The sequence below is a fragment of the Spea bombifrons genome, chromosome 2 (assembly GCF_027358695.1).
Source record: "Spea bombifrons isolate aSpeBom1 chromosome 2, aSpeBom1.2.pri, whole genome shotgun sequence".
In the NCBI taxonomy this organism is placed as follows: domain Eukaryota; kingdom Metazoa; phylum Chordata; class Amphibia; order Anura; family Pelobatidae; genus Spea; species Spea bombifrons.
In genome coordinates, this window is record NC_071088.1 from 134885543 (window position 1) to 134941682 (window position 56140).

Sequence of the window (56140 nt, forward strand, 5' to 3'; positions counted from 1 at the left end):
GGGAATAATTATTTTTCTTTTACATCTCTCTGTCATAAATTTGAAAACAAGGCAAAACACATAAGCATATATATTTGAATACATATTAAATTCATGCATACAAATAATGTTGTTGTTTTTTTTTTTGATAGAAGTTAGATCGGATCTGACAGTCTCCCTCTAAGTGCACACGTAGCAAATACACAGGACAAACATTTGTTGCTCCTTTTGATTTGCACTCTTTCAACTGTCTCAATAATATGTAATGTGTGTGAATGAGGACAAAACAATGATTGGAACAAATTGTTTGTTTTTTACCTGATTCATTTTGGACGTGTTTCCTTTTTCTGGTTTGGAGACCGATCTCTCTCACACACAATCTCTCTTTCTCACACACACACACACTCTCTCACACACATTCTCTCTCTCACACACATACTCTCTCTCACACACACACATTCTCTCACACACATACTCTCTCTCACACACACTCTCTCTCACACACATACTCTCTCACACACACACACACACACACTCTCACACACATTCTCTCTCTCACACACACTCACTCTCTCACACACATACTCTCTCTCACACACACACATTCTCTCACACACACTCTCTCTCACACACACACACACTCTCTCACACACACACTTTCTTACACACACACACACACACACACTCTCTCAATGTAGACTAATGGTGAAAATCTATATGGTGAAAACAGATGTCGATAACTAATGTACTCCTGTTGGCGTGTTTTATAGTCACAGTGCATACAGTGATTAATAACTCTGCACCCTTTTTTAGTATTATACGGGGGGCCATCTAAAATAAAGTTAAAAAAAATTGTTATTCAATGGCAATATTCTGGGAGGACAGATGATTTATAATGAAGTTATTTTCAAGATTTCCTGCTAGAAAAATTACTCTTTTTGCAACCTTACATCATTGCTACAAGAAACCTAGGGATTTATACGGTGCCATCACTAATAAAACTAGTTGCCGTGTCTTACATGCGTCACAAACATTTACAAGAAGCTCCAGTAAACAAAAATTTACAAAAGATATATATCCTGTCGATCTTTTAAAGAAAATTAGATTTTTTGTATTGGACCTGGGTCAGCTTTGATTTAAAGCATTTGGGTCACTCCCTGAACTTCTTCAATGTGTTTTCTTGCAATTCCCCATACAGCCACCAGGGGATCTAGAATAATATGGATTTTAGGTAGCGTATACATCATCACTGGATCCTTACTGTGCTCTCTTTGTGGGTTTCCCATGCATTCTCCTTCAGTAAATGTGTATTGGATAAGGCTGGAGATAGGGCTAGAGCTGCATATGGAGCACGTTGTCTCCAAAATGTGTTTTGACCTGCTTTATTAGTGGGCCTCATGGCTGAAGTTGTTGAATTTTATCAGCTTCCCGCACTCAATTATCTTCCCCCTCTTCTAATTGCTTAGCATCCTCCTGTCCGGCCATCTGATTGCTTAAAGACACCTCATCGGGATATGGTGGGCAGTCGTCTTCTGGCACAAGCTTCCTATCAAAGCCCTGATGAACCATCACCTCTGAGGACTCGTTGCTGACGGACTCCTGGTCGTAACTTCGGAAGCCGCTCTTCACTTTCATTATGTAGTGGCTCAGCACGTTCTCGTTTTCTTTGGGGCTGCCAGGGACCCCGCATTCCCCAATGGAGCGCCGTAGATGCTTCACCTCGGATTGGAGACGGATAACGTTTTTGTTAAGTTCTGTTATTCGGTTCCCCAGATCTGCAAAAAGTAAAATGTACGACGTTATATATTCTAGATTTGATAATTTACCAAGTCACGCTAACAGGAGACCGGCAATCCAAAAAGCTTTTCTAGTGGCAAACCTCTCAATGAAAGACAAAGTTTGGTAAAGTAAGCAAAACAAAACCAAAAAAAATCCAAGCCTTCCCCATGCAAGATGGCGGCCCCGCTGATGTTGTGTGTGTGGTGAGCCCCACGCGCAGGAAGAGGCAATTGTTGTAGAGGAAGTGGGCGGGGAGTTTGCATTTTTCAGGAACATTCTCTAGATACAACCATTTCCCATATATCTATATACATATATGTCATGCTTATGTATGTTGTGGGGTCTAAGTTGGTACACGCACTGGGCCCATGTTTCATATGAGACAGTATAAGGGTCTCATAATTTAACCCTAGGAATATATGTTTTATAACTGGGGCTATTTATTTACAGACATGTTCTGTGCAGCTGTTTTCCCACCAACATCTTCCAAATAAAATAAAAAATGCATTTTTCAAAAAAATGTAAAATTTCCCCTGTTTTTCCACGTACAAAAAAAAAACCCCAATTTGAATTTGGTAACGTTTTCTTGCGTTCGTCAATTTTATTTGATGGGGGGGGGTTATAAGTTTGATTCCGTTACCTTTTCGTCGGCTCTCCTCAAACTCCCTCCTGGCGGTGTCGATGTATCTCTGGACCAGAGCTCTGATCACCTGTAGACGATACGAGGCTCGGCTTTCTCCTTGTAAATCGCTGCATCCGCCGTTCCTGTTAGACTGAGGATACAAACTTCTTCAGGGGACATTATATATATATATATATACATGTATTCACCATTAATAGAAAGACCTGCCTGATTGATAACATCAACCCTTGATTAAGAACCTAAATGATGAAAGGACTGATTTTTCGCTGATAGAAGTGACCGAAATGCAGAAATCTTTTATTGTAGCGGCACAAAATAAAACATCACGATGCAAAGGCTACAAGTCAGCTAGCGGCCTGATGCGTTAGGTTAGGTGAGACCTATGATTAAGTCCTGTTCTGGACGCAACGCGTCGGGTTGCCAGCTGACTTGTAACCTATTCGTCTTGCTGTTTTATTTTGTAGCGCTACAATAAGCGTTACGTTTTATACTTCGGTCTCTTCTATCTGCGAAAAAGCCTTTTATACGGTTTGTATTTTGAAGTGCGGTGATCCGTTTGACAGACAAGAGAAGAGACTTGTTCTCGGTGGCCAGCTGGACCTTAAAACCAGTGCCGGTACTTACATCTCTTACTCTTCTGGACCTAAATATAATCTTCCGGTTGTTGGCAGGCCAACTCACCAATGTCACTGTACAGTACATTATAAAGATCCAACCTCAGTGAGCTTCTGCTGTGGGAGAACCTTGCTTGACCATGTAGGATGGTCAATGGTGGTCAAGCAGGAGAAACGTCTTGCGAGTCAGCTGATAGAAGGAACTATCCATAATTCAAAGCTAGCGCAGCCCTTCTTGTGGGAGACACTTTCTAGGGGTCGCCTTCAAAATAAATAATGTATTTGGCGAGTCAAAACCTCAAGTCTCCTACAAGCTCTCTTGGGATGTAACTCCCAGAAGGAAATCAATTACTTTATCAAGTTTCTGCATCACCATTGGGCGAGTAGAGGCTCTTTACGGGTGGTGGTCACAGACCTGTAAAAATTAGCTGTGTCTTGGGAAAAAAAATTGCTGAAATGGCAAAAAAGAGGATTTTTCCTACAGTGTCCAACAGCGTCCCGTCCGGGACTAGATTTGTTGATGTGTGATTTTTATTTCACTTACGATTGTAGAGATTGGAGGGTATTCCGGTTTTTTCTTGGGCTTGTAGCAGCACAGGAATTTGAAAATGGCTCTGCAATCAAACAAACGTGACATTTAGGAGTTCGTCAGCCATGGAGATGCATATCGAAAGGCTTCGGCGGGGTTTCGGGTCGATCTCCGTGGAAATTGCCGGGCATTTTAATTGGGGTTCTACGTCTCTGAAGAATTCTGTGGTATTTCATTCAAAATTCCATTGTCAGAGAAGCAAATCACAAAACAAGCAGCCCTAGAAATGACTTTTCTATCTTTCATCTAATCTAAGCATATTTATATAGGTGTAATAATCCATTTAGGGATCATGATATGTTTTTTTGATACATAAAAATAACAAAATACGAATATAAATGCAAAATAATGTTGCCTGTAGTAGTCCTAGATATCTACTCTAACTCTGTATACAAATAGTGTAGATCATCAATGTAAAGCGAGGGTTTTTTTAATATATAGTGCCCGTTTCTCCAGACTTTCTTATTGAATAAATCATCTTTTTACCTGATGACATAAAAGAGAGCTTTGGGAGTGGGGATGATATTGAAAGGAACAGGGAGAGTCAGCCCTTCTCGAAAATATGAAAGGTAAAGTTTGGAGCGAGCGAATTTCCATTCCACGTCTGCGTCGTCCTATAGAGATGAGACATAAAGAAATCGTAAAGTGTAAAGGTGTCTTCTGAGAAGATAGGTGAGAAGGTAGCAGAGAGATGGAAGGGGGACAAAGGAAGATTTAAAAGGTCGGCTCACTGATTTATACACAAGGACATTGTTAGGGCCGGAGGCAGAAGAAAGATGTAACGAGCAGGAGCTAACCTCGATCTTCTGGAAGGAGTTGGTGATCATAGCGATAAGCATGTTGAGCAGGACAATGACCATGACTATGGTGAACAGTCCGTATAGAGCACGGCCAACAAACTCAGCCACCACAAAGTGATTCATGTCAACCGTCGTTCTTTCCACCATCTGAAACATGGTCCAGAAGAGGAACTGGAAGGTTTCATTAAAGCTGAAAATGTACAACATAGTTTTATTTCCATAGGATTTCAACTAATGAACAAACACAGAAGCTGCACAATCTTCAAAAGGGGGATTCCCACCGAGATCCCAGGGGCTGGATGAGCCAACGGGCCAACAAACATACATGATATGTGAAACGTACCAAACCGATGTTCACAAGAGGTGACGGCAACAGTAAAAGCTGTACAATTTAGAACATTTATGGAACATTGGAGTAGGTCAGATAGAGGTAGGACAATAAGATTGCCGGTAATTGTGCGCTGTTATCATATTGTTGCCTAAAAACATACTTGCCGAGCTTGTCTGATTCGCTGTAGTTCACATAGATGTTGTTGAGTCCACACAGAAAAGCAGTGAGAATTATCATCAGGATGAACATAAACCTGTGAGAACGCGAGATGAATATTATTAGTAAGGCTATCGAGGGATCGCTTGTGAAGTTTCAGTGACCGCTCGGCGCCCCTGCTCCCACCACAGGACTCCGGCAACAAGGTAAGTAGGGATACAGGGGGGGGGGTTCAGTGAGAAGGGGCAGAGAGGGGGGCAATGAGAAGGGGAAGAGTGGGGGGGCAGTGAGAAGGGGATGGGGGGGAGACGGAGGAGTAGTCCACAGGGCGCCAGAACACTTAAGGCCGGCTCTGAGTGTTAGTGATGTGCATACCTGGGAGCTCAACGCCCGAATCCTACGGGTCACGTGACACAACCCCACTCCCTGCCCATTTTTTCTTTAACTGGGGGTGTATCCTGTGATGTCAGAGATGGAAACGCCCACTGATGGCATCAGTAACGCACCCGACATCAGCAGGACCGCCCACCTATATCAGCGGGACCACCCACTGATGTCAGTGTGCAGTCCTGGCCGCGTCCCGCAAGGGTGGACTCCGGGTAGCACAAGTCACCGGGCATGAAGATGTGTAGATCCGTTCAGGGTGGATATAACGAGGATTCACCTATGGAGTTCCTGAGGATAAAACTAAGCTTGTATCTAAAACTTTTACACTGAAGCTATTCCTCACCTTATCATATCGTCGATCATTTTCCCAATGGATATCTGCAGGGTTCCCAGGGTCTCGTGGGCAGGCAGGATATAAGCCAAGCGAGTGAAACTCAGCATACTGGTCACGGCAAACAGAACCTCGGCAATGAACTGGGGATCCTCCATGTTCCATTCCTCCCTCTCTGAAAGAACCCATGAAATAAGGGCAAATTTACGAGACCGCCGGCTAGTCCACGTTTAGCCTTTCTACCTCGCAACTGAAAACTTATATTCACCAAGTCCTGTCTGCCTTTTGCACATCTTACAAAATATACTGTCTATTATCTTATAAATTACATTTTTTAATGGCCCCAATGGTTATAAATCAATTTACACTGGTAGAAAACTATATTGTAGAAATAAAACAGGTAGACTTTCTTCAAGGTTGTATGTTGGAAAATATTGAGCTCCAAGCATTGGAAACAGTTAATGAAAGGACGACGCATGTTTCAAGGAACTAATGGATGAAAAAATTCATCTTCTGCTCATGTTTGATAGAAATTTAGCTTTTATAACATTTTGCTTCTGGCTCATGTGCGCTCACAAGATACCATAATCATCTCGTTACCGGACGCCTCACCTGCCTTGGTGAAGTAAAAGCAGATGGGGGAGTCTGGATCATCCATGCAGGTCGTGTAGCCCTTCACGGTCACCAGGATCCTCAGAGAGAACGAGGCCAGGTACATGCTGATCGTGACGATGTCCAAGAAGTTCCACCAGTCCAAGAAATAGCTCCTCAAACCTTCAATCCAGACCTCTTTACATTCGTGCCAAAGGAACCCTACCAAAGACGACGACACCAGTGGGTGATTGAGCATGGGCCTTCAAGAAAAGACCTCTGAGGTCCAAAAGCTCATGTACCTTAACAGCTATTTCTATGACGGTATCAACTTCAACAAAAGACCCCCTGTTGTAGACTGACCTGCCACCCAGATCATGTGTAAGGAGTTCTGCCAAATGGCTTGGTTCCTGCCCTCATATATATCGTGCCTCCTCTCCATTATCAAGGACTCCACCAATAGGAGGACGAGGAACCACAAGTAAGAGGCGGAATGAAGAAGGAATTTTATTACCGGGATCTTCAGGATTTTGCCAACCTGCGACAAAACGAGAGTTCAGCCATTAAACCAAATGAAACCTGTGCCACTTCCAACTATGGGTAGACGTAAGAGGCTGCGGTAAATCTTATAGAGTCTATTCACCAAGAATTAGTAAAAATGTTCTAGAAATTTCACGACAATTTCACGTTCATGGATTTTTTTGGGGGAATATTTGGGAGAAAGTCACTCCTACCTTGGACTTTGGAGCCAGCCAATACACAAGACACAAGAGAGGCATGGTGAAAAATATGGCGCAGGCAATGAACAGTTTCCAAATGGTGTTGCTGCCCCGCCAGCCCGACAGCTTCCCGCTCCAGATCGAGGACAGGACTTGCTGGCAAATGGGATGAGCCACAAACTGCATTAAAGGGGCGAGAAATTAAAAAATGTGAACATATATATAAAAAGGGCAGTCGCACCAAATATTCATTTGATTTTGATTTTTCTTCAATAACTTTGCATTTTGTTTAATGCTAAAAATAAACAATTAACATGACTATATTTAAAATATATATTTTTTTCACTGTCAGAAACTTTTCCCCACATATATATATAATTATTGCTATCGCTCATGTATTTTGATGATTTTTGGATAAATTTAGTTCACATTATACATATACAATGGGTAGTTATCAATAATTTGGGGTATTATCAATGGAATGCCCGGCTCCTTTCTTTCTACCGGACCATATATTTAAGGTTGGCGCACCCTCTTCTGGTTGTGATGCACGGCTAAGCGAAGCCTGGCCAGGTTCGGGATCCCCTCCTCGAAGGCTTGATTGTCCATCTGCTCCTCGTCGCTGTCGTCCCCGCAGTCATTGAGCACGGCGGTGACTTCGCTTTGGTTTCGGCACATGCCCAGCAGCTCCACCGCAAACTCCTGACACAGGTCCTCCAAACTCAGGTATTCCGGCTGCAAGTACAGACCACGCAATAGACATAAATCAACAAAAATATTTGCTTTGGCAAGAAAGAAATCAAGTAGAACCTCCAGCTATCCACAACCAAAATCTGGAATCTCTCTCTCTTCTTTCTTTTCTTCTCTTTTTTTTTTTATTTATATTTTTTATTTTTTTATATTATTTCTTTGTTTTCTTAGCTGATGTTTTTATGTATTATCTATTTATATGTACTTGGAAATTTCTACCTAATAAAAGAAATATTAATTTTTAAAAAAAATCTGGAACTAAAAGGAGGCATTATTTATTGTTAGACTATAATGGGGTGAATAGAATTTACATTCTTCCCCTTTCGTCAGGTTTAGAGACCAATACACCAGCCACAGCTAATTTTAAGAAAATGATAAGTTGGACATTTGTCTTTTTTCAACTTAAATTATCGTGAATGCTCAACAATTTTACTAAAACAATGCATAGCATCCGCTTGTATAAAATAAATGACTACAAATGAAAGTCATTTAGCCGCTCCTAAGGAACAGTCCAAAGGTCTCTTGTGGTTGGAGCTTCGGCATCTTTCCACGATCTGCGTTATCTTTCCACGATCTGCGTTATCCCTTGTGTTCTGGGTATACTTTGGCTGCTCCGCTTTGCGTTCCTCACGTCAACGCGTTTCGCCTTCAGGGATTCGTCATCGGACGTTGAAGCTCCGATCAGAGACTTTTGGACTGTTCCTCAGGAGCCAAAGATTTCCTCGCCGGATAAGTATCTTGTTAAGTAGGTTTTACGCACTTTATTCCATTGTTACTGCTTTGACTACACAAAAGGAAGGCAGTTATGGAAACTACAGTTCTACCGCGGACGGTGAAGATGAGGCCATGTCCGGCGCAGCATCATCTGAACATGAATTATTAAAGCAGACCTTGAACTCGGGCTCCTTCCTCGACAGGCGCTTTATTTCTCTGCTTAGCTTGAAAGCGCGCAGCATGGCGTCCTCGCTGGCTATGGAAAGGTAAGCTCTGCTGGCGATGCCCTTGTATGTATTGATGCGGGACAGCGAGAACTTGAGGAGATCGTACTTGCGTCCATTGCTACATTCCAAGCAGGCGCAAGAGATCTTGTGAGGGGTTGTGATCACGTGACCTTTCTTCATCAACATCTCTACGATCTCATAGAGGTCCTTCTCGCAGGCCAAGGTGAGCGGAGTCACCCCGGGGGCAAAACGAGAATTGTCAATGGAATTGTCGAAGAAAGCCAATGAAAACGACTTGATGTCCATTTTAATCCCTTTCTCCCGGTCTAGCCGGTCCAGTAACATCTTAACCACGTGTGGCTGGTTGGTGTCCACAGCTACCAGCAGAGCTTCGTGGATCTGGCGGAAGTCAAACTTCACGCAGTGCAGCAGGGTCTTCATGACCTCCTCATTGCCTGTCCGGATGGCCAAGTTGAGGGCCTCCCTCCATGACCTGTCCTCACTATCATCCAGCTGACGTAGGATTCCATCGCTGACCTGCAGAAGCTGCTGGACCTGAATGAGGTTTCCATCATGGATGGCGTTGATGAGGGAAGCGGGAAACTTGAGCTTTTTGTTGACAATTTCCCTCCAGTTGGCTTGCTGTAGAGTTTAAAAAATAAGTTAATTTAAATAGAATCACAAAAGTTGGAACATAACAACATCTCACTATGTAATATGGATCTTTAGAGAGTATAATAAGTCCAGGTTAAACAAGTTTCATAAGCATCCTCAAATAAACTTGACTGAGTAAAGGGAAAGGACTCAGACTCCTACTTTGCCTCTAGTTTGACTCAGAATCTTCAAAAATATGTTACACCCCTTATTGGAATTATGTTTCTCTAGAAATGTTCTTCATTTGGGGTAACCGGCGCTAATGTCCACTTATATCACATTGATAAGCTTGCTCTTTTTTAGCCACAGAACTAACCATTGATGGGAATTACTGGCTTTCTGTGAGCATTTGTCGTCGACCATCATATCAGTGATGTCACACACATGTTGTATCATACAAGCATTGAGGTTTGTGTACAAAAAATAATTGTGCAATTGAAAAATTTGCAAGGTAGGTGATTGGGGGCTTCACTCCGTGAAGGGGTCCGGCGAACCAGGACATGGGCACAGAGTGACCCGAGAAAGAAGGAGAGATTTATCTTGGCTGGTCGGCCCGTGCCACTTACCTAGGAGGCCATTGCTACATTCTGCTATTTTTCAGAAACCTTTATTGAAACATTTCACTCAGCTCTACCTTGTCAGTTTTTTTTTCTAATGTGGAGCATAAATCATATTAAAACAATGGTTTTATAAAGTAATCTACATTCTTATGCATTGAAAATTTCATATAAAGAGCGATTGCAGTAAACGTGTAAATTTCAAATGGAGATGGAGGGACACTTTTGGTGGTTAGAGGCTATCCTAAACAAGACTGTAAGCTCTTTGAGCCGGGCTCTCCTCACCTGTTGTCTCTGTCAATTTGTTATGTTACATACTACTTGTTATGTCCTGTCCACCCCTTGTACAGCACTACGGAATCTGATGGCGCTATATAAAACAATAAATAATAAATAACCTCATTTGTTCCGTTTCTTAATGTTAGAAGTGACCTCTTGTGCATTTAGCAGCACCTAGTGGTCATTTAGGTAAACTACATCTCTATTATCTCAAATTTAGGTTTTTCGCCACATAGCTGGGGTATTCGTGCCCATTTCGCCTTCATTTTTTATGATAAATATTTCATCGGAATCCTGCTGTCAGCTGAAGTAGAAAGTTGTGATCCACTTTCTGGATTCTACTTGCAGAGTGTGAGCCTCTAGCAACAGAGATTGTTAAGTCACACAGATCCTATTGTAGATCTTTTATCACAAATACCCCTGGGCGCGTCAGCGATGAAATAAAATGTGGTGCTGCAGCATCCAAAATATAACAGAAATAGCGACGGGCCTACTTATAGTATTACGCAAGTGTAAACAAGTTGTTAGCATATATGTTGTATGTAAGCTACACAGTAGCGCCCTTGACAATTTTTGTTGCAACATGCCGCGGGGTGACCCCCTTCTCCGCAAAAAAGCTAGATGATTATATAGCAGGAAAACCTTCTCGCCCTCGGGATATTAGTGTCACCCATTGGATAGCAAGCTTTCTTGGATCCTTGGCCATTAAGGGGTTAATGTTGTATGGAAGGCGTCGAATAGGGGATGTAGATAGATGTTCCTTTGTAGCTGTGTAAACCTGGGATCTACTGTACACCTGGGATCTACTGCACACCTGGGATCTACTGCGCACCTGGGATCTACATCTTTCCATATGCCAAAAGAGATTAATTGAAAACAACATCTAACGGAGGTTACAGAAGAATGTATTACATATTTGCTGCTTTACTATAAAATGAAATAAAGTACTAAAAAGAATAACTATAGATGGATCCATTAGGAAAGGCCAGTGGACTACTCACAAGATCCTTAGCCGCCTCAATTCTATCATCATATGACTGCATTCACCTCTAAATATATATATAGAGCAACATGTAGGGCCCCGGGAGCTGCCGAGAATATTCCCGACATATTCCACCCGTAACGATCTCTTACATAGTTAAATGACGCCTTTTATAGCGAGAAGATAAACCCAGAATTCTCTTATTTTCAGAATTTCTTTTTACTAAGATAAAGCTGATCCCAGTGAAATTGGTCCACGTTTGGTCCGCATCGGGGTGTATTCACTAATGCGGGACTATGGCATCAATGTCCGCATCTCAACTCTCTGAATTTACTTTATACAGGGGTAAGCCTACTGACCCCGGAAACTGCATAGTTAAACCCTCCGAATGAACTAAACTAAGCCGGCCAGCTCAGCCCCTCGTAACACACAGCGCCGGCACGGGAGGCGGAAACTCCTCTCTTAGTAAATATACCCCCATAGATCTATGGCCCACCTCAGCCATTACCCTGCCAGACCAACTTAGCCCAAATGTTTCGTACGTGAAGCAGTCAGCCCAGCCAGTGCCAAGCCAAACCGATCCACTCAAGGTTTAAAAATATGGCAACATTGTTTTCAATTTTAACAACAACTCATTCCTTTTTTTAAAAAAAACGTTGCTACTTTTCAGAACACGGGAAAGCAGAAGAGTAAAACTGTAACATTTCCATACTGTTTTATATATAGCGCCATCATATTCCGCAGAGCTGTACAAAGGGTTAACGGGGCATAGCAAGTAGTGCGTCTACAGAATTGGATTTCTAAAGAAAACAGCTATTTCTGAAGAATCCGTAGCGGATCAGGGGACATACCGTTAAATGTTCCATGCTGTGGTTTGTCCTCCTGGAAAAGTTTAACCCCTTTTTTGCTGGGATTGCCCCATGGAAGGTATACGGGCGAAGCCTCCTAAATCACCCGGAGCACGGAACTGACTCTTGAAGCATTCGTATGCGATGAAGCTTGTATGAGTGAATCCCCATATACGCGGTGCTAGGCGTGCGTACTCCGGCGGCGAGAGGTAACAGTTATCTATTGTGAACTATTCTATTACGGTCTGTCGCCTGCACCGCGCGTTACCAACCCACATGCCCCTGGAGAGGGCGGCTAGCAGCGCAGGTCATTATGGAAAGAGAAAAAGAATCTGTTCTAATGAAACCCCTCTAAGGATTTCAGGATGGAAATTAATTGTTTGCCTCCTGTCGCGGTAACACTTTGTGCTCCGGAGGATGTAAAAACTTTCTATGGTATGAAAGGATGTAATTTCATCCTTAGCAAAGAGATCACAATCTAAAACAAAAGGGGATAAGATCTAAGATCTAAATTATTAACCTTTTTTTTCTTTTTTTTCCGTGCAGGTGGTAGATAAGTGGAACAGCCTCCGAGCAGAAGTGGTAAGAGTTAATGCAGTGAGGCAATTTAAAGGGGCATGTTGCAGGTAGCTTCGCTTTTCGATTCAGTAAATCCTGATAGTTATTTGATGTACAAAGGGACATATATATATTTATTGCATTTATATATATATATATATATATATATACTCAATAAACGATATGACTGTCCTGAAAGCAAGGCGAGATTATACCAATTCTAAGAAAAATAAAAGACTGCAGGGCCACCACATTGCGTCGGGCAAACAGATAGGGGATGGGGCAATACTGGGAATATATTGGGATGTCACATAGAGAAGACGTGGAAATTGATGGCAAATAAAAAAAAAAAAAAATGAAGCCCGTCTCTTTATAAAATGACTCTTTTGATGGAGAAAATCCCCATGAAACGTCAAACTGTGACTGTTCCGTAGCACATTAAAGGCAAGCAGTCCTGAGTGCGATATAACGTTATTTATTTACCTGCGGCCGGAGTATCTAAGAACCCTGAAGTGTTTGCGGCTCTGGGGTTTAATATCTCCTATTCAGAGAGACCTGGCAGGGGACAAAGTCCCAAGAGCAAGAATGAACCCGTCGCTTGTTTTTATCGAGCAGCAATAACCTGCCGGTGTCCCTGCCGGTCATACCGATAATGATGGGAGCGAGCAAACCTCCCTTCCGCCAATGTCTATATTCCGGAATATCATCCCTTTTAAGAAGTATTTACTTTTTTACGGAATCTGTTGAATGTGGGTAATGTTATTTTTCTGTTCCGTCACACTTTAGATCGCTGCCTCACCCTACAGTATATGTAATAGCGTGCTGTGCTGTATTCTACAGAATACCGTATACAGAGCCGGCCTTAGGCGTTGTGGCGCCTTCTGCGGACTACTCCTCTGGCGCCCCCCCCTTCACTACCCCCCCCTGCCCCTTCAAACTACACCCCCCCTCACTTACCTTGTTGCCGGAGTCCTGCGGTGAGAGCGGGAGGCATCCGTCTTCTCGCTCTGCCGCGGTGCCGGCATTTCATGAGATGCCGGCACCGCGACGGAGTCACGGAGAGTTTGTTTGTTTTTTGTTTTTTAAACTTTATTTAACATCATTCATGTTAAATAAAGTTAAAAAACAAAACACAACAAAAAAGCGATGTTTTAATTTAAGTCCCGGGCAGGCGCCCCTGCTACCACCCGCACACCCCTAAGGCCGGCCCTGACCGTATAGGAAGACTAGACGGGGGGGGGGGGTATGTTTCTAGTATAAGTGATAGCTTTACGTAGGAAGCATATATATGTATAGCATGTATAGCACATATAACATAGGTAGGGCACACATGGGTTATAACTTCATATTTGGATGAAAGGTAGGATTCCAGTTCAATCTTCACTGATGGTTGGGAATAAAGGGAAATTTGCAAGAAACGCCCTAACCTTGAGAGCAGGTGAAAATGTTTCGTCCCTCCTCTCATGGGGGACACCTCTCTTGAGCTGAAAGCCTCCCGAGAGCTCTTGAGTAAATCTGCAGAACCTTCAGAGCGGCGAGCGCAGATATCTGGGAGAAGTAAATAATTCAGACACACACAAGGTGCTCGTTCTCTGTCACTTCTCAATGTATTCATTGTTGCGAGGAGGTTTAAATACTGTTTCAGGGAGGCTGCTACAAGACCCTATGACATAGAAAAACATAACACTCACTGGGTACAACTAATCCACACCAAACATAGAATAAGGTAGGGGCGTCCAGCGTGCAAATGCAGCCCGCCGGACTTCGAGGTCCTGCTCACTCACGCGGTGGTCTGCTGGTCCGTGGGCCGGCAGACCACATTCGAAACGGCTGCCAGGCTGCGAAGTTCAAAGCAAAGTGCGGCTTAGAACAAGTGACGTTCAGAGGGGGCAGGCCCACCGAAGGTGTTCCTTGTGGTAAGGAGAGGGTCATCACATCGGAGGAGAGCAGGAAAAAAATTAAAAATCAAAAATGTAAGTATTACCAATGGACATGGTAAAAGTGTAATTTCTGCTAGCTGTTCCTACTGTGGGTGCTTGTGCATGATCACAGCAATCACACTCCTATCATGCCAAGTCAGCCAGTACATGCTGGAATCTGGGTATGCCTGGGCATGATAGGAGGGTGATTGATGTTAGTAATCATATATATTTAATATAGCAATGACACTCCTATCATGCACAAGCAGCCAATACATACACATAACCTACAGCCTCCCTGTGCCCTGTCCCCCTACTTACACATCCATGCTATCACATGCATATTCATTCTTTACAAACATTCATACACCCTACCCCACCCTTACCTGAACTGCAGCTCTTGCGGTGCCGCTCGCAGATTTAAGCAGGGGCGCTGTCTCCCTCTGTGTTGCTCGCAGCCTGTTTGTGTGTGTGTGTGTCAGAACCTGTCCTGGTGTGTATTTGGTCATCTGTTTCCTGTGACTTTACTTACTGTAGGATTAAATTTAACTATTTATCCAGAGATAAAACGCCCTCCTCAATTTGTAGTTACTTCAGAGGACAAAACTTTCTTGGCCCAGAAATCAGTGAGAGGAAAAGCAAAGGTTTTGTGTCATTTACTCTGTTTCATTCTGCATATTTTATTTACGAAAGATTAGTGGCACTAAAATGTGGCTTCAGGCGTCCCATGTATGATGACTTTTTTTAGTGTATTGATTACTCCCAATCCCATCACATAAAATTCTATCTTGTATTATCTGCCGAGCACTGAGGTCATCTTTATCCAGTACACAGCGATGCCGAGTTAAGATTCTACTTTATTTATTTCCATAAAATGGCCACCAAAATCCTCAGCACCAGGCTCATGATGTTCATAATCCGGCCCTGATCAACTCAGGCCCACGCACACATACATTTCTGATAAAGCGGCCCACTGCAGAATCAAACGTGGACACCCCTGGAATAAGGTCACAGTTCTTATTTACACAGGAGTAGATATCGTCCTAAATGTACAAGTAAACATACATTATCTCATTTACTCAAGGATGAGAAAGAAATCATTAACAAAAACTTCTCTACTTGGGCAAAAGTGTCTATAACAAGATGTATATTTAATACAAAATGGTGCTCATCTGAATTCTATTTACAGCGGGAATATCTAAATAACTTGAAAATGGGTCATATGCATTCTAGTGGAAAATGGGTCATATGCATTTCCCTAATGGGAAAGTTTTGCTCCCACCAATCAGCGATGAGAAACATCAGTCCATCGGAGAGCTGCAGCTTCTCCTAAAGGTAAGTTTTATTTATTTTTTTTGAATAATGCAAATTAAAGCACTCACAAAGTACCTAAATATGCATTGTGGTTGTGAGGCTGCACGGAACACTGGGATGTCCCTTTAAAAATACTAGTAGTAGTAGGTATTAAATTAAATACACATATACCCCTGCAATGTATTGTAATACTGATGTCTAATAAATCTCATCTGGCAATGAAATGATTAAATAATGGAGATATATTTCACCTCCACTGCGTTGTGCCTCCACTATATTTCACCTCCACAAGAATGTGTTGTGTTAAGATCTTTCTGCAAACTGATTAAATCTAGAAAATCTCAAATATTTTTTGCATGAATTATTTCTCCCCATAAACAGTTTCGCCCGTTAGTCTGCTTATTGGCTGTATTAAGCTGGCTGATAGATTGCATCCAATACATGAAACAGCCAAAGACCAGCAGCAATTCAACTGCTTGAAACATACGTTAAGGGTTAAATGACTGCAAATAAAACCCATTTCTTAGCTCCAGAACAGCACCGGTCAAGCCGTGTCCACACGGTCGGGTGTGCTGCTGGACCACGGGGAGCAGATCACCTTCTCGGGTGCTCAGGCCCTCCAGTGTCCCTCTGCTCAATGGGCCTGTTACAGTTACAAATCTTTGATCTCCCCCCCTGGCCCATTTACACCATCCAGGCTAGACTGCCTCAGCACAGCCTCCGCACACCATATTAGAAGGCACTGTACCCCTTTAAGACACACGGCGCACCTTTTAATTCAGGCGAGATGCCTCCCGGCGATCACAGAGGGCGGCAGCTGGCGGAGCACTGACTGTAAATACATCTCTGCTTGGGAACATATAATTGTCTCTGCAACCAAAGAGAATATGAAGTCACAGCTTCTGTGTAAATAGATTTAGTTCTTGGACAAAGCATTCAGACAGCATGAATTAATGACAGAAAAAGACCTCACCCCAGTAACTACTGGTTATTATCCCTCTTTACAATATCACGGTGAAGCACCTAAAAGGAGATCATTCGATATATATATATATATAATATTTCCTATTAGATCTCACTGGCATTCTAAGGAAACAGCCTTTTCTTAACACATTCAGATAGATCTAATGCTTTAAGATCGGGTACGTCTGCTGAAAAACAGCAATCAGGATACTTTATCTTATAAAACAACAATTGGGTATTGCTGACAGGTATTCCAAATACTGACAAAGGAAATAATGTTTTGGGGGTTTAGTGTGGTCTTCCGTTGGAATTAAACACATACTTGTACGCTTATAATTATTACAGCATAACTTATTTATCCATAAACCTGTGATTTCAAGCAAATGCAAGTTATTTTTGTCATATCGCTGTGTAACGCTTCTGCCATTACTGTAAGATCAGCAGAATATTCAGTCTGTATTTCAAAGTAAGCTCCAATTAATATATATTATATTGTTTCATAGAGCGCCTTTGTATTCCGCAGTGCTGAGCAATGGATAAACAAGGGGTATGTGAAAAAAAAAAAAAAACAATTCCACTTACAGAAACGAGGTAAGGAGGGCCCTGATCAAACGTGCTTACAATATATCATATTCTTATTAGCGCATACTAAAATGTTTGCTATATACATATTACACACACATATATATACAGTATATATACACAAAGCAATATATACACATACAAAGAAAATAAGGTGGTTTTACAGGATGTTTACTTTGGCTTTAAACGTAGTATTAGTTGACTAGCTTCTAACGCTTGAGGGTTGCATTGCAAAGAGGTCGTTAAATCACAAACATTAATCACCTCCATTAAAAACAATTAAGGATTGGAAAGGTGAGAGAATCTAGTCTAACGACTAGACCAATAAGTACCCGCGACTGAAACTCCTGAAGACTTGATCCATGGTATAACGATGGGAGCTTCCGGGTCGGTCCCAAACACATCCAATAAAAAGAATCAGCCTAAGCGTGGCATTTACATCATGATGTTAATTGGCCGTTCCTTTGTTCATAAAAACTTGTTTTCATGAACTTGTTTTCATTTTTACAGTAAAAAGCTATAATAAAATCACCTATTTCAAAGTTTCACTTTCTTGACATTTCGGTCCTTAGAAGGACGGAGGTGCTACAGGCATTCCCTGTACGAATCTTTCTACACCGCCTCGTTGATGCACATGTAGTACACATACAGGACAAGCTCCAAATGACTTTTATTCCCCACACGTGCTGGCATGGTGCTCAATCTCTGATCTTTCGAAACGAAAGCCACACAACGGACAGGTGACCCATGAAACGGTCTGCTCGGGAAGGATGGAGTCCAAGTGATCATCAGAGGAGGAACTATCGTCAGAAGAAGACAGCGAAACATGTCCCGGCGTTGGAACGTCTCCGCATGTTGAGGCATGAGTAGGAAGGTAGTCAAGGCGGAAATAACCTAAAAAGAGGGAAATGTAGCAAAACTATGAGCGAAAAAAATGCAAGATTAAAAAAATAATAATAAAGTCTCTACATATAAAGTAATTACTCCGTTGTCACAAATGTCACTTTATAGAATGTTTCATTTGGTTTTTGAAAAGGGTTTTAAGATAATATCTTGGCTTTAGAATATCCACGGGAGCTTGGGTGGCAGTGTGTGGTTTTGTGCATCATGTTTGTATCAGATGTTTAAGTAGACGTTTACAAAAGGAAACAACGAGGGGCTTGGAAACTGAAATAAATTAAATAATAGACTTACAGGCTATCAGGGTCTCATTCAGAAAACAAACACAGAATACCTTAAACCAATACAAAAAAAATTGCATGAAAAAAAAAAAAAAAAAAAAAAAAGCACGATCCCAATTAACATCCCGAGTAGTTATGCTGCACACATGTATATTAAACAAATAAAACCAATAATAAAATCAACTCAACATACTGTATTTGCTAATAGACTCATAGATGACAAAATAAATATTCTTTCCTAAAACAGAAACTCTCAAAGTAAGAAGGTATCACGGGAAGAAGCCAGACGCTCACCTCCGCATATCGGGCAGCTGCCGCGCTGCTGTGTAGACTCAGAACCGGGTGCCCTCGATGAATGTGCGCATGCTCTACTGCGTGTTGGAGTTCTCTTTTGGGAAAGGGGTTTGCCACGGCATCTATAAGGGAACATGGTACTTTTATACATTGGAGAGTTTAACATGAATTAGCTAATTAGTATCTTGTCAATTAAGTGCTAATTATTGCAGGTCAGAAAAAGCCATCACACATAGGGGATAAACATGCATTTATTAAACACACAAAATAAATAAAACTGCCTTTTTAGGGGGGAAACTATGATATGCAAGATATGAGATGAGCAACTAGGTTATGACTGTAAATAAATAGCCAAACCTTTAAGCGTAAGGAATTTAATTTAAAAAAAAAAATCTAATTTAATTCTCCCCCAAAAAAGTAATTTTTTCTCAATAAATCAATTTCAATATTCCATGTGAGTCAAATAATTCTAACAGTAATTAAAAGCTTTTACAGATGCAAATAAATGCAGAATATTTTCACTTATTTTCCTTCATAGCAATTTAGGTTCTTTATCACGGATACACATTGCGTGTTGTTTGTAAGCATATTCTAGTCCAAGGCTAAGGTACAGATGGTCAAAATCAAACATGGTATCTTTTATGACCACAGGGACCCTAAGCAATAAGTTATGTTAGAAAAGGCTGGCCAAAGGGCAATTTCTGCCACCACCCAATAATAACAGATCAGAGATCTTTATCAGTTCAAATTTTTTATATATATTTTTTTTTTAATGAAATTCCGATGTGAAACATGATTAAGTATCAAAAAGGTAACCAAATCTGGCACTACCAGGGCACAGGATACCTCGCAGGGAAGAGACATACAAATCTCATGCTTTCTGGTTGTGTAGTATACACTATACCCATGTAACAAGTCATATTATGCTCTAAGTCAACTAGGCCAAGGGCAGCAGATCCAGTACGCCTTTACCAGTAGAACCCTTAAGCTTAATGGGCCATCTGGGGAGTCTAAACGTCTTGCAAATGGCTTAGTTTGAATTATATTGATATCTGAAATGTGTTAGCCCAGGGATGTTACGCTACATTATACTATTTAATCATTACACGTGAAACCCACCTTCCAGGCGGCGCGTGCATTCTCAGCCGTTGTCTGCTGCCTGGCTTCACGCGCTCTTTCTGTGATTGACCGGGTCGTGTCCTAAAGGCGTCTGGACAAGGTTCTGTGGAAACAAACATGACATTTAGTTTGTATAGCCCGAGAGATACTGTAGCGAAGAATCATTTACATACTAGTTTAGAAGAGGGCCAAGTTTAAAAAAGCCCACTAGCTGTGGTTATGAACAGTGTATAAAGTATAAGCTGCCCACCTATCTATAGCCAAAAACATAGCAGGATTCATTAATAGTTCAGCCTCCCACCACGGGAAGAAATGTACCTGCTTTATTTATTTCCGTTTAGCGAGAGTGGTAAATAAGTGGAACAGCCTCCCAACAGAATTAGTAGAACACATCGAGAGGATTTAAACATGCACAGGGGACACTGTCTTTGGGTGGGTTTGGTTGAATGGATAAAGCAATGGTTGAGTGACAGAAGCTAATGGGGTTACTTCAGGAGGACTTGTCACTAGTGGGGTGCCTTGGGGATCCATACTGCGAGCCGTAGTTTTTAATATTTCTATTAGGTTAGACCAGGGCTTGACAAATTTGTTGTGAATCTCGGCGCCAGCTAAAAAAGTTAGGAGCCAGAATTTTTTTTTTAAACTAACAGTTGGTTAGGAGGGATCTGATCATCATCAGCCCACTTACTAAACTCACAGCGTTTGACCTGGAAGTACCCTGGACTTTCAGGTCAGTGCTGTTTTTTTTTTTTTTGTTTTTTTTTAATTATTTTTTTGGATATATATATATATTTTTTAACGCTTTCAATGCTGATGTTCCATTGGAGCACAGCATTGACTGATATTTAGTCCCCACAAGCTTGTGGGGACAAATGTTAACCCCTGCAATGCCACGAATGTGTTATAGACAATTGTGGAATTGAAGGGGTTAACGCTGCACTGTTGCTCTCATGGAGCGATCAGGCAGCAGGGGGGTGTTGGGGCTGGACTCCACACTCATGTGGAGACCAAAGAACCCTCTCCCCCTGTCACTGAAGCTGCCTCTGGCAGCTGGGAAGCAATTGCTGGTCTATAGACCAGCCATTGCAGGGGGGAGTCTCTGATGACTGCTGTAGGCTTCCATGCCTACAGGAGTCATCACAGGGCTTGTGGGGGCTCGTTTTTGCTGTTGCTGGTCTCCCTGGGCTTGCAGGCAGACCACCAGCAGCAGAGCCCCTGGAAAAACGGGAATTAACCCCTAAATGCCGCGATCGCGGCATTGAAGGGGTTACCGCTGCCCTGTCGCTCTCATGGAGCGATCAGGCAGCAGGGGGATGTTGTGTCAGGTCCCCACACTTGTGTGGGGACCCAATCAACGCTGAACCCCCTTTCCTGAAGCTGCCTGAAAACGCTATAGCAGGTTTTCCTGCAATTGCGGTTTCAGCCTACAGGATCACTCGGTGGGAGTGATCACAGGCTCGGGGGCGGGCTCTGAGTGGCTGTGCTGTCTGCCCAGATTCCTGGGCAGACAGCGGCAGCAGCGCCCCCGTGTGGTGACGCGGGGGCATTTTGTGTGGATGTAAGAGGCTGACAAACTCCTAGGCGCCAGGACAAAATTCTGAGTCGCCATGGCGACCTGGCGCCTGGGATTTGTCGAGCCCTGGGTTAGACCTTCAGGTGGAACAAGTCAAATGGCAAATGATTTAAGTAAATTGATAAATGTAAAATAACACACTTGGGATATAAAAATCCAAAATCATACTACAGCATTGGGGACACTGCTCTGTCAGGAAGATAAGTCTAGAATTTTAGTTCCTTTTTAGAAGGAAGCATAATACGCGCTCTCTCACAGGTTACATATTGCACTGTGAAACTAACCCATAATGTGTGCAGTAGGAAGACTAACTATCCATCATGCAGGGCTAAACATTTCAACTCATCTAGCCACTTTTATTCTCTATACATAACCCACATAGGGAGCCGGACCTCATAACAGCTCCAAGTACGAAGTCTCTAAATGACGCACACCCACCATCAAGCACCGGGCTCTGGCCGTCACTCTTCTGCGCTTGCTGTTGGCTGCTTTTCTCCGACTTGTCTGGATGCGTCTGCGAGTCTGCGGCAGGGGTAGGATAGCTGCGCTTGCGTGACTTAGCGGCACATAAGACCATCATAGCTTTTCGGCTCATAGGAGTCAACGGCTCTGTTCGCGGTGAACTGTCGGCAAGGATCTGCTGTAACTTACCCTTCACTTTCTCTTCCTCTGTATTCCTGTACAGAAACAACACAAAGCATTACCGATAAAGTCAACGCGGATTCTTCACTGTCCCAGACCGCCCCAGACCTAAGTGTTCTCTGTGATCTGTGACTTAGTTTTTATATTGCACAGCATGACATTAGACATGCACACCTACAGCAACACAACCCCCAGCCCAGCCGCAGCATAGGGGACAACTGTTAAACGTATAGATGCTTACATTTTATTCTCATTCCTCTCTTTAGTTATATCTCTTGGGAATGCGCCAGGGAGCTGCGAGCCGTTATCTTGGGAAACGACATTCTGTGGAGAAAAACCACGAATAATAATTAGGCACAGAATGTGAGCCTCGCAGACTTCAAACAGTGCTTACAAGAGAACTGCAGCCTTATTCTCATGCTAAATGCTTTTTGTTCATAAGGGGGGGATATTAGATCTTGAAACTGCTTCCTGTGTGTTCTGGGCAGCCTGGAAGGTCAAGTTGGCTATTCTTTTCTGTTCATAAGCTCTCGCAGAGCTTATACACCTTCGCTAAACACCTGGAGAACACGGAAATATACTGCATGAATCCCAACCATCCCTTACACTTTGTTAGGGATTTATCCACACAGATATTCCTTCCAGGCATATAAGGCTCTGCAAACCTGGCAGCAAGTAATCAAAGAAAAGGACAAAAGATCACTTTCTAAATTAATTTAACCCCATGGGTGCCAGGCACATCCTTGATCCTTAATGGTGTGTTTTTCAGTTTTTATCTTTTCCAACAGGAAAAAAACCATAAACACATTAAAGACGTTTCCAAGGAAGAGTAAGGATATCTAATTCGCATGGCTTTGCCACCAATATCGCTTGACCTCAATTGAACATGTTTGAGGGTATTTAAAAAAGAAAAAGGCAGAACACACTGACATAAATAACTCTCTCATAAATGCAAAAATGTGGTGGTTTAGTAACTGAAGAATCAAAAAAATTCTCAAGATTTGCTGTGACTATAATGTGAGGTCCAGTGACAGTGACGGCAAAGTCATGACATTTAGCAATCCTCGCTCTAATTGTTTTTTTCTTTACTTATTGAGAACTATACAAAAAGAACGTTAATGGAGAAGAAAGTACATGATTGCTCTGTGTCAAGATCAAACTCAGAGGCAGCAGAAATAGCTACAAACTCACATCACAACCAGTAGTAGGCAAGGCCAGTTCCAGTTCATCCAGAGGAGATCGAAGGCGTATAAATGACAGACCAAACGGGTCCTGCTTGTTGAAAGGCTGGCTACACATGATACGAAGTCTGTCCCACTTTTCACTGGCTGCTTCTTTGACAAAGTCACCTAAACAAAAAAAAAAAAAAAAAAGAAAAACGGGAAACCTCTTCAACTATAGCAAAAAAAAAATAAAAAAAAATGCAAGTATCAGAATTCTGTAGTATTTACAGAGATGATGGTTGATAAGTGGAACAGCCTCCCATCAGAAGCGGTAGAGGTTGATACAATGAAGGAACGTAAACATGCAAGGCATAGGCATCTAAGATGAGAACAAGGAAAGATTAAGGTCCGAGTCAATCAGAAAGAACTAGCAGACTAGATGAGCTGATAAGCTGTTCAGACCCTGCGCGCATGCATCAAAAGCGCTCACATTTATCTTACAGCAGGGGCTGACAAACTTTGAGCAAGCCAAAAACGCAGGAGCCATGTCACACACACTGACATACTAACATATTAACACTCAAAGTAACACTTTTTTGTACCCCTAACGTTTGTTGGCTGAGGACAGCTCACCTCCTCCCTCGCTGTCCTCGCTACTTGCAAGACCCTAGGTGCCGGGAAGCAATTTCTTGTCACCATGGCAACCCAGGGTTTGTCGAGCCTTTCTTGCAGAGAACTTTAATATGCATTTTTTAACGAGGGGTGTCAGGAACCCTTTAACAGCGTCATAATATCATACAATCCTTCCTCTCTACTCACCTTCCTTAAACATTCTCACAACATTGCGGTTCTTCCCCAGCTTGGAATCGGCAGGGCTCATCAGCGTGGCAGTAGGGAGAAGCGTTACAAACGCCTTCTCGGGGGACCAGCTGGAGCGCCCCACATCAATCTGCACAAAAGCAGACCCGCCATTCCCTGAAACCAGAAGAAAGCAGTGATTAGATTACAATCGTACTGAGCTAAACAGAAACAATTAAGTCCATTTCCATTTTAAAGACGATACATGTCAAGCCAAGTAATTATTTGTATAATGATTGTATTCTATCTTACAAACTTTAACAGACTTAAGACTTGCATAATGTATATAAAAGAAAAGAAAAAACAAAAAAAGAACAAAGATTAGTTGAAGGATATATAGCGTCATTTTTTTTTTATTGTATAGGCCAATGGGGGATATGGGAATATCAGTTATCACTTCTAATATAGATATAGATCGGGTCCTATCTAATTAATTAGTAATAAATTAATCAATATTGGGATATAGAGTATATTATTTTTAAAATACCTATATCGATGTATCCAATCTGGCAGGCCTTTTCAAGCTGCAGGACCGCTGTTAGCTGCCGGCTTCGCTCGCGTGGGCAGCACAGCCAAGGTTGAATCGAACTCTCGCACAGAAGGTTTTCCACCGGGTGCTTGGGGTCCTGCGGCAAAACGATTTATCGTTATTACAAAGTAAAAAAAACTAGCAGAGAATAAACCAACGCTCGAAGTGAGATAGACTTCACCTTTCTGGTCACTGGGACACGCGTGTATCACATGTTTGTTGCTCTCATATAACCCCCCCCCATTATTCCTCTTTTCCTGAAAAGCTAAGATATTTCTAGGGAATTAAGTAAAAGGCACGCCGGAGTCACTATATTTCTAGTATATTTTGTTATTATTATGGTTTTATTTCTTTATTCTTTTCCTGGCTTTCACACCAAGTAAGTACCACATAAGATTCGCTTTGTGCGATAAAAATTTAATTAACCCCAAAACATGCATGAAGTAGTAGTTTGGGGGCATCTGTATGAAGCACAAAAGAAGAGCGGTTGGATAGACCGTTTGAATCCAAGAAAATAAGGTACAGAAGAGACGAGCAAAAAGTTGTCCCTTTAACATTAGCCTGAAACAGACAAGCAATATCAACCGGTTTACCCCAAAATTCAAAGAACCTTCCCAAAAGGTAACGTTAGGTTTTTTGGGGTAAGAAGTTACGTAAAAGATACCTGCGAGGTGAAGGAGATGACGTGCTGGATTTTAATAGGGGCCATCAGGACACCTTGGGTCGCTTCATGCCGTATCGCTCTCGATGGCCTCGATCCATACGGCAAATTTCAGCCCCCAACCTGGAAACAAGAGGAAGAACACAGACTTATTTTATTGCTTGCGATTGACAGGAAATACGCAATATGGTTTTGAGTAAATCATCATTTTTTTGTGATTCTGATTCAAAGCTTGAAAACCTTATCACCATGGCAACCAATGAAATGGACCACCAAGCTGAGGAAGAAAAATTGGCAAGCGGGGTAAGGAGAGACTTCAGTGGCGCAGTTTATTAAAAGCCAGTTACCCAATAAAAGTATTATCGTTACCAAGCTTGATCGCTGGTTGCTATGGTGATGAAGCGACTTGTCAATCTGTGCATTGGGGTCCCGTTATATATATATATATATATATATATATATATATATATATATATATATATATATATATATATATATATCGCTTGTAGCGATTTAGCTCTACGAATAAACACAGAAATCTATTTTAACAGGAGTTATTACTAACAATCACTTCACTGGTGTATAATAACTGTCAGAAGGAGGGACGCAGCCTGAGGGGGACTCACCCGCGGAGCCACCCCACGGCAACCCAGGAATAGGAATTAAATCAGCCCCTCATACTCCGCACCTCTGCTTCCACAATTTCCCGCGCTCCCATTCTCAACCACGCCCACGCATGACGTCAGCACAACCCGCCCTACCAGCACAATCACAGGAAGCTATAATATAGCGATATTTAGAGTATAGAAGCCTCAGCGGCTGTGTCCGTGTATTGTTTGATAAAGCTAACGATTTAAATAAAACCGCTCGCCATAATGCGGTGACAGCAGTCGCCTTTCCCATTCTGGTAAGATTACCGCCCCTTTCTTGGTATAGGGTGTAGTAAGATGGCTGTCTCTTCTATGGTATTTGGTGTAGTAAGATGGCCGCCTCTTCCTGGTTTTCGAGTGTAGTAAGATGGCCGCCTCTTCCTTTTTTATTGGGTGTAGGAAGATGGCCGCCTCTTCCGGGTTATTTAGCGTAGGAAGATGGCCGGTTTCCGCTTTCTTTGACAGGCTGACGCCTTCTTAGAGAATCGATTTCCGTCAACCTGTATTCTGATTGGTGTAGAGCGGCCGACGGAACGCGCTCTCTGATTGGTTGAGCGTCCCGGAACCCGCTGTCGTGGCGCAAGATGGCGGCGGTGTTGGAGGTGGAAGTTGGAGGAGCCGGGGCGAGGGAGGTAGAGGAGGTGAGTGAGAAAGCGGCACGGGCATGTAGGCCGGGATGTGAGAATGAGTGTGGGCGAGGGCTAGCGCCCGGTGTGGCAATTAGCTGCCTCTTCCAGGGCCATTCACAGGGCGAAGATGTATTGACAGGTCCTCCGCCGGGTGGTAATATCCGTCCCCGGGTATACGGGGGATTGTACTCGGTTACCGGGCCCGTAGGTAGAGCTGTTACCCCCCCATCCCAATGACAGGTGTGACATAATACCTTTTCATTGGCGTCTGAGCCCCTCCCTGGAATGACGGATGGGCAGATCCCCCTCCCCCCACTCGGTTAACATAACCCCCCCCCCTCCCTGACAGGAAGAATTGCCCCCTGGCAGGTCTGTTCTACGTCTAATGCCAGTAGATTAATAGTATCAATAGCCCTCTGCTGGATACATACACAGGCTGCTGGCAGCATACGTTCCCCGGTATTATTATTACACGTTATATACGATGTGCCGGATGGTTCCGCGCTTCCTTCACGTTGCCCGGATGATACAGAATTACCAATAACGTTACAATTGGGGATATAAAGAAGAAACGTAATCTGGGGGAGACGAGGGCCGAGCTCTTGCGATTTTACAATCCATTACGGACTCTTAATAAATGGGAGTCGGACGCCTTCATAGCGTGAAGAATAACTTTACTGAGAAGGCCGTTGATAAGTGGAACAGCCTCCCAGCAGAAGCAGTAGATGTTAAAAAGATACATGGGACAGGCGTACGGCTCCTGAATCTAAGACGAGACAGACTGCTGCTTACGGGTCGGAGTCTTTATAGCAGGAGGAACGGACACTAGACGGGGGCCGAATGGGGCGCTATATAAAACAATAATAAGTTGGTTATTAAGATCCCCTCTCTAATTGCCTCCTTCGCCGTCCCTGTGACCTGTCTTATTTTCTAGATCAGCCCTCCGTACGTCGCCTGCCCCGGCTGGTGTATAATGTATTACGCGGTGTCCGGCCAGATGGTGTGCCGGGGGGGGGGGGGTTAATTGTGCCGGATCCGACCCCCTCCCTCCTTGGAGATTCTGCGTCGGCCGTCGCTTTTCGGCGTCCTTTTCGGCTTTAGCTGCTCTTTTTTTTCTTGCGTGAACCTGCCGGACGTCTAAATGAAACTGCAGCTTTTTGTATCACTTTCTGAATCCAGGTTGCAGTCGGGATGCGGCCAGCAGTGTACAAACGATCAGTCCTTTCTACCCCATCGCGTGATACCTCGCTGTATACACCCCGCGACCCCCCCCCACGCGTTATATGAATAACGATATATATATATTATTCTGGCATTTTCCATATGAAATCCTGCAATTTATTGTTTTTCGTTTTTCTCCATATTTACCGTTTTTCCTTTTCTCTGCGAATTCCCCTGTAATCTTGGAATTTATTTTTGGGGTTTTTTGTGTTTTTCCACATTTTCTGTCACCGAGCCGGTCGGTTCAGGAATAACCAGTTTTTCGGTTCATTGAGTGACCTTCCTCCGGACCGGTTCCTCGGCTGCTTACTCCGGACCGGTTCCCCGGCTGCCTCCCGAATTCCTACCTGCTGCGTCCACAATCACTCTGCGGGGGGCGGGGGTTATCATATCGACTCCGACTAACAATGCGTTAGAAAGTAAGCAATGTGATAAGTGGCCCCCGCGGCGAGGGCCGGCATGTTTAATACGGGGTCACTTCTTGAATGTCGTTTCGCCGGGGTTAACCCATCACCCTGTATAATGCAATAAAGGAGAGGAAATGTTTAGTGAATGCCGCGGTAATTATTAATATTTTGTAATATTTGATATAATTCAGTAATATATTTAGTGCTATTTCCACCTGGCTGTAAAGCTGGGCTGTGTTCGGGGCTGGCATTCACGGAGTTAACGGCAGAGGTTACACGAGGTTTCCCCAAAGTCTTCTCACCCGTTACGTTATGCATTATGCAGGGCCGGCTTGTGAGGATAGTAATGTTTTGGGCTTTTTCTTGTCTGTGCGACCCCCGAAGAGCTTGGTGAGAGAGACTGGCAAAATCTGGACTGTCTGGTATAGAGCAGGACAGTTGGGAGGCATGAAACTTTGTATGATGTCCTTGCTGATAGATCGTGGCGCTTGACATTTAATATTTCTGGCTGCCGTGTAACCGTCGTGCCTTTGAGCGTTTATCATGTTTGCGTTTCTCATTATTTGTCTCGTGGTGAGAACACAAGCCCAACCCCCGCCACCCCCCCGGGGCGCCAGACTCCCAGTTGAGCGTAGGCGGGCAGAGACGTAAAATTTCTGGAAATTCTGAAGCCTTGGGGGGGGGATTTTCTGAGAAATTGGGGGGGGGAAATGGCTTTGGAAAAAAAACATTTCCCCAATTTTTCTGTTACTGTTTCATATTTGTGAATAATACGTGACGTTTGAAGCGCGGATTTAATGGATAATCTACATCTGGCTCGCCCGGCACCCGGTGGGCGCTGACGGCAGACGCTCGGGTAGCTCCTGATCTTTGGTGCCTTTTACCGGCTGGAGCCTGACATCGTGCAGCACACGGATGGGACGTCTCATCAGACAGCCGGTGACCGCGAGCGCAGCCTCCGTGGCGTTTATTCCCCCGCGCGTTCCTCTTGGTTCTTAACGCGGTTTCTCTGTAGGTTCTTTCCGTTCCGACGTGGCAGGAATGTCGCAATCGTCAGCGATCTCGCCGTTCTCTACGCCGTACGCAGCGCGTTCCTTCGCCGACCTTCGCCCCGAACAGTCGCCTTCTCACCGGATTGCGCAACGTGTTCTGATACCCGGCTCCTCGCGTCTCTCTGTGATAAATCCACTAAACTGTGCGTTTCTAGCTGTTAATTACACTGGAAACGGGCCAGGAAGCCGATCTGGTTTATTAGCGGTTCTGGGTAAATCGGTCCCGAGATAATCGGCTGTGAACTATTCGTGATGAGATGATTGTAAAGGACTGTTGGTAGGTATTGTGGAATTGCTGAGGGGGGGGGGGCTTTGGAAGTGTTCCAGTCCGATGACTGTTTTCATTTAACTCTTTAAATCCCAAGTGTTACCCATGCGCTCTGGTGACATCCGTTAACGTTTGCCGATGGGTGGATGCCGGAGGTTCCCGTTATCGCCCATCTGTGTCCCCGGCGTACCGTCGGCAGTGGATGCGGATCGGAGGGCCGGGTATCCGCCGGCAGCTGGTCAGGACGGGTTGTATTCTAGTTATACGGACAGTTCTGTAAATGTGTCGGTGGTGCCGAGCGCTGTGCCGCGTGTTATATTATACATTCTGCTCGTGGGCGCTTATTAACCTTTTCCTCTTCACAGCAGGTGGATCTCTCGGACCTGGCCCCAGAGGAAAGATGGCGGTGAGTTACATTTATTTTTCGGTAAACACTTATATAGCGTTCTGAGGACCCAGAGCTTGCCAGCCCATGCAGGCACTTTCCTGTCGTTAGTGGTGATTATTATTATATACCCGTGTTATCACTAGTCATGTGACATATGCTATAAAAACTTGGCTGCAAAAAAGAGCTTGTAAACACCAAGCAGGGCAAACCGTCACAAATATTATCTACCAGAACATATAATCATAGCGTGTGTGTACATATATACACACACACACACACGCACACATATAATATATATACACACACTTTGGAAACGTGCACAGTAGCGTTTCCCAAGGAAATTAGATCTATGTCTAAATGCTAATTTGATTCACAAAGGGAAAGTTGTAAGTGACGGGAGCGAGTTTGCGGCGTCCGTGTAACTCTCCGTTGTGTATTTTCAGGGTAGAACATGCGCGGATGCACGCCAAGCACAGAGGCCACGAAGCGATGCACGCCGAGATGGTTCTCATCCTCATCGCCACGCTGGTGGTCGCTCAGCTGCTGCTTGTTCAGTGGAAGCAAAGACACTCGCGCTCCTACAATGTAAGAATCACGCGTCCCGTCCGCCTCCTGCGTCCGTGACGGGCCGACAGAGCGCGCCGGCTGCGCTTAACCCTATCATAGCACCAGAGGTGTATTTTTGGGGGGAAAGTAACATTTTGATGGTGAAAGGGGAAACGTATTGTGTTTCATACCAATACACCTAATATTATGCACAGACACACAAACCTTCCGAGTGACTGAGCCCACAGGGGCTCTGTTGATCATGCAAAGCCTGAGAGGGTCTGGGACAAAGTGGTTAAAGCCAAGTACTCTCCAGGAACTGCCCCAGGAACATCTGTTCATTTTACCCTCCCTGCCCTCTTGCCGTGTATGTGTGTGTGTGTATATGTATATATATGTATATAGTACAGTTTGCCGCAGATGTCATTGTGCATCTTTTGCCCCAGATGGTGACCCTGTTCCAGATGTGGATCGTACCCGTCTACTTCACAGTGAAGCTCCACTGGTGGAGGTTCCTCGGCATCTGGGTTCTCTTCTCCATCATCACCGCCTTCATCACGTACAGAGCGACCCGTAAGCCCTTGGAACAGACTACCCCCAGGTGAGCGGGAGTGCGGGATTAAGTATGTATCGCGGTTCGGCTGTTCTCCAGCTGTTATGGATATGCGGCTCCTCTAATGCTCACGATAAGCTCATGTGTTTACTTATATAGCCATAGAGTGTATCTCCCCAGTGGTACAGCATTGGGGCGATGCCCCTCTCCCTGAACTTCATTCGGGCTCCTGTTGCCTGTGAATGACTTGACAGGTGATATAATATAACGCCTGGTATTTATATAGCGCCTTTCTCCCAGTGGTACTTAAAGCCCCGAATCGGCAGCTGAATAATAGTTATTACCCGAGTTTCACTGCGTTCCCCAGAATCGGGTGTATGAGATTTCCCTGACTGCAAGTCTCCTGATCTGTAAGCACTACGGAGCGCTGCGTGAATTACTTGCGCCGTACAAATAAAAGATAAAAATGAAATAAAATCGCAAAGCTGTTTTTTCTCCAATGCACTTGTCTTATATCCGCAGGCTGGTTTATAAATGGTTCCTGCTGCTGTACAAGCTGAGCTACGCCACCGGGATCGTGGGGTATATAGCAGTGATGTTCACGCTGTTTAGTCTCAATTTTGTATTTAGGTGAGTTCTCCTTTATGTCTTTATTGTTCATTTGTACTCCGTTCATTAGTGCTTTTTTTTTAGGGTTTTTTTTTTCACAATTTTACAGTAATTTAGAAAATTCAAAAACATAACTTATAAATGCTACATGGGCAGAATCTTTGCTTAAAAAAAAAAAAGCCACTGACCACAAGAACTCTTCTCTCTCACCGCAGAATAAAGCCAGAAGACGCCATGGACTTCGGGATATCCCTGCTCTTCTATGGCCTTTACTACGGGGTGCTCGGAAGGGATTTTGCCGAGATGTGCGCGGATTACATGGCTTCAACCATTGGGGTGAGTGTGAATATTAAAACACCATTCTGTCAAAATCTCAAGTACTGCTGAATACACAAAACCCTTCCCAGAGATGAGTCTCTAATTGCGTAAAATCATGTCTTATTCATAGTGTTTGCCAGGGGCACAAAATCAAGTACTGATAGGTTGTTGCCATAGAAACTGAAAAAACCTTATTAAAACCTTGCTTGTTTGTGCAATTAATCAGCGGAAAGAATAGAATGACCGGCTAAGGCTTAGCATGCCAACATTTGTTGTTTAAAGTCCATATTTCCGTGCTGCGTGGCATGATCAATAACTCAAACCAAGAGCCGTGATGCTGTTCACTGCTGCGACACTAGATGGCAGCAGATACTTATATTAGATCACCATCCGTCACACATACAATATTACATTTATTTATATATCGCCAGCAGATCCAGTGGCGCTGTTACACCAGTGTCTGTAAGAACGTTTTAAATCGCACCCAATAAAAAGAAAAGTATAAAAGGAGGAGTGGGTCCTGTTCTTCCTTACAATGTAGTCTGTTGGGAGCGGGAAGAGGTAACGATGGTAGAAGAGAGATGCAGGTTATGAGATGAAGAAAGAGGACGGTTGGGGGTGTATTTGGTTAGGAGGGTAGAGATATAAGGGGGTGCGGAGTTAAGGGCTCTGTAGGTCCGGCTGAGACATTTGAATTTGGTTCTGGAGAATATGGGTAGCTGGTGGAGCGGCTATAAAATGAAAATGCCTGCATATGTACAGAAAGAACGGAGGGCACCGTACTTTTGGGTAAATGGTGTTGGAGATGGCTGTAGGACCCGAGAACATGAATCGTAATCTCCTAATGACTTGTCTTCTTCCCGCAGTTCTACAGTGCATCAGGAATGCCCACCAAACACCTTTCGGACAGCATGTGCGCCGTTTGCGGCCAGCAGATCTTCGTCGATGTCAATGAAGAGGGTATCATCGAGAACACGTTTAGACTGTCCTGCAACCATGTGTATCCTTATAATCACACCAAAGTACCTTAAAGAATGCATGATTGAACTCGTCCATTTAACACTGTGTCCATCCCTCAATTCCTAACGCATCATCCACCATCATGCATAAGGGCTACATTTACCTTCCCACCACCTTGATTTTTGTGTTGGGCGTAAGGAGCCCTGGGATAGAGAATTTCCAGGCTGAGGTTGGTAAGAAGCTTTGGTGGGCAGACGTCCACAGCTCATTGTGTGCTAAATATTATCACATGCGCACCATAACGGCCCGCCTCATCCTCGGAATAAAGCTGTCAATAGAAATACTAACAACTTAATGTATAGCTCTAACCCAGAGCGCTTTAAAACGCACCAAAGTGGTGTTTGCAGCATAGGAGAGCATTAGGTTTATGGAGGAATTGCGCCGAAGCGTGCAAGAAGGCGACGTGAGAACCAAGTGAGGGCTTGGAGTTTTTGATATAAAGTATATGATCTCACGCTTGTCTTAGCCTTCAGGCTGGGTGGGATAGAGTGACAATAGCTAATGATCTGGAAAATACCTGTAGCCGTGTGAACAGGTGGCCGCCTACATTGAGGATGCTTTAAAAAGCTTGAGTCATACATGTAGCATATGTTTCCCGTATTGCCCCTGGTTAAGACTGAATCTTCCAAATCAACCCCGCAACGCAATCCGCTGGCGCTTACGGTTCAGTTTTCTGCTGTCGTAACTAGACCCCTTTAATTATTTGAGTTTCTTGGCTGCGAGCTGGAAGAATTATTTGAATATCAACTCTTCCACTTTATTTGAGGGGTCGGCTGTGTGGGTGAAATGAGGATAAAGTGTTTTGCCGTGAAACTTGTGTTTTTTGCCTTTGTATGAAAATTGTGTATTTTTTACCATTGTGTATTTAGAGTTTAATTGGGATCTTTGCCCTTAACTTGCACAATTCACCAGTTTCCACGAGTTCTGCATCCGCGGCTGGTGCATCGTGGGGAAGAAGCAGACGTGTCCGTACTGCAAAGAGAAGGTGGATCTGAAGAGGATGTTCAGTAACCCGTATCCTTTTACTCCGGGGAAAGTGGTCGGCACAGATCCTACGTGTTTTTTATTGTTTAAAACCAGTTCCACTTTCTGTTCTCAGAATCAGAATAATCACTCCCGCAACCCTTATTGTTAGGGAAAAACTAGAAAGCACAAACTATGGGTAAATTAAATATTATATATATATATATATATATATATATATATATATATATATATATATAATAAAGTCCAAATATAGTTACCGGCACTCCAGGGACTTTGCAAATGACCACACAAACAACTTCGGTTTTTAAGTCCTGATGAAAGTCTGTAATAAACAAGACTGAAACGTTGACTTAAAAACCAAAGTTGTTTGTGTGGTCATTTGCAAAGTCCCTGGAGTGCCGGTAACTATTTTTGGACTTTATATTATTTACTGCTGCAGTTATTTGGCACCGGACAGAAATTTGGCATTTGGAGTGCAATTGTTAATTTTGGAATATATATATATATATATATATATATATATATAACTATCCGTATTTGCAGGAATATAAGACAAGGTTTTTTCAGAGCAAATGCTCATCTTATATTCAAGGCCGTCTTATAATTCGACCTCAAATAGAGGTCTGACTAGAAGACTAAGATCCAGATCCCCCGCAGCGCTGCAGGGGACCCAGATCCTCCTCTCTGGCTGCCGGTGAAGGTCTGCGCGATGCACGTAGACAGTCTCCGCTGCTGCCAACACTTCCGCCGGGGCTTCTATGACCAATCGCTGCTGCCGTGACATGACCTTCTGGCTGCCCCCACTAGACACCCGGAAGTCTGAAACACGGGGGACGAGTCTAGAGATGCATTGGTAAGTCTGTGGGGACAGAGTGGCATAACTGGGGGGCAGGTTGGGAAATAAAAACAAGAAATGCATTTTTCTCAATTAGTTTTTATTAAATATGAGGAATTTCAGGAATTACTAAACTTTAGCTCCAAAAAAGCATAACTTTTTTAATCAAAGTAAACTTCTCGTGTAATGATATTAATAGAAATTACTTAGGCTTATAGTGTCAGCTGGGAGCTTGACTGAGAGCAAGTAGACCTTAAAGGCAACTCCCATCAAATCTTTTATTACTAGTATCTGATTAAAAACATCTCTTTAAAAAGATTCTGCTATGAATGATTCTGGTATGTCCTGACCTTCTTGCATTGGCTGTCATTTGACAGCCTGGACCCCCCCCCGTCAGCAGAAACCAGCATGCCCGATCTCCTGTTACCATTTTAAATGCCCGATCTCGCGTCACTGCTGGCGTCACCCGAATGACGCTCCGATGAGGCACAGATCACAGACACTGTGATCTCTATGCAAGTCTGTGGGGACTCAGGAAAAAAAAGAGAAACAATTCACTAAAATAATATATATATTTTTTTTTTTAAATAGTGAGCTGGCATTAATAACCACTGGCATTAATAACATGTTCAAGATGTTCCTAAGATGAACTATAACCATACTGCACTGATAACAGTACAATAAAAAAAAAAATTACAAAATATATAAAAAAGATAATAATAAAAAAAAAACCCTTACATCCCATTGCCTCCATTCACAACCCCCAGATTAGAGTTGCAATCCCATCATACCTAATGTAAAAATTCTACGAGTAATGTACACCTTATAGTATGTTGCCTATAAGTGCTGGGAAAGAATGGAAATTCTATATCAATTGGGTATTTCTGTAATCAGGACCCCTGAATTGATAAACTTGATAAACCTAATTTTGTGAGGATTCAGAGGGGAAAATATATAGGTTTTTTTTTTTTCGTTCTTCTAATTCTTGCTTGTTTTTACTAAATTTCTCATCCTAGATTTTCAGTTAATTATCTAACTAGTTCTCTCTTCTTGAAAAAAACAATATGTAGTTTACATGGGTACACTATTCACAGGAAAAGAGAATCATTGCTGAACCGACATAGCACAAAAATGGCAAAGTTGCTCCATGACTTGAGGTACCAAAAACCCCTGGGACTGAAGGGGTTAAGGCAGTTCTAGTTTCTGCCCCATAATATAATATTTTCAGACATCTGAATATTAGGCGTTTAGTATGTTTCCTAGCTGTTAGCTTAGCTTAATTTACAAGACAAACACCTTAGGAAACAATAGAATGCCTCAGCCTCAATTACCCAGCTGCATCTCTATGGAGGAACGGACTTCATTAGCATTGCCATAAAGCATCAGCTCAGTGTGGTGCTTGAGGCGGGAAAGGCACCCAAAATATTACGTGACTGACAGCAATGGCCCCCTCCAAGTCTGCAGATAAAGGGAGTTTATTGGAACAAAATGAGATAAAATCAGGGTTTTTTTTTTCTTTTCTTTTCAAAGCAGACCTATATTATTGTATACAGTGCTGGGGGCTATTACTGTATACAGGTTTGGGGTTAATTCTGAAAGAGAAGTTTTTCTCATGGCACTTCCCCTTTAACATTAACAGGGTGTGAAAATCCCCCGTGTGTCTTCATTTTTTAAAATGTTTCGCGTTTTTAATAGTTTTACACAACTTCTAAAACCACTTCCCGGCCCGTATCTGTTTGTTAAACCGTTCCATCTCATGCGTTTATAACACTCGTAGCTTGATTCACCGGTGAAGGCCCCGGCACGGCGCGTTAGAAACGCGTGTCTTACTGTAATGAGCTCCACGCATGGAAAATCGTTTATTTAAATGTCAGAAAACCAGGTTCAGCGATGTTACCCCGCGGTTAGTTTCCGTAGACTACGGTTCCTCTTTAAAGTCACGGAAGATTGCGACACCCATCTTTAAAGCTCCGATAGAGGACTGGTATCAGCACAGCCCCATTGTCTTCATCACCCCCCCCCCCCCCATTTGTGTCTAATACTGAATGGGGTTTTAGACTTAACAAAGACCGTATTTTAAAAAAATTAAAAAACAGTTTATGATTAATGTGTTACCGTAAAGAGTTAACGAGCTCCATGCAGCCAACGAGACTTGGCTGCATGTCAGGCTTTAGGGTACTTTCCTACCGATTACCCCTCACCCACCAAGGTGGATGGCTTTGGGGCTAATAGTTGGAGTGATGGGATGACTGCGTTGACTGGCATGTACATGGGAATGATAAATGGTTCGGCACACCCGGCCCTCCCTGTGCATCAACCAAATTCTTCTCGTTCTCAAGGACAGGAACCCAAACCCTGATCAGACAAGCTGTCATATCTTGATTTTTAACTTCCTTGATCCTGGTCGATTCAGATGGGAGAGACCCCACGTTATGTACGGGCAGCTCTTGGACTGGTTACGGTACCTCGTTGCCTGGCAGCCGGTCATCATCGGACTGGTACAAGGTATCAACTATTGCCTCGGACTGGAATAATAAAAAAAAAACAAAAAACGCTTCCCGACCCCGAAGAAATCCAGGAGTTCCTACATCAGCAACCAGAGGACACGGCAGCTCGGCCCAGCGGCCATTTTCTGGTGTTTTTTTTTTTTTTGTATTTTATATGCCACTCGCTTCTGGATTTTTAGCCGCCTGGAACGCGGCGCCGTGGCTGCTGCGTAGGTTCTTCCGCAGTGTTAGCGTTCTGCCCGCGCCGGAGGGGCTTGTTGTATTACTTATTTATTACAACATTGTGTCTATAAATATTTTTACTTGGCACTACAGGATCCTATAATTTTGTGTATTTAGTGTTTTATTTTAACTAAATTAAACTTTTTAGTGCTGGTGGGATTGCACGTCCAGCACTAGAGTGTTATACACCACTCCGTTCCCAAGATAGAGCTGCACCCCCCCCCACCACTGCCCCACTACTTCGCCAGTGTTAACGCCGTTTAGAAGAGATTACCCACTACATCCTAACGTCTTCTTTGATATCCCTGCTAGGACGCGTCTTCGTTTGCTTTTAGGAGCCCTCCTAGGTACAGAGTCAGTTTAATGTTAACGTCCAACACCTCCAGACGAAGAAACCTGGGACTCGGTCAACCCGTAAGCCGCAAGTACTTCGAACGGACTGCTCCTTGTTGCTGCTGCGGTAGCCCATCGCAGAGACCACCCTTATCAGTTATCCAGCCCTCTCTAGGACCAATTTATGTGTTTTTGGGGTTTTTTTAGGTTTTATTGACATTTAAGGCTTTAGAACTGGATAATTTACTGAAACTTGGAACATATCAAACTTTATCAAATGTCAAAGTTTTATTAGTCTGTAAACACAGTGAATGACGACGCCGGGGGGGGGGTGATTTGAGATCCCCCCCTCTCTGTGTCGGTATATTATGTTTTTGCACAACTGCGGTCCGGTAACTTTTATGGGTGGAGAAAGTGTGAAATTTGCTAATGAATGATTAAGAAACCACCGAATCAACCAACCATCCCCAAAGTGGTGTTTAGTTTCTGACGTAACAAAAAAAATAGTATTTTTTAAATTTGGACTGGCTAGATTTTAATTAAAGAGAATGACCCAAAACGCTGTATTTTTTTTTTTATGTCTCTACGTCACACGTCCCTTGTTGTTAATGTCACAAAATCAAGTGCTCCGGAGGGGGTCTGCGTTCGGAAACTGAGAGATTTGTACAGATTTTATGGAAATTCCAAAGAAAAGGTTTGATGGGTTGAGATTAGTAGGATGTTTTCCGTATGGCACTTTCACTTACACTCAGGGCGGAGGATCGTTGCCGTGTTAGGGCTCCTAATTAGGCTTCAAAAAGGCTAATTGCAGCTCTGGGAATAGATCGCAGGATTTGGCTTAATTAATAATTCACTTTTTACACGTTGTCCAAAACAGCCGTTTGTGAGGTCGCGTTTGGGGCACCTTTATCAACCGATCTACATGCTGTCCTTCCATACATCTGCCTGACAAAAGGGATCCTCGCTTTAACAAAAAAATAAATAAAAAAAACAGATCTGGGTAAAATAGGGGGTTGCGTTAGACTTTAGGGTCTATTCACTAAAAGCAGAGCCTGCAGGAGGTCTGTGGTTGAACTCCCTAAAGTCGCTTTTTATTATGAAGCTCCGTCCCGTGTTTCTCCAGCAATTAAAGAGGTGCGGAGGCTTTAAACGAATTAACTACGCGTTATCCAGGATAGTGAATAGGAGGTGTTTAAATGGCGACGTCCCGTCCGGTGGGGCAATGGAATCCCAAAATATAATGTCAGTGTTTGTAACTCAGCAAGATTTAACTTACATTTATTAGGAAATATAGATCAAAATTATAAAAGTTTGGTGATAAAGCCGCTTTTCAAGCACAATGGGCTTTATTCACTAAAGGCAGAGTTGTGTTTCAGCTCCTTTGCTTGGCTGGTCTTTATAACGTATAGTTAATTCAGTGAGATGTATTCAATAACTCCTCGGCCATTAAATCACCCATTATACAGGGCGTAGGGAAGAAGGACCCACAACTCCCCCTCCAACTCTCCCTTTAGTGAATACCCATTGTGTATTAAGCTTACTTTCCAATATCAAAGCCATAGGGTGGATGTGATGTACATTATTAGTATAATTGGACACATTTTATATAGCACCGTCATATTCCATAGCGCTGTACAATGGGGTTACGTCCTGTATTTGTGGAAAGGCCGTATATTTCTTAAATACTTAAATAATGGATTCTTCTTCTGAGAGGGTGTCGGCGAGCTGTCCCTATAACCGCAGACGTGTTTATCGGACCGGTTTCAGTTACGCGATGACACAACCGTCTAGTTAAAGCAGAGAAACGAGTATCTACAAAACTGCTTTTTCCCCTATCACTAAAAAAAAAAAAGGAAAAAATATACACGTAAAGTAGTCACTCCCTGAAAAACACCCAAGAATCTAGTTTTTAACATTTATTGTGTCCGTCGGTAAAGAAAACCTAACTTCTAATATTGCTTTGCAGAAAACAGCTTTACTGGAACGCGTTGTACAGCGCTGTGGTATACGATGGTGCTATAGTATACAAAAATAATAATAATAACTTAAAAAACTCATTTACCAGGCTAGCTAAAGTTCGTATTTCTGATGTGATCTACGACGCGTAGTTTCAGGTGAAACTCCAGCTGGGGGTTCGGTGAAACTTCGCTGGCTGTGATCCTGTAGTCCCCGTCCGCTCGTTGTGTCGGGGGGGGGGGGGACGCATTACTCGTCTTTTACTCACTGGCAGCTTGGAGGGGAATTACAAGCTTTTGCACTTATACATAATCCTCGGACTGTTGTGTATAAAGTGCAATATTTATTTGGAATAAATCACGGACCCCATCGTTGTATTGCCTGGCGGTTTTCTAGGTCACAGCACTGTATGTTATGCTGAAGGAGAAATTTTTTTTTTGTTTTTTATGGGATTTTCTCTTTTTTTAAGGGGGCAATCGGGTGGCCGGAGTGTCCCTTTAAGCCGGAGTGCAGAAGCATTCACAAAAGAGACAGAGCGGAGCTTTAAAGAGACGTCTCATCAGTCGCATGCATTAAAGTACAAATGACTGTTGGACTGTCCCTTTAAATCAGCCAAGAATGTCTATTATGTTGCGTAAAAGTAATAAAATCTACCGGTCCCGAGGTACCCCCCTAGTAACAGGACCTTCCTCTGAATAAACGCCATTAACTACAACCTGCTTCCTCGTAACTCTCGGCATCCAAACCCAAACATTGCAGACCGCGTCCTATGCCTTTCCGAAATCAACAGCTTAAACGGTTAAAAAAATAAGTTAGATTGACCGGATCTCCATGCTGTAAACCGGTGCCGTTTCTGATCATGCAAACCATTTGCTCCCCGATATTTAACGATTCTTTCCATTAAAGCCACCCAAATTTTTGAGCAATACCCCCATTTTCCCCACCACGGAGCTATTGCCCCCAGGCTTGGTTGAGTGGACATCCGCGTGTCTGCGAGGGGTCCGTGGGGTTCGGTTTGTGTTGGTGGGTGGGCAGCATGTTTCCATTCACATCATTTTATTGAAGCAGGTCAGTATGAGTGGTCTTTTTATCGGGGTTTAAAATGAATTTAAATGCGGTTTATTCTATCTTTTAATCGTTGCGCTTTCCATTTATACCAAAGATTTTGGGCAATATTGGATAGGGAGGTAAGATACGTTGCGGTTGAGATAGTGAATGGGCAGATATTATGTGGGGTTGCTGAATAATATATATATATATATATATATATATTTTTTTATTATTATTATTAATTTTTTTTTTCGGGGCTAGGACCCCATAAACGTGTGATATATGGGGCTGATAACCATTGATTTTACCAGGGCCAGATTGGGGGGGATAAAAATTAAATCCTATAATTTAAGCTTTTTTTTGTTAAATGGCATTAAAAGGCACTCAAAGAAAAGAAATCTAAAAAGAAAAAAAAAGAATATAAAATTGAATTTTTAATCTGAAAATATAAAACAATAAATAATAATAATAATAATATTTAAAATGTAACATTTTGGAGGTTGATTACAGATGGATTATATTTCAGGATTCCATTCCGCTTCTGTCCGGGACTATGTGGTGTTTTACTGGATTCTTGTTAAAAACAACCCCTTCACTCCACGCTTCCCGTTAATAAACATTACTCAAGACCTGACATAATAAAACAAACCGCCGTGCGTTTTATTGGAAATATCTCCAACAAGGATTATTAAAAAAAGGGAAGGACAGAAAATAAAGGCTAGTTTTGGGTTTTCAGGATGCCCTTTGTGAGCAGGAAATTGACTAATGTGTGTAATGTTTTCTCTGGAAGCCACTGAATGTGCATTTCACAATAAGCATAGTTGCCGAGTGTCCTGAACAAGCAGGTTTATGTATCAGCAGTCCTAGGAAATGTTCTGTTTGTTGGGACTGCGAGCAGCTGAGCGCATACGGAGCCCAACGTGGAGAAAAAAGACGAGGCACGTCTTAAAGGCACATAACTAAATACAGCATTGGAGATATCAATACTGCCCGACCCCTCCAAATAAATATTATCGTGCGCCGGGTACTACCGCCAAGCTGTGCTTCATTATCCCAGGACTAGCCGGGAACAGCAGAATCCGCATACTTATAGCAGGAGAAATGATCATAGCCCGATTCCCCCAGTCGCTAGCCAAGACTCAGCGTAGGGGAAAAACACACTTTCTTATACCCAGATAATTGAATTAACACAACACTCAAACACTGTTCCCCACCCAGTCCTCACAGGACTCAGGATAGTATACAATAGTCTTTTTGTAATCCAATTAGCCCCTAGTGCCCAACTCAGGGACCCCCTGTGGATATCCATTACTGTGGGGCAGTAGACAAGTGGCCCCGGGTCCCCCTTGAGGGTTATCCTATGGATAGCTCGGGGTCCCTACTGTCTCTTGTCCAAATATTGTCCTATCCTATCCGCTCGGCAGTTCTAGTGAGTTTCTAGGTTTGACCGGGGCAGGCGCACAAAGCCCTCATGGCCGGTCAGGCTGTAGAAGTCTGAATTGGGCAGGGACAGGGTGACTTAGACATAAGAGGGGCTTGGGGGGCTGAGAAAGGAACTCCCCCATGAATCTGCCACGGCCCCCTCCCAAACTCAAACCTACCCCCTTGGGTCCTCAGTCTCAGGGGGTTACTGTGACGCCTGCACACCCCTACCGTAAGCCTGGATCCCTGCGTTTCCCAGGGTAGTTCCCGTCACATACTGTAATCGCACCAAATTATGGATTATGGATAATTTTGCAGGGAACACTTAATTATCACGTGCTTTGAAATATTCCTTTGCCTATTTTTGGTCGCCCGTTCATTAAGCATGCGCAGAAATATATCGTAAATCGTAACCTTATTGCATCCGGTAAAAATAAACACAAAGCGTGTGAAATACAACCAAAAAAAATCCTCGATGGGATCAAACCTCCTGTTTTAACGATATTTTTGGCCACTGCGAGAGGCATATTCCATATTCTGGACGGGAGGGGGGCAACTCCTACCCAGCTTAATCAAGGACAGATTTTCCTATTGGGCAATCAGGCTTCTTTTTGCACCACAACGCAGAGGTCTCCATAGGATTCCTCGCTTACTCTGCGCCTGCGGAAGAGCAATGGTATACGACGCCAAGTTCCTGCGTTCTTCACGAAGAGACAGAAAACCCCACCAGGGCAGCGGGGGGGGCAATATCACGTAGTGACGTGACCCGGTAGCTCACGGGGGGACAGGGTATCCTTGCAGGGTCTGTCTAGACCCTGCTGGGCTATCCGATCACTCCGATGAGGGAGCTGTAACAGTTACCGGCACGAATGCCGGTAAACTATTACAGATACATTCCCTCCAGTGTGTCATTAGCTTTGGGGGACTGCCCCACATCCGGGGCAGTCCCCCAGTGCCACACATCCGGCAGTAATGTCACATGATCGCTGTGATGACCAATCACAGCGATCGTGTGACCGTTACTGCAGATGCTCTTCCTCTCTCCTCCATTATTGTGATCGGAGAGAGAGAGAGAGAGATCATCTTGCAGAGCTGCAGTGTTTAGTGCAAAACCACATCATATATAAACCCCCAAATACCTGTCTTACCCTAAATCAACCCACCCTTTCCTCCCCACAATCCCCACAAAAATAAAAAAATAAAAAATTGGGTTTAGTTTGGTGGGTGGTTAGAGGGAATTGGGGATAGTGTAGTGTTTTAGAAATTGGGTAGGTAGGTGTTGTGTACAATGGCGCAACGTGTCTTCAGCGCTGAGGAGGCTTATGACTTCCTCACTCAGTCTGATGACGAAGCCACTCTGACTGCGTCAGACGCCGATGCCACTCTGACTGCATCAGATATTGATCCAATATCTGATGAATCTTTATCTAATGAATGTAAGGTTTTTATCCTAAAAACCTTACATACCCAAAGCAGAGGCGCGGCACTACCAGTGCTCTGCGCAGTCAGGAGCTGTTGGCCCTCTGGTACACTGACAGGAAGGATGTGTATATCCTCTCCACTATACACAACGAGAAGGTGGTACCCGTCAGTGTACGTGGGGAAGGTGATGCTCAGGGGTTCAAGCCTCAGTGCATCACCGATTACAACAGGAACATAGGGGGTGTAGATCTTTCTGACCAGTGTCTGCAGCCGTACCTGGTGCTGCGTAAGACCAAGACCTGGTACAAAAAGGTGGCCATTTACCTCACCCAGGTTGCCATGTAGAACACATATGTGTTGTACAAGAAATGTGCCACTGGGAAGATCTACACCTTCCTAGAGTGTTAGGGTGAGCCACAGGGGGGTATTTTCAATTGGCACAATTCCATAAATTCTTTCCCTGCAAATTAAAAAAAAACATAAATAACCATATGCATAAAAAACCTATGCGTGTGGGGTATTTCCGTAATCAGTGATCCAGTATGCCGGCACGTTACAACTTATGCCCTGTAATGGCGAGAAAACCACAAAACAAAATAGGCATGTGGGGTATTTCCGTAATCAGGAGAGGCGGCTGAACACTTTAGGCTGGATTTCTCTGCAATAACATATACCATGTGCAAAATATCCTCAGCAACACAGATGTGTTGGCGAAAAAAGCACATGAAATTATTGCTACGGCTGACTTTGGCAGTGATTGGCGGCCACATGGTTGCATGAAAATTGTCCAAATGCTCTTGATGAGATACTCTGGGTTGTCTGCTTTACGGAAATATATACTTTTATGGGGATATTTATAATTAGGGGGGTGCTAAACAGCCCCAAATGAAACATAGGTCTACTAAAGCAAAATGTGAAAATTTCACGTTTGGAATCTATAACGCGCATGGTCCCGTTTGTGCCCTGTAATGTCCAGAAAACCACAAAAAAACTAGGCACGTGGGGTATTTCCGTAATCAGGAGAGGCGGCTGAACAATTTAGGATAGATTTCTCTGCCGTAACACATACCCTGTACAAAAAATCCTAAGAATACTACAAAATACTAAGACGCGTTGTTGAAAAAAGCGCAGGAACTCATTTCTGTGGCCACCTTTGACAGTGATTGGTGGCCAAATACCTGCATGTAGAGTGCCCAAATACCCCTGATAGGATAGCCCGGGTTGTCTGCTTTACAGAAATATATACCTTTGTGGGTGTTTTTGTTTTATTTGTTTAAAATTAGAGTTACAGTCCCATCATACCTAATGTAGAAATTTTATATAATTAGGTATTTCTGAAATCAGGACACCTGAATTGATAAATTTGGATGGAATTTTCTGTCACTTTACTTATCTCTATCTTTCCTTGAAAAAACAATATATAGTTTACATGGGTACACTATTCACAGGAAAAGTGAATAATCGCTGAACCGACATAGCGCAAAAATGGCAAAATTGCTCCGGGCTTTGAGGTACCAAAAACCCCCTGGGATTGAAACCTCCCCCGGGTTAGCCCCCCCCCCTTACGAAAAAATTACTGCAGTTTTTCTGAAGTAATACTGCAGTTTTTTGGACATGAAAAAACTGCAATACTGCACTTTTACTGCAGTATTACTGCACATTTACTGCAGTTTTACTGCATTTGTACTTCACTGTACTGCAGTTGTACTGCAGTTATTTTTGTACGGAAGTACAATTGCAATAAAGCTGCAGTACATTGAAGTACAATGCAGTATAATTGCAGTAAAAAAAAAAAGCGCAGTAAATGTGCAGTAATAATGCAGTACAGTGAAGTACAAATGCAGTAAAACTGCAGTAAACGTGCAGTAATACTGCAGTAAAAGTACAGTATTGCAGTTTTTTCATGTCCAAAAAACTGCAGAAAAACTGCAGTAATTTTTTGTAAGGGCCATATTAAATTTTTTTACAAAAGATCATGGCATTTGTTAGATCTTTGTTAGATCAGGTTTGATCAACTGTTTTTTTCGTTAGATCTACTCTAAAATAGGCAATATTAACAATCTTTTTCAGGGGGGGCTAACCCGTAGCCAGCCCCCCCTCAACAAAAATTTCAACAAAATGTTACTGATTATGATAGCTCTACGTTAGATCAGGTTTGATCAGACAAAATTTTTGTTAGATCAGGTTTAATTACTGAGATATTGCATATTTAATGAGGGGGGGCTGGCCCCCCCTCAACTGAAATTTGGATTTTTTTTAATGGATCTTGGTAGATATTCGTTAGATCAGGTTAGATCAACAGTTTTTTTCGTTAGATCTACCACGCAGGAGGCGGTATTCACAATCCTATTTTGTGTGCGGTTAATGGGTATACATAGGGGCTGGCCCCCCCTCAACTGAAATTTGGATTTTTTTTAATGGATCTTGGTAGATATTCGTTAGATCAGGTTAGATCAACAGTTTTTTTCGTTAGATCTACCACGCAGGAGGCGGTATTCACAATCCTATTTTGTGTGCGGGGGATGGGTACACATACGGTCTGGCCCCCCCTCAACTGAAATTTGGATTTTTTTTAATGGATCTTGGTAGATATTCGTTAGATCAGGTTAGATCAACAGTTTTTTTCGTTAGTTCTACCACGCAGGAGGCGGTATTCACAATCCTATTTTGTGTGCGGTTAATGGGTACACATAGGGGCTGGCCCCCCCTCAACTGAAATTTGGATTTTTTTTAATGGATCTTGGTAGATATTCGTTAGATCAGGTTAGATCAACCGTTTTTTTCGTTAGATCTATCTACTCACAATCTTCTTTTGATTTTACATATCCATGCCTGTTCATTTGCACATCAAGCCACAGGTGCATACCTCTCAACTGTCTCGATTAATGCAGTACAGTCACGATTTGGAGGCTCTGTCCCGCTGAGCTTTACCTCTGTTCCATGGAATTCGGGATTCAGAATCCTGCGGGTCCTGATCGTGTTCTCTGGTGCCTGGGTCACCAGAAAACGACTACTGGACATGCTCAGCATTGTACGCATGCGCAGTAACACTGCCAGCTTCAGTGACAGCACTAGCGCGCATGCGCGGTAACGCTGACACTCTGATCTTCACAGTTTAGGAAGAGTGACGGCAGCAATGCACATGCGCGCCAGCGTCCCAATTTGCCGAGATGTTGGGAGGTATGAGGTGATGTCATAAATAACAGACTCCACAGACACATTTAAAACACATTTTTCTCAGAATTTAGGCATTTTCTTGCAGTTTGCCTAACACAATGTATAGATAACTTTCAATCTTGTTTTATTCTCTGCATTCACAGTATAAGCAATGTTTAGGTGATACAGTTGCTTTAATATTGGTGAACTAACCTGGCTGAGGTCAGCATATGTCCAGCCTGAAGATATTAGTTACATTTGAATAATGCTGTGTATGACATCTTCTTTGATTGGATAATAATTTCCCTCCAGTCATAACAGTTGTTAAAGAAACACATCCTGTGTGACCACTAACTCAATGTTAAGGTGGGTATTGGTAAAAAATTGGTAAAAACTGTTGACCCAAACAAAGTATGTGGACTTTCAGAGGTAGTTGTATATGTTAAGGTGTAGCTTTTTCTGTTAACATAACAGATGTAACAAATTATGTAAGACATAGTTTTAAACACTCTTTATAAAGTTAATCTAAGGTCATTCATAGACCATTTTCATATAAATGCAATCAACATGCTACCATGGGATGTAAATGTGGCCCACACCTCTTAATTGAGCTACATGTTGGTTTACATACACCAAAACAATGTTTTTCTGATTTTCCAAAATCTGATGTTCAAGATGTTTCATGTTTCCATTTTTAGACATTGTTGTAAAAGCACTGCACATTTTTTCTACAGTATTTACTTAGTTGTGTTTTAGACCATGCAAATAACTTTAATATTTAGTTTTATTATACTAATTAAACTGTTTATTAAAAAAAAAAACAGAAAACTGATCCTTTTTGTTTAGGTCTGTGTACATGCATTTTTTCAGCCCCTATGTATACCCATCCCCCGCACACAAAATAGGATTGTGAATACCGCCTCCTGCGTGGTAGATCTAACGAAAAAAACTGTTGATCTAACCTGATCTAACGAATATCTACCAAGATCCATTAAAAAAAATCCAAATTTCAGTTGAGGGGGGGCAAGACCGTATGTATACCCATCCCCCGCACACAAAATAGGATTGTGAATACCGCCTCCTGCGTGGTAGATCTAACGAAAAAAACTGTTGATCTAACCTGATCTAACGAATATCTACCAAGATCCATTAAAAAAAATCCAAATTTCAGTTGAGGGGGGGCCAGACCGTATGTGTACCCATCCCCCGCACACAAAATAGGATTGTGAATACCGCCTCCTGCGTGGTAGATCTAACGAAAAAAACTGTTGATCTAACCTGATCTAACGAATATCTACCAAGATCCATTAAAAAAAATCCAAATTTCAGTTGAGGGGGGGCCAGCCCCCCCTCATTAAATATGCAATATCTCAGTAATTAAACCTGATCTAACAAAAATTTTGTCTGATCAAACCTGATCTAACGTAGAGCTATCATAATCAGTAACATTTTGTTGAAATTTTTGTTGAGGGGGGGCTGGCTACGGGTTAGCCCCTCTGAAAAAGATTGTTAATATTGCCTATTTTAGAGTAGATCTAACGAACAAAACAGTTGATCAAACCTGATCTAACAAAGATCTAACAAATGCCATGATCTTTTGTAAAAAAATTTAATATGGGGGGGCTAACCCGGGGGAGGTCACCTGAATTGATAAATTTGGATGGAATTTTCTGTCACTTTACTTATCTCTATCTTTCCTTGAAAAAACAATATATAGTTTATATGGGTGCACTATTCACAGGAAAAGTGAATCATCGCTGAACCGACATAGCGCAAAAATGGCAAAATTGCTCCGGGCTTTGAGGTACCAAAAACCCCCTGGGATTGAAGGGGTTAAGGTTTATTGGAAACTCTTGATTATTATGATTACTTCAGCTGTTCAGAAACCAGCGATTTCTAGGAAGAGGCTCCAGATCAGAAAGTGAAAGTTATGTGACCTTCATATCATCTCACACAAATATTTGTGTAATGATTGCGGTTTCCCAGGTCGTTATTTCAATAAGTCCTGTTCCTGAACATCCAATGGGTATTCTGACTATAGAGCGTCGGGAATTTCAGATGTAATGTATACTTTACTTCTGCTAGAGATAAATCCCCCGGTTGTACTTTCTATCAAGACAAAACGACACCGTGTTATTCTGGGGAATTCCACATTTTACCTGCACCCTACCTCCTGGAACGAATAGTTAATAAATCTGGCACGACGGCCTTCTCTTCCACTACAAAATAAACAAACTTTCCTTAATTCTGTTGTGTTTATTGGTCGTAAGCCTCTTCAGGACCCAACTTTTCTTGGTTTTAGTTTGTTAAACCTGGATTCCCCTTTTTCCATATTTGATGAAGCCGCACAAATTATACGTCAAAGTAGAGTCTTTGTTTAAAACCATAGAAATACATAGAACGTTATAATTAATAGTGAAAATAGATTAAAAAAAATATGTTAAAATAGAAGTTAAAATAAAGTCTGCAATCTTGCTTAAACGTTCTTCTATAGTGTAAGCACCACAGCTGAACAATGACTATTTTATTACCGTCAAACCCCACACACATATTTTTATTAACGTCAAACCCCACACACATATTTTTATTACCGTCAAACCCCGCACACATATTTTTATTAACGTCAAACCCCACACACATATTTTTTTATGTTCAAGAGGGCCACATCCATGCTTTACATAGTTTCGATACTATTGGCGTAAGGGGTTTGAGGTAGTGATTTTTTTAATACTTTTTATTTTTTCTACTTATAATGGATGGGCTAACAGAAAATGTCTTCTTTTTTATTTATGTTATTATTTTCGAGATTCCTTTGGGGATCTCTTATACATTTGTTATGCCAGTGATGCCACCTTGATATGACATTTTATTTATATTTCATTTTTTTCTCCTTAATTTTTTTTTCTCATTTTTTGGAAGGGGAATAAACTATTTTTCTCCCTCTCCTCCTCCTGATCTGTCTGTGCTGAGCACACTGTGATCAGCAAGCAGAGCTCCATAGTCCTGCATTGCAGATTGCAATATTCAGGATCAGCCAGCAGGGGGAGTAACAAGAGCAATGAGACACACTTGCACTCTAACACACAGACACTCATACTAACACACATACAGAGTTTGACACTCATGGCGGCACACAGATACCCAGACATGAACAAGCACCCTGACACTTACACTAACACAGACACACTAACACACACAAACACACCTACCCAGACACTCGAGACTTCTTTATTCTGGGATTGTCCCTGTCGAACAGGGACAGGTGGCGATCCTACCAGGTACTATGGAAGGTGTCTAGGTTAGGCATAGACCACCTTAGTGCAAATGGGCTCCTTACAAGCGAGATGCACATGCCTAGCAGAGATGTCACATTAGTTTGTAGAAAGTCTACTAGTTTGGTTTTAGATCCTATTATAAAGCATGACTTTGGGCTTTGCGTCTATTGTGCGCTTGTGACACCTCGATACATTGTGTTTTTGTGTAGCTGACACTCAGTAATAGAGCTCGATCCGAGCGTAGATTCACGGCGCTCACTGAGTGCGTCAAGGAACTGGGGCCGTGAATCCACAGATAAAACAAAGAGAGAAAGGAGAAGGGAAGAGCAGAGATCAAGGATATTAAGAGAGAGGCTGGAGAGACTTCTCCTCTCCGTAGTTAAAATCGGAAGAAAAATATATCAGATTCGGTGTAAACGAGGCCTGCTAATTATGACTGAAAAATAAACTTTGTGGGAAATAACCTATGCCATAGCCAGAGGGAATAGGAATTTTTTGTATAGTTACATTAAATCATTTAATTTAATGGGAGGTGTGTGAGGGAGGGAGGTATGGGTGTAAGTGTGCTGGAGTGAGTGTGTATGAGTGCATGTTAGCTACTGAGATGGGCACTCGGCTGTATCTGCCCCTGGTCCAAAAGGTGATCCAACCTCCCCTTGGTTGGAACATGAAGTTTCTGATAGGGGAATTGGCCAACTTACATGGTTTTGCTATAGTTTTACCACTACTTTGTTACATAGTTACATAGTTATATAGGCTGTAAAAAGACATGCGTCCATCAAGTTCAGCCTTTCCTATATCTGTTAACAGGTTACACTTCAGCTAGAAACAGGTTAAACTATTTATGGGTAACTAGTTTAAAGCAAAACATGTATGATCACATCATAAAACAGAAATTTCCCATGATTTCCTGCCAAACAGTGTAGATAACGAAAACGAAATATTTTTCTTAAAAGCCCCCACCCGTGTAGTAAGTGCATCCAATAGATGTGGCTGTACATACGTGTAGATTGTACACAAAGCCCATGTAGGTGACATACGGCATGACAGACACGTGTAAGAGGGGATTCAACTCCATAAACTGGGCTGGATTACCAGCAGAGCATGCAGACACCATTAATGAGGCACATGTGTGTGTGTATAGATATTATATATATATATATATATATATATAATATATGTGTGTATACTTTTGTGTATATATATATATAGATATATATATATGTATTATATGCACGTCTAAAGCACCACTTCTCAGGGTCTCCGAATCACCACCAAAAAACTCCAGGCCACGGGAGCGCCATTCTGACACGTCTAATTCCCCGCCCATCACAGTGCCGTGTCCCAACAATGGCGGGAACGCCCACTGGCGGCAGCAGGAATGCCCACGACTTCATCGAGACCGCCCACCAACGGCAGCAGGACTTCCTGCCCGCATCCTGCAAGCGGGGGGTGCCTTGTAGCCATACCAAGACAGAAGAAAATAGAGAAAGATGGAAATATACAGCATACCCGGGAACTTCTTCACTCCGGCTACACCGAGCCTTCCCCTGCGGGACGCGGCCAGGAACCAATGATTTGGTTCATTGAATTCGCTAATCCGAAATATAGATTCATCAGAAGCCCCAATGATTTAACCCCTACGACACTTACTGTACTTCTGACATGCATCTGCTCTCCTGCGTTTTGAAATTAGAGGGTGTCGTGTGATATGAAATGGTTAATTATTTCTCAATGTCAATTGTTCAATACACTGTGACACCCTAAGCTACTGTGTATATATATATATATATATATATATATATATATATATATACACACACACTAATGTTTAAACGTTTCTGAGCTGTTGTCCTTGAAAACAAGGATATTTCTGGCTGTAACATTCTTGCAAAAGGGTTTTCTAACCATCAATTATCCTTTTAACCTTAAACTTGGATCAGCGAACACAACGTGCCGTTGGAACACAGGAGTGATGGGAGTGATAAAGGGCCATTAGAACACAGGAGTGATGGGAGTGATAAAGGTCCATTAGAACACAGGAGTGATGGGAGTGATAAAGGGCCATTGGAACACAGGAGTGATGGGAGTGATAAAGGGCCATTAGAACACAGGAGTGATGGGAGTGATAAAGGGCAATTGGAACACAGGAGTGATGGGAGTGATAAAGGGCCATTGGAGCACAGAAGTGATGGGAGTGATGAAGGGCTGTTGGAACACAGGAGTGATGGGAGTGATAAAGGGCCATTGGAACACAGGAGTGATGGGAGTGATAAAGGGCAATTGGAACACAGGAGTGATGGGAGTGATAAAGGGCCATTGGAGCACAGAAGTGATGGGAGTGATGAAGGGCTGTTGGAACACAGGAGTGATGGGAGTGATAAAGGGCCATTGGAACACAGGAGTGATGGGAGTGATAAAGGGCCATTGGAGCACAGAAGTGATGGGAGTGATAAAGGGCCATTGGAACACAGGAGTGATGGGAGTGATAAAGGTCCATTAGAACACAGGAGTGATGGGAGTGATAAAGGGCCATTGGAACACAGGAGTGATGGGAGTGATAAAGGGCCATTAGAACACAGGAGTGATGGGAGTGATAAAGGGCAATTGGAACACAGGAGTGATGGGAGTGATAAAGGGCCATTGGAGCACAGAAGTGATGGGAGTGATGAAGGGCTGTTGGAACACAGGAGTGATGGGAGTGATAAAGGGCCATTGGAACACAGGAGTGATGGGAGTGATAAAGGGCAATTGGAACACAGGAGTGATGGGAGTGATAAAGGGCCATTGGAGCACAGAAGTGATGGGAGTGATGAAGGGCTGTTGGAACACAGGAGTGATGGGAGTGATAAAGGGCCATTGGAACACAGGAGTGATGGGAGTGATAAAGGGCCATTGGAGCACAGAAGTGATGGGAGTGATAAAGGGCCATTGGAACACAGGAGTGATGGGAGTGATAAAGTGCCATTGGAACACAGGAGTGATGGGAGTGATAAAGGGCCATTGGAGCACAGGAGTGATGGGAGTGATAAAGGGCCATTAGAACACAGGAGTGATGGGAGTGATAAAGGGCCATTGGAACACAGGAGTGATGGGAGTGATAAAGGGCCATTGGAACACAGGAGTGATGGGAGTGATAAAGGGCCATTGGAACACAGGAGTGATGGGAGTGATAAAGGGCCATAGGAACACAGGAGTGATGGGAGTGATAAAGGGCCATTGGAACACAGGAGTGATGGGAGTGATAAGGGGCCTCTGTGTCTATGAAGAGATTCCATTAAAAATCAGCGGTTTCCAGCCACAATAGTAATTTACAGCATTAACCCCGTCTGCGCTGGATTTCTGATTCGTTTCATATTATTTTAATGGACAAAATGTGCTTTTCTTTAAACAAACAAGGAGATTTCTAAGTGACCCCAAAAGTGTGAACAGTAGCGTACGTGACTCTTACACTCATGATCTGTCTGGTGATTAGACGAGGAACCAGTTCATACAGGTTATTCTACCCGTGTTTACTTACATGTTCCATTTTTAAGTCATATGACTTCTGGTTTCCTTAAGGGATCAGCACTGTGCCTCTCGCCTTTGGTACTGAAAAGGTTAAAGCCTTAAGGTTTGCACGTTGAAACACTACCAGGTAACGTTTCCTTTTCATGTTTTAATAAACTGTAAGTGGGGAATTCAGCCCTAAAAAAATAACCATTCTTGCTTGAAACCTCAGACGTGACGAAGCATTTGAAGCAGGAAGGGAATGTGTGATCCATGAAAGACGCGATTCTCGGACGAAGGGTTTGTGAAATCACCGACTTAAAGAAAACGCTCGGATTCTTGTGAAGGAAGTGAGTGCAAAGTGTAAAGATCAAAAAAAAGCACACAATACTTATAAATAGACTTTATTACAATACGACCTTTGCATAGTCAAGGCTTAATCACCCTAAAGACATGACATATGAGACGTTGGCCCATGCGTCACTCGTCATACGGCCAGATGCCATTAATAAATATGCCATTAGTTTCCACGGTAACCCATTTTAATATTTTTTTAAAAAGATTCAAGAAAAAAAAGGTAGAAAGTAATCATAACTAATCTAAGCAACTCACACGCAAATTTGCGGTCTGCCCCAGTCTCAGGGTGAAGGGGCAGATTCTGGGGGTCACACAGTCTGGAGCCGACTCCTTCCTAATCTCCCCCCGCTGTGTTCGTCTATACACTTGGTCCTTTTGCTCCCAGTATATTATGGTGGATATCCCTGCTTGAATGCAGGTGACTCAATGAAATGTATCTTTAAATAATGGTTGGTCAAGGTTTCCATGGGGACTGGTATTAGAGCCACTTGAGTAACACACTTGACGCTTCAGGGTCGGCAAATTAAAGAGTTAATATTTCAGTCTGGATTTTCGGGTTCTGTGCCATTGTCCCATTCCAGCCTTCGCAGGCAGTGGGGATTGCGGACCAGCTGACCGGACCAGGGATGTTTCAAATTAACGGAAGTTTGTGTTGGAGGGGATGGAATATAACGGACACCACCTTCAGATTTACAAACATTTGAATCCGCAGAGCTAGATATGGAGGAGTTGTCTCATAGAGGCACACCTGAGGGGGGGGGCAGGTAAAGCCAAGTGGCCCCATCGGCCCCTGCCATTGGTAACTCACATACGCACTGGCACACATATTTATAAACAATAACACGCTCATGCTAACACGCACTCATGCTAACACATAAACTAAGACACACACACTCATGCTAACACATTTAAACTAAGACACACACACACTCATGCTAAGACACACTCCCTCTCACACATACTTAAGGAACGGCCCTTTGTGCAATATTTGGACCGGCTCGTGGACATTTCCCCCCCCCCCCCACCCCACTGCATATCTTCCTGACAAACAACATAGCGAAGTGAAGTAGATGCCGTCTTTCATTTTCTTTCAGTCTCTCTTCACATATTCCATAGAAATAATGCGTGTGAAAGTTCAGTAAGGGGCAATCGTTTTGATGCAGCCGCCCTTATCATGTATAGAAAATAATTTCATCAACATGATATTTAACAGGAAGGAGATAACACGAGGACTGTTAGGAAACGATCAGGTGAGTTACGCGGAATCATTTCCCTTCTCCTTTGGGCCATCTTAGTAGCAGGACTTTATGTATAGACAGAACCGGCCCCGTACGCATTTGCCCTTTCCCTGTCCCGCAGGTGATGGATCCGGATGAACAACATCTCACCCCCAGTCAGTGCCGGCTCGGCGAGCGCTGCGGAGGAGCGGGATGTCCAAAGAGTCTCGTCGTATCCGATTACTACTGGGGAAAAAACTGTCCCTTTAAGTATTTACATTTTTATGCATGCCATTTTATGTAAATATAAATCAATGGGACCGTTAATCTCCGTTCCGGTTCATCCCAAAGGTGTTGGATGGGGTTGAGGTCAGAACTCTGCGCGGCCGGCCAAGTTCTTCCACCCCAAACTCATCCAACCATGTCTTTATGGAGCTTGCTTTGTGCTCTGGGGCAGTCATGCTGGAATAGAAAAGGTTCTTCCCCAAACTGTCCCCACAAACTCAGAAGCAGAGCATTGTCCAAAATGTATTGGTACTAAGAGGCCCAAACCCTGAAAAACAGCCAGAGACCATTATCCTTCTTCCATCAACATTTACAGCGGGCGCTATGAATTCATGTAGGTAACGTTCTCCCGGCATCTGCCAAAAGCAGACTCATCCCTCAGAAGCGTGATTCGTGACTCCGGAGAACGTTCCCACTGCTCCAGAGCCCAGTGGCAGTGGCGTTACACCACTCCAGCCAATGCTTGGGATTATGCAGCGGCCAAACCTGGGAACTATCTGGGGGTTGCCTGGAGACTCCTGATAAAAAGAGCCGCTACTCCGGATCACCGCGGGGAAACACACCCCACTCCCAGCACACCTCCCCTCCAAAAATGGCGGGTGTCATCAGTAAGACGGCCAGTGGGAACTCCAACCCGCATCCCAAAACGAGGCGTCCGGGTAGCCAGAGTTCTCAAGTAT

The 56140-nt window shown here is 43.1% G+C and overlaps 3 protein-coding genes across 3 annotated transcripts; 1 reads left to right on the forward strand and 2 right to left on the reverse strand.

The window, feature by feature from the left end:
• Positions 1–1383: 1383 nt before the first annotated feature.
• LOC128473882 (short transient receptor potential channel 2-like) lies at positions 1384–14420 on the reverse strand. The gene is made up of 14 exons (XM_053456105.1): positions 14269–14420; positions 13916–14003; positions 8560–9252; positions 7451–7654; positions 6935–7099; positions 6564–6738; positions 6222–6422; positions 5622–5784; positions 4896–4988; positions 4402–4594; positions 4091–4218; positions 3560–3629; positions 2399–2531; positions 1384–1754 (listed from the first exon to the last, which is right to left on the reverse strand). Exons 1-14 carry the CDS (start codon positions 14418–14420, stop codon positions 1414–1416), a joined length of 2799 nt encoding a protein of 932 aa, XP_053312080.1. The 3' UTR covers positions 1384–1413.
• Positions 14421–17750: 3330 nt separating this feature from the next.
• XNDC1N (XRCC1 N-terminal domain containing 1, N-terminal like) lies at positions 17751–26088 on the reverse strand. Its single transcript, XM_053456586.1, has 10 exons — positions 25975–26088; positions 25290–25409; positions 24584–24722; positions 24058–24213; positions 23267–23424; positions 22317–22399; positions 21872–22110; positions 19861–19963; positions 18742–18863; positions 17751–18160 (listed from the first exon to the last, which is right to left on the reverse strand). The coding sequence occupies exons 2-10, from the start codon at positions 25332–25334 to the stop codon at positions 17937–17939; spliced, it is 1269 nt and encodes a 422-aa protein (XP_053312561.1). The 5' UTR covers positions 25335–25409; positions 25975–26088; the 3' UTR covers positions 17751–17936.
• Positions 26089–26498: 410 nt separating this feature from the next.
• RNF121 (ring finger protein 121) lies at positions 26499–37601 on the forward strand. The gene is made up of 9 exons (XM_053456587.1): positions 26499–26577; positions 29879–29919; positions 30345–30486; positions 30894–31048; positions 31523–31630; positions 31825–31945; positions 32794–32927; positions 33860–33961; positions 37183–37601. The coding sequence occupies exons 1-9, from the start codon at positions 26521–26523 to the stop codon at positions 37301–37303; spliced, it is 981 nt and encodes a 326-aa protein (XP_053312562.1). The 5' UTR covers positions 26499–26520; the 3' UTR covers positions 37304–37601.
• Positions 37602–56140: the final 18539 nt, after the last annotated feature.

Bases quoted from the DNA above. Each gene is read 5' to 3' on its own strand.
- LOC128473882 (XM_053456105.1), bottom strand. From the start codon at position 14,420: ATGACCCTCTCCTTACCACAAGGAACACCTTCGGTGGGCCTGCCCCCT. The intron at 7,100-7,450 runs GTGCGCCAACCT...CCTTTAATGCAG, and splicing joins TGCATCACAACCAGAAGAGG to TTTGTGGCTCATCCCATTTG. The intron at 5,785-6,221 runs GTGAGGCGTCCG...GGGTTCTTTCAG, and splicing joins CTTTTACTTCACCAAGGCAG to AGAGGGAGGAATGGAACATG.
- XNDC1N (XM_053456586.1), bottom strand. From the start codon at position 25,334: ATGGCCCCTATTAAAATCCAGCACGTCATCTCCTTCACCTCGCAG. The intron at 24,214-24,583 runs GTATTTTAAAAA...TTCTGGTTTCAG, and splicing joins GATTGGATACATCGATATAG to GGAATGGCGGGTCTGCTTTT. The intron at 23,425-24,057 runs GTGAGTAGAGAG...TTTTTTGTTTAG, and splicing joins TGTGAGAATGTTTAAGGAAG to GTGACTTTGTCAAAGAAGCA.
- RNF121 (XM_053456587.1), top strand. From the start codon at position 26,521: ATGGCGGCGGTGTTGGAGGTGGAAGTTGGAGGAGCCGGGGCGAGGGAG. The intron at 26,578-29,878 runs GTGAGTGAGAAA...TCCTCTTCACAG, and splicing joins GGGCGAGGGAGGTAGAGGAG to CAGGTGGATCTCTCGGACCT. The intron at 31,946-32,793 runs GTGAGTGTGAAT...TTCTTCCCGCAG, and splicing joins ACATGGCTTCAACCATTGGG to TTCTACAGTGCATCAGGAAT.